This window comes from Gadus morhua, chromosome 19 (assembly GCF_902167405.1).
Source record: "Gadus morhua chromosome 19, gadMor3.0, whole genome shotgun sequence".
Classification (NCBI taxonomy): domain Eukaryota; kingdom Metazoa; phylum Chordata; class Actinopteri; order Gadiformes; family Gadidae; genus Gadus; species Gadus morhua.
In genome coordinates, this window is record NC_044066.1 from 80,827 (window position 1) to 152,915 (window position 72,089).

The following is a 72,089-nucleotide window of genomic DNA, read 5'->3' on the forward strand; positions in this document are numbered from 1 at the left end:
TTTGCAAGAATGTCCAGTAATCCAGACGACACTCATGTTTTGCTAGCTGCTCCTACAGGAGTAGCAGCATATAATATTAACGGTAGCACAATACACAGCACCTTTGCAATTACTACCACTGCCAAACTGCCATATCATCCTCTAGGAGATGAAAGAATCAATTTGTTAAGAGCCACCATGAAAGACTTACAAATACTCATTTTGGACGAGGTGAGTATGGTTGATCATAAAATCCTGACATATGTCCATGGTAGATTACGACAAATAAAGCAACAAGGAGATTATGCATTGTTTGGGAATGTTTCAATTATGGCAGTTGGTGACTTCTTCCAGCTCGGACCTGTAAGGGGAACACCTCTTTACCATGAGCAATTGGTGACCGATCTGTGGAACAATCATTTCACTCACATTGAGTTGACAAAGATAATGCGACAAAAAAACAAAGAGTTTGCTGAAACATTAAATCGTCTTAGAAAACACAGAAAAGGAGACAATCTTTACCAGCGAGATGAAGTCTTGCTAAGACAACGCGAGACAGGCGAGGGGGAACTGACACAGGACCTTCACATTTTCCCCAGAAACGATGAAGTGGCAGCCCATAACATCACCATGTTACACAAGACGTGTACGGATTTGGTGCAAATTAAAGCTCAAGATACTCAGAGAAACCCTACCACAGGAGAAGTAACAAGAAAAAATATTCCAAAAACTTTTGATAATCAGACATGCTTAAGCAGAACGTTAATCGTTGGTCCATCAGCTTGCGTAATGCTCATCAAAAATATAGATCTGTCAGATGGATTGGTCAATGGTGTATTCGGTACCGTTTGCAAAATCACCTTTGAAGGGAACGTTCAGTTTCCCAAAACCATTTTGGTTAACTTTGACAATGACACAATCGGCAGGAAACTGAGGAGTAGGTCTATATGCTTTGAGCCTCAATTTCAACAAGCAACACCCATAGATGCTGTGGAAGACAAAGTAATGACTGGTCGATCTAGACGCCAATTCCCGTTACGCCTAGCATGGGCCTGTACCATACACAAAGTTCTAGGTTTAACTTTAGAAAGAGCTGTAGTGTCCCTTAAAAGGATATTTGCAGCTGGCCACGCATATGTAGCATTAAGCCGAGTAACGTGTGAGGAAAACCTTATCATTCAAGACTACGCAGCCAAAGCCTTCTATTCGAAACCAGACATCGACATTTCCCTGCAAAAAATGGAACCATTCATTGCAACTCCACCAGCAGAAATAACTTCAACCCTCAAAATATGCCTCCACAACATTCAAGGTCTATGTCAACTAGGGCTGTAACGATACACAAACTCACGATTCGGTTTGTATCACGATTTTTGACCCACGGTTCGATACATCCCACGATTTTTTGAAATTTAAAAAGCATTTTATTTAAACAACACTTATATACCAATTAACTTAATGTAACATTTAATAACAAATAATTTGGAACACTGAACAGATTTGAACAGAAAGAATACTATTAAAGTATAGCTAAATGAATAAAGAAATAACGTGTGGGAGGATGCTTTTTTCAACTGTTTGGTTGGTTTAGTCAAATATCCTTATTAGCACTACTTATTAGGCTTTGTAGCTTAAATAATGACATAATCAGGACGTATAGAATGCAACATGTTTAATAGCCTAACTTTCAATAGATGGAGAAAAACCTGAAGGTCATGAACGTCGCAATAACCAGGCGTTACGAGTAGCATATGTGTGTGCGCCAGAATGGCAATGTGCGTATGCGTGTGTGAGTGACGTCAGCGAGTGAGTGGACGAGCGAGGAGAGCGAGCGGTAGCGCGTGTGTCTAGTGAAGAAGCGAACGAGTCCGGTAGAATAAAGTACCCATCCTGTCAATAATCGGTGGCCGCTTCATTCCGACCTATAAGCAGACAAACTGCCAGTCAAATCACACAAAACACTAGAGACAGGATCACACAGGCCCCCTCTGGATAAATGTCGTTCATATCGCATATGAGCACTTCGACGGCTGTGGAGAAATGCGATCCTCCGTAGCCACGGAGGATTGCAGTCGCATACTTGGCATCGATAGGAGGGGGCGCTGTCAGCAGACTATTATCTAGACAAATTATTAGCAAATTTCAATCGGACAATTTGACCGCAGAGTTAGAAAGGGCGTATCGCGCTTCTGCCTTCTCACACCGCGAGACAGGATCGTGGCTTTGAGTATCGCGATTTTCGGTTTGATACGCGTATCGTTACAGCCCTAATGTCAACACATGGAAGACCTTAAACCTGACCAGAGAATCTTGAGTGCTGACATCATTTGCGTGACAGAAACATGGCTGGAACAAAACACCTCAGTCGATTCCATTGAAATGCCAGGTTGGACTTTTAATCACAAACTAAAGGGAAAAACGGTCTGTCTAGTTACTGGACCAGATAAAATGAGACGGAGAGGTAATAAAGTCTGTCGGCACGAGGACCTTGGATTTATTAAGTAAAGTGGCAACGGTTATACAGAGTCATAAGCGTGAGAAATCGAATATGTCTAAGTCCCTAATCAGCGCTGATGGTTCGTCCGGAGCTTCGCCTCCGTGGAAGGTCTGCTTCAGAAGAAGGTGAAGAGTCTCTGTGTGATACAGTCTTATACTGTATCTTCCTCCTGATGAGGTGTGTGCGTTTGAGGTGTGTGTGGTTCTGTGTGTTTTTGCTTGGCCTTTGCTCCCAGGCCCTGCTGTGTATGCCTCCTAACGGGGGAGAGCTCCTCGTGTCTTGGGTGTGATAAATTAAACCGGGGGGTGCCCCCCCCGAAATGTGGCTTCTCAGGCCCTGGTGTGGTCTGGGGTATCTCTTGGTTCCTCCTAACGGGGAAGAGCTCTCAAAATGTCTCCTGTGTGGTAAATTAAACCGGGGGGTGCCCCCCCCCGAAATGTGGCTTCTCAGGCCCTGGTGTGGTCTGGGGTATCTCTTGGTTCCTCCTGACAGGGAAGAGCTCTCAAAATGTCTCCTGTGTGGTAAATTAAACCGGGGGGTGCCCCCCGAACTGTCTCGTGTGTGATAATTTAATGTGGCTCTCAGGCTCTTGGTATGGGCAGGTAACGGGGGAGAGCTTCAAAGTGTCTCCTGTTGTGATAAATTAATGTGGCTCTCCCGTTCTTGAGGATGACTGGTGCATTGTCTGAGTGTCCACCATCTGCCAGCCTGGGAAATGGGGCCTTCGGCTCCGGCCTTGACCTGACTATATATTCTCATGTATGTGTTATGTGTTAAAAGTTGACTATATTGTAAGGTGACTGCCATGTGATGTGCTCATTAAGCTAGGGTAGGAGTTAGCTATATTTATAATGTACATGTGATGTACTCAGCAGGTTATTTTGCCCAACAAAACTCCGGTCCCAATCCTACCATAACATGGCCCAATTCCAAGACTTGGTAAACAAACGGCACGGTGGAGTGGGCTACTACCACAAAGACCACATCACTTGTAACATTATACACATGCCATGCAGTGACTTGGAAGCCATCATGTTTAATGTTCAGCCTTTGAATTACAATTACATTGTGCTGTACAAACCGCCATCATATAAACTCGCCTTATTCAAACAAAATCTCGCTTTGGTAATGCAACCCTTTAACCAACTTTCAGGAGGAAAGGTAATTATGGGTGACTTCAACGACAATGCCCTTGTTTCTAAATCTGCAGAAAATTTCATGCAACAGCAAGGTTACACCCAAATTGTCTCTTCGCCAACAACAGAAAACGACACAACAATTGATCACGTATACATTCGTGACATTAATCCCACTGATATCAAAGTGCAAATTCTGTCCACGTACTACTCCGATCATGAGTGCCTCTGTTTAGATTTCCTTCTTTAACTGGTTAGCTCGTTTAGCTCGCAGGTTTTTGCACTACCCAATATTTTAAATGTTTTGTCTGTCTTTTCTATTTTTTCAAATAAATAATAAATATTAAATATTATATTTTTTTAATTTTTCTATTTTTTCTAATAAATAATGAATTTTCTCCCCATTTTTTTTTTATGGATTTGCCCCTCTAATAAAAGCCATAGATATGGGTTTTTTTTAGCACTACCCAATGTTTTAAATGTTTTGTCTTTGTCTTTTCTATTTTTTCTAATCAATAATAAATATTATCCATTTTTAACTTTTTTTTCATTTTTTTCTAATAAATAATACATATTATCCATTTTTAACTTTTTTGATTTTAATTTTACATTTTCTCCCAATTTTTTTTTATTTGCCCCTCTAATAAAAGCCATAGCTATTTTGTCCCTTTTCAGCATTTTTTCCCTATTCATCTATAACTTACAATTTACAATAAGGGTACATAGATAAGCTATTTGATAATGCTTAGTTAATAGCTCATAGCTAACTAACCATTTCTAAATACTTGCGTAATGCTTGATTAGCATTAACTAAGTCAAACTAACTGTTATCCTTAGTTAATGCTAATCTAAGCATCAACCAAGTGAAACTAACTGTAATGCTTAGTTAATACTTATCTTAGCATTAACTAAGCATTACAGTTAGTTTTACTTAGTTAATACTTATCTTAGCATTAACTAAGTAAAACTAACTGTTAGGCTTAGTTAATACTATGGTAAATATAGTTAACTAAGCATACTTAATGCCTAACCAATCATTACTTAACATTAAATAGTGTTAAATACGCATTAACAAACCATTGATAACATTACGTAAGTATTAGTCCACAGATATATGATGTACCCTCATTGTAGTATGTTAGCCATGGATTTAGGTTACCTTTTTATTCAATCTTTAAAATACCATTTGAATTTTTTTGATTTTTTCAAATTTATTTGCCTCTCAAAACCCAACCCCTCGTCCACGTCGTGAGAGGCGGAAACAGTCTGTCTGTATTCCAGGTCCATCCAAGACGCTGTCTGGATGGACCTGGAAACATGCTGGCCAACGGGGCTCTGGTAAAGCAAACCAATCGAAACGGTAGCGGACAAGGCGTTTGGGGCTACAACTCCCACACCGAACCTCTCACAGTCAAAACCTTTATATCCACAGGTTCACGTTAGCGTTTTGAACACATGCTTCGCGTTGTGCCGGCGAAATGTACATTTCTTGTCGCGTTGTGCCGGCGAAATGCACACTTCTTGGACCCCTGCATAACTGCTTGCAGTTCTAGTTATTATTATTTCCCCCTAGAAGTGGGCCCACAGCCCAAACCGTAAATGGTGCCAACACGCCAATTGCATGACTAGATCCAGGTCCGTGAACACTACGCAGACCACAAAATCCAGACACGCCGGTCACTAGGTGGCGCTATACCAAGGGAAAACGCGTTTGGGGCTATAACTCCCACACCGAACCTCCCACAGTCAAAAACTTGTACCCACATATTCAATGGACTCTCCTGCATCTTTTGGCATAGGCCACGCCCATTTGCGTCAATATTTTTTTTTTCCGCAAAAAACGCGAAACTGCATTTTCGCCACTCCTCCCACATTTCTTGACCCATCAACACTAAACCTTGCACACAACATCTTCAGACGCACACAAAAAGAACTCACGGAACACTTTTTTGATCCGACCTTCGACGACGAAACGGTAGCGTTTTGAATATTGGTTTATGAGCTAAATTAGACGTGGAAAATCAGAAATCCAAAGAAATCCAAAATTAGACATCCACATTTTACACACATGTTGGCGTTAACCTTAACGGCGTTGAATAAAAAAATCGGAAAATTACGCCCTCAGGGGGCGCAATAAACGACGAAATTGTATATCTTCTAATTGGCCAAAGGAATGTTCTTCAAACTATAAGGAAAGCATCAAGGGGCAAACCCGAGTCTATATAAAAAATATGGCCAAGAATTATTAATGTGGGCGGGAGTTATTGGAAAATTTCACCCGAAGGGTTCGCCAAAAACGACGAAATAATATATCTCCTAATTGGCCAATGGAATGTTCTGAAAACGCATTTGGGGCTATATCGCCCACACCGAACCTCCCACAGTCAAAACCTTTATATCCACAGATTCACTGGAGTCAGCTGCATCTTTTGGCATACGCCGTTTCTCAATTCCAAGTATGCGAACTACGGACTCGCAGACTTGGAAGTTCGTACTTGGCAAGTACGGACTTCAACTAAACACTTCCGAGGACGGGAGTACGCACCTGCAATTGGAACAGCAGCGGACTCGATGACGTCACCAGCTCAGCTCGTCTGTTAACTGTGCTACGGCCTCATGTAGCCATATAACTACTGAACAATATAAACAAATTATCTAAAACAAAACACCAGCCTCTTTAGTTTCGCACACACACACACCAGATGGATCCAATCGGGATTTCCGTTGCGATGGGTTTCCTCAAACAAATTATCTAAAACACCAGCCTCTTTAGTTTTAAAATAGTAGGCTATGTTAATATTTTGAATGCATATAAATGAAAAGTTATGCGTATTCACACGGCAAGCCAGCTGTACCCTACATATAAACAATCAGTGGCTTGAAAAAGATTGTATGAGATTGCCGTTACTCAATTTCCCTATATAGCCTATTATTGGAGAGTAGGCTATTGATATAAGAATTACGAGCGAGAATAGAATAGAAGCGCACACCAGGTGGATCCGATCGGGATTTCCGTTGTGATGGGTTTCCTCCAGGGATTTATACAATATAAACAAATTATATAAAGCAAAACCCCTCTTTCATTTTAAAATAGTATGTAAATAATAGGCCTCCATCTTTGTTATACTTTTAAAATGTCCCTATATAGCCTATTGTATAGCTTACACTGATATTTTAAAACAGGAAAATGCATCCTGGGATATTTGACGGTCCCAAGTCGGCGGTCCCAACGCAGGCACACAAGTACAGAAAAGAACGCGAATTGAGAAACATTCCTTTTTGCATGGGCAATTTGTGTAAATATGAAACAATATCGGATGTTTTTGAGTTTTTAATTGGAGTTTACAAATAAAAAAAAAAATCACACTATTTACAATATCACACTATATTAAAAAATCACACTATTTACAATATCACACTATGTAGTCGTTTTACAGGGGCCTGGTATTTCTTTTCAGGGGGCCTGGTAGTGGATCTGCAAAATGTAAAGAAAAAAGTATCAGTTTTCCGAGCACATGGACAGAAAGCCTGCATGTATTTTTATAACCACTGACAGTCACTTGAAAGATGAAGGTGTACCTCCGTTCCCGTTCTCGTCCATGTATTCATCGACCATCGTCGAACACAATCTGGGATGGGCCGAATCAGTATCTGATGGGAGGAAAGAAAGTTTCCATTATTTCTCACATTTGGCTAATAGGTGTTATACATGACAAATCAAATCCATATTTGAAGACAATCTCTGATGGGAGGAATCAGTATCTGATGACAAATCAAATCCATATTAACACCATGTATAGTCATACCTTGGGAGGCGGTCGTTGTCAGGTTGTCAAGTTCTAGAAATGAAAGCAAATGTTAATATTTATTAGTAATTTTTGAAGACAATTTGAAGACAATCTCTGATGGGAGGAATTAGTATCTGATGAAAAATCAAATCCATATTAACATCATGTATAGTCATACCTTGGGAGGCGGTCGTTGTCAGGTTGTCAAGTTCTAGAAATGAAAGCAAATGTTAATATTAATTAGTAATTTGGATTGGTATGCATTTTTGTTTGCTTGTGTAAGCATATAGCCTATTTTATAGCTTACACCAGGGGTTTTCAAATTGTGAGAGAGTGAGCCCCCCCTCAGAGAAGAAATTTCAGCTGAGCCCCCCCCCCCCCCAAAAAAAAAGTTCTAAATACCTGTGTTTTGAAAGCTAGTTATTTTACACATTTTAAACATCTCTGATCATAATTTTAAAACATTTGAAACATATTTTTGAAACATTTGAAACATATTTTTTCAGCAACACGTCAGAATATTTTAAGCATATTTCTGAAACATTACAACATCTTTGTGCATTTTTAAACACATTTCTTAACACAATTTAACAACTTTATCTAAGCATGTTTTAGCTTAACCTTTTTTAAATACATTTGAACATCTTAATCTGTGTAAACTGCCAGTTTACACAGATTCATTCAGGGTCGAATCAGATCTGCCTTTTCAGTCCAGAGATTCGACTATTCGGCGGGGTTTGTTTACCGGCGTTGCTATGGTGACCTAAATTATTATAAGCAACTGAAAACGATGCCGGTTTGAAACTAAAACTGTGATTCTGAAAAAAGTATAAATGCTATCAAAATTCCGTTTTGATAGTATTGAAGATACAAGTGTGTAAATTTGTTTAATGGTTTGAACGATGGTAAACGGTTGAAAAATGAATGAGTTACGATGTCTAGAAGTAGGTGTATCAGAATGGGCTGACGTCTTCAATGAAAACAGTTGAAAACAAAGCGGTATGAAACTAAAACTGTGATTCTGAAGAAATTTTAAATGATATCGAAATTCTGTTCAGATATTATTGAAGATACAAGTGTGTAGATTTGTTAAATGGTTTGCACGAAGATAAATGGTTGACAATTGATTTAGTTATGTTACTTCTACAGTTGAAGTACGACTGATGATTTGAATCATCGACTTTCAGGTTTTTTTCCGGGTTTATTCTTTTCTCACGTCGCGCCCCCCCTGAAGAACTCTGGTGCTCCCCAGGGGGGGCGCGCCCCACAGTTTGAAAACCACTGGCTTACACTGATATTTTAAAACAGGAATGCGAAATGCATCCTGGGATATTTGATGGTCCCAAGTCCACACAAGCCACACAATATGCAGGCTCAGTTGCGATGGGTTTCCTCCAGCGATTTATACAATATAAGCAAATTATATAAAGCAAAACCCCTCTTTCATTTTAAAATAGTATGTAAATAGCAGGCCTCCATCTTTGTTATACTTTTAAAATGTCCCTATATAGCCTATTTTATAGCTTACACTGATATTTTAAAACAGGAATGCGAAATGCGAAAGGCATCCTGGGATATTTGATGGTCCCAAGTCCACACAAGCCACACAATATGCAGGCTCAGTTGCGATGGGTTTCCTCCAGCGATTTATACAATATAAACAAATTATATAAAGCAAAACCCCTCTTTCATTTTAAAATAGTATGTAAATAATAGGCCTCCATCTTTGTTATACTTTTAAAATGTCCGTATGGGGCCTGCCCGTAATTCCGACGCCTCATTGTTCCGACGTCTCAATGTTCCGAAATATTTCCCATTAGATCGACATGCCACTATTCCGACGGTTCAATGTTCCGAAAACGAAACCCATTGGTCCGAAGGTCCGTTAGTCCGACTTTTGAAAAAGGAGGCGCATTAGGCCGACGGTTCAATATGCTGAATAGGAAAAAGAGTTGTATACCTCGCTCGCTCCCTCTCTCTCTCACTCTCACTCTGTGTGTGTGTGTGTGTGTGTGTGTGTGTGTGTGTGTGTGTGTGTGTGTGTGTGTGTGTCTTTATCACTATTTGGGGAACAAAACCTGACAGCACACTCACGGTATGGGGAACAAAATTCTTGTGGGGAACAAAAACCAGGACCCCACCAGGGAAATCATTGAAATGGATAGGACTGACGTTGCTGATATGACTAGTGCAAAAATTTGAATGAAAAAAAAAAAACCCACACTTCACAAAAACCTGCAAATGTGTGTTTGAGTGTGTTTGAGGCTGGCCCTCTACAGACTAAAGAAGGGTACTGCAGGTTCACTTTTTCGCTCTAAAAACACACACTCCACACACTCCATCCACCAATCAAACGCTGACCTGCCTGTCACGTGAGATGATCACTTCGTCCACCAATCAAACGCTGACCTAACTGCACGTGAGATCATCCACATTGGCGGGAGATGAGAGGCGCCATACTTCGACGAAAAGTCAAGACAAAGGTAGGCTAATACGAAGATATGTGCATTTCTAACTTGATTAACATACAATTTATTTAAATGTTTTGAAGGTAGAAGAATCAAATATTTAACCCGTTTAGCCCTAGGGTATTTTCTCAGTCATTTTGCTGCATTGTAACGTTTATTTATACATTATATAAATAATATATTTATAAATTTAATATTATAAGAATGTATTGCTTATTTTTCATAAATGTGCAACTCACTGAGTGGTTAGTGGTGTTCGTTGATGTTACAAATCAAGTATCCTAGCGAAATCGGGTTTTATTTGGCATTTTATATATCCATTGAACTTGTACTGGGGGGGGGGGGGGGGGGGGCTGATTACGTTCGGTTGTAGTCTTTTCGCTTGGTTCTCCGTATCAACAGTAGAGGCTAGAACCGAACGAAAGGACTACAACCAGCACCCCTTTCCGTTTCCGGTCATCAAGCAACGAGTCTTCCAACAGAAATCAATGGATTTAAAAAATGCCAAATAAAACACGACAGAAACTTTATTTCGCTACGATACTTGATTTAGAACATCATCGAACACCACTAACCACTCGATGGGTTTCACATTTCTGAAAACGAATGTTTAGGGTTGTTTTAAGGACAGGGTTGTGCATACACGTGGCCCCCATTTTGAAGCAGGCTGGGGCGATTCTAAGGCCGGTTTGCACCAACGTGAGGTGCGTTCAGAATCGCAAACATAGGCGAACGTTTGCGAACGATTTTAAACATTTTCCGTTAAACGAACATAAGCAAGCAATCGTTTACGAACATAGGCAAACTGTCTCAGGGCTGCCAAGTTTCAGAAAATGACAAGAGTGAGACTTTAGAGTCAGAAGCGTTCGGCCGCCGACCAAAAAAATTGGCCTTTTTTAACATTGATTTATACCTTAGGACTGATGTCCTCACCTCCATGCCAGCTGCTCTCTCTGCACTGTGGCCTCCTAACCTCTCTTAACCAGAAATTAACAAGACAAGAATTTTGACAAAATACATTTATTTGTCAATCATTTAGCATGTCTAACGTTGTAGGTGTTGGTGGCAGATTTTGATGCCTTGATGACAGAGGCAGGGGGCTCCCACTTAAAACAGTCTGGCTCAAGGCTCGCCATCTTCACGGTCATGATGGATGACAGAGTTCCCTCAAGAGCCAAACTGTTTCGGGTCTTGGTCTTATTTAGTCCAACCACAGAGAAAACTCGCTCTGCATCAGCATTGGAGTGAGGCATGACCAAGACCAACTTGGCAATGCAAGACAGCCTGCCAAATCTGCTCATACCGGTCACCTTTGAAAAATGCACATAGGAAGCCTAATTACTCACAAGTATTTTTGTGTACTATTAAGTTGATTATGTCAATGGGTATTCCCATGAGTACAGAATAATTCTTACCTTGTTCTTCATTGATGCCATGTTCCCCCAAAATCTCTCAAAGTCAAACATTGCTGTCAGTAAACAATGTTTACTGACTGTAGTTATGGTCCTGATGCTTGTTTACAGTCTGTAGTTATGGTCCAGATGCTTGTTTACAGACTAGTTATGGTCCTGATGCTTGTTTACTGACTGTAGTTATGGTCCTGATGCTTGTTTACAGTCTGTAGTTATGGTCCAGATGCTTGTTTACAGACTAGTTATGGTCATGATGCTTGAATGTTTACAGACTAGTTATGGTCCTGATATCTAAAAGGCCCCTATTTTAAAATCAGCTGTGATGTATTACCTTACGTTTTTATACATAATGCTGTTATGAAATATGAAAACAACCAGTAGAAACATCTCTGTGTATAATGTATATTTGAAAGAAGGCGATTGATGTAGGCCTACTTACCCTTCTTGAAAATGTTGCAGAATGCAGTCCAGAAGTCAAATCTGGCACTATATACAAAGACGCTCCACCAAGACGCTCCACCCCGACGCTCACACGCGCAGGTCGCGGGAGATTGTTTACAAACTGTCAAACGTATACATCGCAAAGTGGACACCGCGCGACTACATAACCACCCGAAGCCGCGAGGACCAAAGCTTATTATCATGAGAAAAAAAAATAGAGTAATGAATGGGGAAATAAGCGTGAGAAATGGCAAGTGTGGCGTGTGGTGTGAGAATGGGTCAAATTGCGTGACTGTCACACTCAAAGCGTGAGGCTTGGCAGCCCTGCTGTCTGAAGAGGTAGTTCTCCACAAACGGAGATGGATCGCGGTGCTCTCTTCGGCTACGTGACATTCGTTGCCATGGCATTAAACTAAACTATATTGAAATAATTTACTCCTTTCCTACACAGAAAGCAATAGATAAAACGTTTCATATAGCCTATCTACACCCTTACTTCAACTGTTGTCTTTTTAATTCTAAAATGCGATTTGAACGTTATATCTCAGTAAGTGGGTACAACTTCGTTTTTTTCAATATAATATTAACTATACAGGCTAAATTGATCTGTTAAGGGGTAGGACCAGATACGTTTTTTACTTCCTCCTTCCCCCTTTCAAGCATGTGGCAAGTGTCTGTTATTTGCTTTTGTTTTATTTATTCATTTTCTATTTTAACTTTTTTTATTGCTTACATGTTCTAAATAAAGAAATCAAATCTATTCCCTACAGGCAAAATGGCGAGAAGAAGGGCAACCCCTCAGCATATTGCAGAACAACATGCCATCAGTGCCACAGACCAGACTGCCATGTTAGAGGTGAAATACATAAACTCCACCAAAGGCAAGTGTGTCTCTGTAGTGTTAATTGCACTTAGTACTGAAGATATCTGCTTTTGATATTTCATAGTGTCTTAGTACTATTACGTTAAATTATGTGTCATAGGTGAATGCAGTTTGTTTTATTCCCTGCACTATGTTGCCAACATGGGCAATACATTTGTTTACTAAAGGTGCCATGACATGCCACCAGGGCCCTGTACCACGAAGCTCGCTTAGAGGGTTAGCGAGGTATGTTGAGTTCCAAGCCTGGGTTAGTTGTACCACGAAAGTCGATCTCTTTTAGCGTCGCTGTATCACCATGGTGACTTATGCTCGCAACCAAACCTGGTCGGGAGCAGTTTTTCGGCTTAGTCTAGCCGGAGATCGGCTACTTAAATCGGCGTGCGCAGCCTCCTAGCCCCTCCTCTGACAATGGCGTCACCATTTGTGGGTGTTCCCGTGGACCCCGGTGCACTTCTCGTACAGGCGTCTCTACGGAGACAAGGGTTTTACGGGACAGAACCGATCCCTTGGCATTGTCTGACGATATTCAGATTTCAGACTTTATTGTCATTGTGCAAACAACGAAATTGGGGTTCTTCATGAGAGATACAGATTCTCATCAGAGGGTGTTCGTTATTTGATCGTCCTTTTGGACCTTATGTAGACAATGATTACTGTTGCGCATTGTGTCTCAGTGACCGAGTGCTAGAGTGGAGGTAGCGCGTCAGTCTTGAGTTTCTGCGGGGGGTTCGACTCCCAATAACGTGAATTTATGTGAAGCTTAAAAAGTCCTAATTCTCGTCATGCATATGGAATACTTATTCACTAAAGCTTATGGAATTATATTTTTGTGCTTATTTCGAACTTGAACCCATATTTTCAAGGCCGTGCTGGCACCACATCTATGGGGGTAAAATGCATGATGATAGACCGGCGAATTTGAACCCCGGTCGCTGGCGTTCGGGTCTTATACTAATCCACTGTGCTACAGCCGCTACCTCTCAGCGGTCCAAAACATGCGATACATTTCTTAAATAGGGTGTATTTAAAGTGAATTCCCTAAATTATAGAATAAGGCAGGATGGACGTTGCTTATGGATTTTTAAATCATCATCATTCTATTTGGATTAATGGCGAACAATTCTGCATTTGGCATAGTTTTTTTACAGACAATATGCAGAATCTTTTCACTTATACTCATATAGACTGCTTGATCTATCGTAAAGGTGAGAAAAATGACGCAAAAAACGCCCCTTTCACGTGAACGCGCACTGAACCTAAGGCGGAAAACCTGGTTCAACTAATTGAATCTAAAGTGAGCTTCGTGGTACCATTTAACTCTGATTGCGTGTTGCGGCTCTATCGAGCCAGGTTTTCCCAAGAAAGCCTGGGTATGTTCAGCGAGCTTCGTGGTATAGGGCACTGGTGTGCTGTGATTAGCCGTTGCAAGCCGTTTTGGAAATCTGCCCCATATGACATCATATGGGGCAGGAAGTGGGCGTGCGTCCACCTAGATGTGTGCTGGATAAATCAGTCCACCAGCCTACCCAGTGGACTGAAGCAAATGTTGCTCATCTATCCGTCACACATCTAGGTGGACACGCACAGCTAAGGGGCCGATTTCCAAAACGGCTTGTAACGGCTAATCACACCACACCTGGTAGCATGTCATGGCACCTTTTACTAACTCTTACTTCTGTCAACAGGCAGGGGTGTGTTTGCTCTGTCCCCTTTTGAAAAGGGGGATTTTGTAGTTGAATACAGAGGAGAAATTATTGACTTTAAGGAATCAGAGAGAAGGAGGAGGATTTATCATTCCAAATGCTTGGTGTTCGTGTTTGACTTCATGTGGCATGGCAAAAAATGGTGGTAATCATTTACTGTATGGTGGCTGGTAGCTTGCAATGTTCAGTACATAATCTTGGCCTAATTGTCCTGCTTGACTAAGCCATTAGCGTGATTCTTTTTGTCTCCTTTGAAGCGTTGATGCTGCGTTGGAAGATGACTCATTTGGAAGACTGGTCAATGATGATCATGTCCATCCTACCAGCAGGATGAAAAGAATTTTAGTTGGTGGAAAACCACACCTCTGTCTGTTTGCTGCGAGAGACATAAACAGAGGAGAGGAAATAACATATGACTATGGAGATAGCAGTTGGCCATGGAGAGAAAAGGTTTGTCAGTGACTATAAGCCTCTGTATAGTATGCTTTATCTAATATATACGTCAACATCTTTCGACTAACTGCTGCCCTTTTGACCAGGTGACCCTTGTAAAGGAAGGTTTAGATGTTAACCTTTTTTCTGGGTTAAATAAAGGTGAAAAAAGAGACAAGGCATTCTGTTCAAGCAAACACAATAATAAATCTGATCACTAGCATAGTTGTGATTACCATATGATATTCACATTGTGGAAAGGAAGCCATTTTATATATTTATATATAAGCCATCAATCGGTTGGTGATTACTCAATGTGCTTGACTGATGATTGCTAAAATTAGTTGCTGACTGGCCGTTGGTCTCATACCAGTAGAAGACGCATGCAACTGTATAGCTGTTGTGTAGACTATATGCTTGTAATCAAAATAGTGACTGCTACACAGCCAAATTCTGAATAACTGATTCAAATTCATATTTTAGGGTGGTGGTGGCGATTCTCGTGACATATCCGTGGACAATGGTATCTTGCCATGCAGCTCCAACCCAGTGATGCAAGAAGAAGAGGTTTCACCCTCCAGCTTGCAGGTAAAGGATTGTGGATGGATGGATTGTGTTTTAGATACTTGTCAATGTGTTTGTGATAAGGAGCCATGCAAACATACACACTTACTAGGTGTAATGAGGTTCAAGTCCATGTCATAGAGTTTTGCCAGTTGTGAGGATTTTCATTTGTGAGGATTCGTGTGCTCAGATACGGTTCTTGCTTATACACACTGGCTTGAAATGGCATGCTAGATACTAGAATATGCACTGACCCAGGATCAGGATTTTACTGAGAACCAATCAGCACAGCCTGTTGTTGAAAGAGGAGGGTGTTACAAAAATATCAGACCAACCTGGCGGACATCTTGATGATGGAAACAGAATATTATATGCTTGTTTTAAAAGCTCCTGAATAGAAAAATGGAATAGCTGTACAAATGTCCCACAAACTTAGTTGGGACATAAATATTGCTGCAGTTGTTAGTTTAAGCCACTTGAATATTCTTAGCTAACTGGTCAGACCAATGGGTTGCATTTTGTCATTTGATATTGTAAGGAGGCTTGCATGGCAGATGAAGGCTACATGAAGTGGCATAATGCAATGAATAAAACACACTGTCTCAGGTGCAGCCTTGTGGGGTATCCGTACCCAGCTTCCACTCAAAGTTATGGATAACTTTGAGTGGGAGCTGGGTACGGATACCCCACATAAGGCTGCACCTAAGACAGTATGTCAGCTGTATTATTGGTGACTTTGCGTGGGAAAAGGTTAGGTATGAATACCTCAGAAGGCTGCACCTGAGACACTGTCTGCTGTATTATCAGTAACTTTGAGTGGGAGCTGGGTACGGGTATCTCAACGATAATACAGCGACACACTGTCTCAGGTGCAGCCTTGTGGGGCATCGGTACCCAGCTCCCTCTCAAAGTTACCGATCACTTTGAGTGGGAGCAGAGTATGGATACCCCACAAGGCTGAACCTGAGACAGTGTGTCGCTGTATTATCAGTAACTTGGAGTGGGAGCTGGGTACGGGTATCCCACTGATAATACAGTGGACACACACTGTCTCAGGTGCAGCCTTGTGGAGTATCCGTACCCAGCTCACCCAGCTTTCACTCAAAGTTACTGATGATACAACTGACACACACCGTCTCAGGTGCAGCATTGTGGGGTATTCATACCTAACCTGCTTTCACTCAAAGTTACTGATAATACAACTGACACACACCGTCTCAGGTGCAGCATTGTGGGGTATTCATACCTAACCTGCTTTCACTCAAAGTTACTGATAATACAACTGACACGCACGGTCTCAGGTGCAGCCTTGTGGGGTATCCGTACCCAGCTGCCACTTAAAGCTGCCTCCCTTCTTCTGTCCTCTCACCATCTTCAGGCTACGCCTCACAAGAGCTGTACAGTGTGTATGCTATGACCAGGAGGAGAGAGGATATTGAATATTAGCTAACTGGTCAGACCAATGGTTTGCATTCTGTCATTTGATATTGTAGGGAAGCTTGCATGGCAGATGAAGGCTACATGAAGTGGCATAATGCAATGAATAAAACTTCACTAAACAGAAGTTAGACTGTCACCCAGGCAAAACTTAAGCTACACAAAACCAACAAAATCAGCTCACTACATGAGAAATTACATGTTGAACCGACATGTGTTGTCATTTACCATAGTTTGACTAACACTGATCCTGTTCCTGGGTCAGTGTGTGCTCTGGTCTGTAGTATGCCATTTCAGAAACGGTGTCTCTGGTGCAGCCTTGTGGGACACCTGTACCCAGCTCCCACTCAAAATTACTGATAATACAGCGGACACACACTGTCCACTGTGCTATCCGTACCCAGTTTCCACTCAAAGTTATGGATAACTTTGAGTGGGAGCTGGGTACGGATACCCCATAAGGCTGCACCTGAGATGGTGTGTGTCAGCTGTATTATTGGTAACTTTGCATGGGAAAAGGTTAGGTATGAATACCTCACAAGGCTATACCTGATACAGTGTGTTTGTGTCCTGTTTTATCAGTAACTTTGAGTGGGAGCTGGGTACGGCTATCCCACAAGGCTCCACCTGAGACACTAGCCTACTAGCTGTGACTTGAGATAATTTGTATGTTGATGTTCTCTTCAGGGTTGTATTTCCGCTAAAACAGTCGGTTGGTTATTACTAAATGTGCTTGACTGATGATTGCTAAAATTAGTTGCTGACTGGCCGTTGGTCTCATACCAGTAGAAGACGCATGCAACTGTATAGCTGTTGTGTAGACTATATGCTTGTAATCAAAATGGTGACTGCTACACAGACAAATTCTGAATAACTGATTCAAATTCATATTTTAGGGTGGTGGTGGCGATTCTCATGACATAGCCGTGGACAATAGTATCTTGCCATGCAGCTCCAACCCAGTGATGCAAGAAGAGGTTTCACCCTCCAGCTTGCAGGTAAAGGATTGTGGATGGATGGATTGTGTTTTAGATACTTGTCAATGTGTTTGTGATAAGGAGCCATGCAAACATACACACTTACTAGGTGTAATGAGGTTCAAGTCCATGTCATAGAGTAATGCCAGTTGTGAGGATTTTCATTTGTGAGGATTCGTGTGCTCAGATACGGTTCTTGCTTATACACACTGGCTTGAAATGGCATGCTAGATACTAGAATACGCACTGACCCAGGATCAGGATTTTACTGAGAACCAATCAGCACAGCCTGTTGTTGAGAGAGGAGGGAGTTACAAAAATATCAGACCAACTTGGCAGACATCTTGATGGAAACAGAATATCATATGCTTGTTTTAAAAGCTCCTGAATAAAAAAATGGAATAGCTGTACAAATATCCCACAAACTTAGTTGGGACATAAATATTGCTGCAGTTGTTAGTTTAAACCACTTGAATATTCTTGGCTAACTGGTCAGACCAATGGGTTGCATTTTGTCATTTGATATTGTAGGGAGGCTTGCATGGCAGATGAAGGCTACATGAAGTGGCATAATGCAATGAATAAAACACACTGTCTCAGGTGCAGCCTTGTGGGGTATCCGTACCCTGCTTCCACTCAAAGTTATGGATAACTTTGAGTGGGAGCTGGGTACGGATACCACATAAGGCTGCACCTGAGACAGTGTGTCAGCTGTATTATTGGTGACTTTGCGTGGGAAAAGGTTAGGTATGAATACCTCACAAGGCTGTACCTGAGACACTGTGTGTCCGCTATTTTATCATTAACTTTGAGTGGGAGCTGGGTACGGGTATCTAACCGATAATACAGCTGACACTGTCTCAGGTGCAGCCTTGTGGGGCATCGGTACCCAGCTCCCTCTCAAAGTTACCGATCACTTTGAGTGGGAGCAGAGTATGGATACCCCACAAGGCTGCACCTGAGACAGTGTGTCGCTGTATTATCAGTAACTTGGAGTGGGAGCTGGGTACGGGTATCCCACTGATAATACAGTGGACACACACTGTCTCAGGTGCAGCCTTGTGGAGTATCCGTACCAAGCTCACCCAGCTCCCACTCAAAGTTACTGATAATACAACTGACACACACCGTCTCAGGTGCAGCATTGTGGGGTATTCATACCTAACCTGCTTTCACTCATAGTTACTTATAATACAGCTAACGCACACGCTCTCAGGTGCAGCCTTGTGGGGTATCCGTACCCAGCTGCCACTCAAAGCTGCCTCCCTTCTTCTGCCCTCAACATCTTCAGGCTACATCTCATAAGAGCTGTACAGTTTGTATGCTATGACCAGGGGGAGAGTGAGGATATTGAATTATCACTCACCTCTGACTCTAATGATAGCATTGGCATCATGTTGTGGCAACAACTAAAAGCATTGGTAATTAATTCAGGATGCTCACTTCTATGATAGCGATTCAGTGTGAACCCACTGTTTGATCCCTCACAATTTATTTTTGATTTGATTAGAAACATGCAGTCTTTATAATCTGAATTTCTTTTAATGTCTTAGGTTTGCAGTGGAGACACATATTTAAAGAACAGCTCCTCTGTATGCAGCTCCACCATGGTGTCACAAGACACAAAGTTTGCCAAAGAAGCCAAGTTAAGCTTGGTAAACTACACAGACTCGGATGAATCAGCCGTCAGTTCCAACGCTAATGAAGATGTTCCCTCATCCACCATACAGGTATCTTAGTCAGATCACTTGAGTAATTTCAGCAACCTGTCACTAGGCAATGGACACACCCACTTTTCAACCTGCCACCATCTTGATGGAACAGAATTTTGAAGTGCTCATTCACTATTTTATTGTTATTTACTGCAAAAGATTTTGTGTTTTGAAATACATGAATGTGATTTGGCTTGGTTAGGCTTTGGCACCGCAGCATAAATGCCAATCCAATCCATTTTTATTTATATAGCGCATTTCCTACTCAGTGATAACTCAAAGCACTCAAAGCCAAATCAAGCTATTCAATTACATGCAATTAAAAACATGGAATCTACAAATCTAAATCAGGGCATCATAAGATTGTAATTCCATGTGTATTCTGCCTGTTCTTTTGACTGTTTTGGTTCTTTGAAATTGCATTGTTTTAACATTGGAGTGAATGGGCACATTCCATTCTTCCAAGATGGCCATGTTAAAAAGTGGGTATGTCCGTTGCTTAGTGACAGGCCTCTATTGTATCCATTCCACTCTTGATTATGGCAGCTCCCACCTAGCCTCATCAACATTTGATTCTGGCAGAGGATCTGGACCCACATCCGTAGGGTCTCATTTACAAACTTATTTCCTCACGCTCCAATCAAACTGGACTGGATTTGAAAGAAATCGACCTACAGCTAGATTTTATTTTATATTTTTAGGAACGTGAGAAAATACGTTCAGTAAACAAGACCCTATAGACGTGGGTCCAGAACCTCTGCCGGAATCAAATGTCGGAGGGGGTGGCTGGTCAGGCTAGCTGTTGGCAATTGGTTGTATTGTTGCTCAGTTTAGTTAATAAGCAAGCACACTTGCAAGTCGGCTAAATAGCTGCTTTTGCTGTTTGCACTGTAATACCCTGAACATTTAGACCATCTCCAATTATGGTCTTGGAGAGCAACTCACCTTGAGGCTCTCTCTCCAATCCTAACATAGCAATCTGATACTTCCAATAAGCTGCTTGCCAGGTCCTTAATAACCTAAATAAACAGGTATTTGATGACATTTTGAAAGCCTGCACGTAGAGTAACTCTCCATGACCGTTTGTATTGTTTGTTTAAACTGGTATTTTAATTGTGTTTCTTGAAGAGCAAAGAGAAGATTCCTGTTGGATTTGATCTTTCTGACTCCAGTATGACACATGGAGATGATGTCCGACAATTGATTGTGCCAAGGCTTAGGAGGACCAAAAGCGTCTTTGTAAGTCCCACCAACAAATGTCAGTCATCGTCATGTACTGTAGACATCTTTGTGGTTGACAAAATGTACTTCAGTGGTCAAAGTTATCACTGACGGGTAGTACGCGTATCCTGGAACCCTTTGTGCATCTAAACTGTTTTATTTTATATTTCTTAAAGATGAAAGACAGGATTCCTGATGGATCTGATGAGCTTTATTGCACCAGTACTGATAGTGGGGAAGAATACGTTCCAGCTTCAATTGCAGAAAGTACAGATGATACAGATGGAAGCATGATCTGTGAAATGTCACCATCTATATCACCATCATCCTTGTCAGACAGGACTCTGAGTAGCAGAAGCAGTGCAACAAATGTCTGTATTCCTGACACCACATGCTCTCCTAGCAGGGAACATGGTGAAAGTGCCTCAGTATCCATTCCTGCTGTCAGAAAGAAAGAAGATGGATCTCGGATGTACAACAAGAGACAGTTCTGTCTGTATTGCGGGTCTTCTTTCCTAAAAATCGTGAAGCATTTGGAGCGTAAACACAAAAAGGAGCTGGAGGTAGCAAAAGCACTTAGTTTCCCAAAGGGCTCAAAACAAAGACGCGTGCACTTAGAATGTCTCCGAAACAAAGGTAATTTTGCACATAATGCTGAAGTTTTGAAAACGGGCACAGGAAAACTGGTTGCACGCAAGCAGCCAAGAGAAGAATCCCAAGCACAAGACTACATGCACTGTCTCTACTGTCAAGGGTTATTTATGAAACGTACAATGTGGAGACATTTTCAGATTTGCAAATTCAAACCTGTCGATCCCAAACCGGGAAAAACTAGAGTCCAAGCCCTCTGTGCCTTTGCAGAACCCACACCTGCTGGAGTTTCGGAAGAGCTATGGAAACTGGTGAACAACATGAACCAGGATGCTGTTGCACATGCAGTCAGAAATGACTGGTGCATCATGGAGATGGGGAAGCACCTCTACAACAAGCATGGATTTGAAGTTGATAAGCACGAATATATCCGGCAAAAGTTAAGGGAGCTTGGCAGACTTTGCTTACATGGTGGAGAGGTCACAAACATGAAGACGATCAAAGAATATGTCATACCAGCGAACTTCATGCAGACAGTCGATGCAGTGAAACACACAGCACAAGGCAATAAAGGTAATTCCAAATCGCTTCCTCTGAAACTTGGACACAGCCTCAAGAGGATGTCTATGCTCCTGGAGAGTGATGCAATCATTAAAGGAGACAAGGATGGCGCAGAAGAAGCTCGAGCCTTTCGAAGTCTGTATGATGCAAAATGGCACGAGCTTGTGTCAGTCACATCTTTGAGGAGCCTCAATGAGTCCAAGTGGAACGCCCCCCAGCTGCTGCCTTTCACAGCAGATGTGCAGAAGTTGCACAATTACCTGGATGAGAAGCAACAGCAGTACCAACATGATTTAGAATCTGAGGCGTCATCGCACAACTGGGCCAACCTGGCAAAGGTGACTCTCGCACAGGTTATCTTATTCAACCGGCGTAGAGAAGGTGAGGTGTCCAAAATGTCCCTCTCTGCATTCACATCAAGAGACACATCAGCACCTCACGAAGACGTCAACCTCGCTCTCTCTGAGCTCGAGAAAAAACTCTGCCATCATTTTACCAGAATAGAAATGAGAGGAAAGCGAGGTAGGAAAGTTGCTATCCTCCTAAGCCCAGTGATGTATGAAGCACTCAACATGCTACATCAAAAGAGAAAGGAGTGTGGCGTCCTCAAAGAAAACGCATATGTGTTTGCCAGACCAGGAGTGATGTCGCACTACAGAGGGTCAGATTGCATCCGCCAGTTTGTCCAACTCTGTGATGTCAAGAATCCTCTCTCACTCACCTCAACAAGACTGAGGAAGCACATGGCTACCTTATCTAAAGTACTAAACCTTCAGGAGACAGAGCTTGACCAGCTGGCGGATTTCATGGGCCACGATATTAGAGTGCATCGGCAGTTCTATCGGTTACCGGAGGGCACCCTTCAACTGGTCAAGATCAGTAAAATTCTGATGGCCATGGAGCAGGGCCGCCTTTCAGACTTTCAAGGCAAGAGCCTTGAGGAGATCAACATTGATCCGACTGGTATGTGGTTTCTGCTTAAATCAACTCTTGCCATTTTGAGCTTTAAATGGGTACAACACCATAACTACAGTATAATGTATTTCATACCACCTGTTTAGAAACAATCCAGTTGGACAAGCATACGGAGTCTGAAGATGACCTTACAGAGGAGGTGTATGAACAAGACATGGAAGGTATGTGTTTTGGTGTTACTTAGAACATGAATATCTTAGTGTGGCAGGGTTGCTCCTTACCACACGCCACCTAAGTGGCTTCCTTTGGGGCCCTCCAACACAGGACACGGGTAGATGGTAGTGCAAGATGTTTATTTGAGATTAAGGCAGATTGTATTCGCCGAGCTGATGGTACAAACTGCCATGACTGTGGCTCCTCCTCGAGTGTGTGTGTTGATGGCTGGTTTATCCTGGGTGCCATAATTGCTCTGCACCACCGGTGTGCAGCCCCACCCAGCCAGAGTCCAATCAGTCTGACTCAGGCCAGGTGAGGCTGTAAACCAGCCATCAACAACACACACTCCACATACACCCTCCACACTTAGGTTACAAGCATATCTTGCGTTCTGTATTTTTAAAAATATATCCATCTTTAAAACTTTGTCCCTGATCAGGGTAACTATGTCCTTAAAAAGGCTTAAACGCCTTCAATCATAATCAATAACACTTTTACTTGCATGCAATCCAAAGGTCAATTAAAGGTTCAAAAGATAGTGGCACACATTTCCATCATGGGTAGAGAGACAGCAAACACACAATCATACTGTGATCCAAGCACACCTTATATTTATATACACGTACAACATCAGCCACAATTCACTAAATGTTGCTTGTGTCATCAAAACAAACTAATTGATACATCCTCAACACTCACACAACTCTCATACCAGGTTAAACAGACGGCTGCTATAGCTATAAACAGTATAATATTGTAGATAGAGATTCCACTTTGTGATTCACATATCGGCTGGGATTCTACATGAATTTTGAAGTTTTAATGAGAACTTGTAATCATCTTGTCATTCAATAGTTTCTGATGTCAGTCTGGCACGAAGCATGGAGCAGAAACGAAGTGGGTCTCCACAAGAAAATGAAGGGGAGAGTAATTCCGATGGAGACGACATCCCTGTCCAAAAGAAAAAGTCCAAGACCAGTAAGGAATCCTACTATCCTATACTATATAATGATGAAAACGCTGTTTGTGTGTATATTTGTCCATCCATCTGTCTACATTTTTCTCTTGAGTAACACACCCAATCCATGTGAAATTGTACATGGGGATTGGCATAGGCAGAGGATGACAAGGCTACTTTTCTGAAACATTTCACTATATTGGTAAAGTACAGTGCAGGACAATACAGTAGTGTATTAAAGGGCACAGTATAGTAGCGTACACTAGCGTAAAGTACAATAGCATACAATAAAGTATAGTACACTAGTGTACAGTAGCATAGCAGCATACAGTACATTATAGAGCAGTTAGGTCTGTTTATGTAGAATCCTTTCCAATTGGATGAGACGTTCGAGAGGCATTCTATGACGCACTTTCAGTGAGGATATCATGCACATCCCACATCCACTCCGAATGTAGAACTCTTGACTGATCACAAGCAATCACTGTGCGATAAGCTACATGTGACTGTTAATTTCAGCAACATTTACTTGCACCTTCCAATGTGCGTTACGCGGCAACCATGAATCCTGGGCGCTTTATCCGGAACTATATTTGCTACGTATTCAGACTGTATTTGAACGAAATGAACCTTTTTGAAAACTTTATCTGGTGTTTATTTAATAATTAGTTGTAAAAGGAATTGCTGTATAAAAGCAATATAGCGCTCGTTTTCGTGAGGAGGTCTGTGGATATCCCCATGGCTGTGGTTTGGCCGCAGCCATGGGCGACGGACATCCTCACTCACTCGCGCTATATTGTCTAAGCAACAATAAAGCAATAAAACACGACTTTAATGCTCTCTTGCCTATGGCAGCACAGCAATAGTTTAGCTGTTCAATTTATATTATGTATTGAGTTTAGTTTTTGACTCTAAGAAATGCAGTTCCTAAAACTCACATTAGTGTGGAATTTCAAATAGTGAACATGCGAATGTATGGTAGTTCAAGTATTTGAGCCAGACTTAACAATTACTGTGCATTTATGTCCTAAACTAACTTTTCATTCATTTCTTATTTAGTTCGCAAGCCACAGAAGAAGAGGCCCTGGGAAACTGAGGAGACAAATGCCGTTGAAAAGCACATGAGGAACTTCATTTTGACCTGCAATGTTCCAAGAAAGGAAGACTGTGATAAGTGCCTTAAATCAGAGCCAGAAGCACTAAAAAATAGAGACTGGAAGGCACTCAAATTCTACATCAAAAATAGAATTACTGCACTAAAAAGGAAAATGTAAAACATTTCAGTTTTCATCAGGTACAATAGAGAGAAATGGGGGAGAGGGGGACAGGAGATAGAGTGAGGGGTGGGGGACCATAGAGAGAAGGAAGGAGGGAGGGAGGGAGGGGGGGGACCATAGAGAGAAGGGGAGAGGGAGGGAGAGAGAGAGGGGGAGAGAGAGAGGGGGAGAGAGGGAGAGAGGGGGCGAGGGAGGGAGAGAGACCATAGGGAGAGGGAGGGACCATAGGGAGGGAGAGAGTGAGGGGGGGACCATAGGCCTACTGTATTTGAGTTGACACTCAATAAAGAGCTTTTAAAGTATGTTCAGGTGATCTAATTCTAATTCATGTGTAGAAACCTCATCTATCTATAAATGGCTGTCTGTCTGTGGCTCGTATATCTCTCTGACCATATGTCAGATCGGCCTAAAATTTCGGATATGGCTTGGGCCGATGGTGTGCATCCTCAATTGAAAAAAAAAAAATCAAAACCTTTTATGAAATGATTTTACATGCAAGCCCCAAAAGGTGCCAAATAAACACAGAAGTAATGCTACTACGCAACGATTGCGTGCAGGTGTTGTGCTACACGGTGAATACTTAACCGGCTGGCGAAAACGTCAACGCATTCCCTTTCAAACAGGTGTTGTAGGCTTTGTGACAGGCTGGCACTGCACTTGACCAAACAGTTACGCTGCGTTCCATTTGTCTCGTGAAGTCGTCGCCCGAGTTGTACTGACGCGAGAACATGACGTCACTTGGGTCGTACTATTATACAAAAGGTACTGAATAGAGAATCAAATATATATAGCATAGCATACAAACCTGTTCTATAATGCCTGCACCGTACATGATCCAAACTTACTATCACCCAACTCTAATTTTATGACCGTAGGTAGGCCATATCACCTTCACGTTTAGACTAGGTCTGTGGCGCAGGTGTCAACTGTTGGTCAACCCACAGTCTGTTTGTGGTGGTTTGTCTGAGATTATTGCACCAGATAGTGGTCCTGTCTAGGGATGTCAGAACAGCTGTTCCCCAGAAGAATGATATACCTGAGGAGTGTGTTAAGATGTTCCTCAGAAGAATAGCAAATCCTGAGATGTGTGTTTAGGGTCCCCAGAAGAATAGCTATACCTGAGAAGTTCCCACATAGGAGGTCCTAGTCAGGTCTGAACCCAAGTTATGAATATTGTTAATTTGAAGTGATATTCATGCTCCTCAAGTGCATCTAAACATGCCAGATTTTTTTCAGAGGTGTATGATGTCTAGGAAGGGTGGCTCCCACAATGTAGGTTCCTGTCAGGTTGTACCACAACGTGACAAAGACAAGCCTGTGTGTGTGTGTGTGTGTGTGTGTGTGTGTGTGTGTGTGTTCGTGCCCGTGTTGAGAATTAGACCTCCGCTCTCTGTTCATGGGGCTGCAACACCGTGTCGAAATGAAGTGAAGCGTTGTCTTTTTGCTCTCCAAAATTCATCGTGAACGTGATATGTAGGCCTAGGTTGTATTTTGGAGACAGAGAGAGAGTGAGAGTGAGAGAGAGAGGGAGCGAGCGAGGTATAAAACTATTTTTTCTATTCGGCATATTGAACCGTCGGCCTAATGCGCCTCCTTTTTCAAAAGTCGGACTAACGGACCTTCGGACCAATGGGTTTCGTTTTCGGAACATTGAACCGTCGGAATAGTGGCATGTCGATCTAATGGGAAATATTTCGGAACATTGAGACGTCGGAACAATGAGGCGTCGGAACAATGAGGCGTCGGAATTACGGCATGGCACCCCCTGCTATGTAGCCTATTTTATAGCTTACACTGATATTTTAAAACAGGAATGCGAAATGCATCCTGGGATATTTGATGGTCCCAAGTCCACACAACCCACACAGCAAAAGGACTCCGCGGCTTCCGGAACGGACCCGCGAAACGGACCCGTATCGGAGTTCACTTGCACTCAGGGACGGATCCGCTACGAAGGCGGATCGCAGATCCGCAGTGGCTCCGCGCCGGATCCGCGATTAAAACCTTACCTCCGTGGCGGGTCCGTTTGGGACCCGTTGGGGGTCCGTTTGGGACCCGCAAATGTATACAGACATCCGCCGCGGAACCGCAACGGACTCATAAAGATCCTGGCTCATCTGGCCCGGGTCCGTTTTGGACCCGTTTATCTTATTTTCAAAATCCCTTCTGTTCTTGCTGTAGGATAAAATAGGATAAACTAAACTATAGGATAAAACTCAAAACTATCATTCCTAGCCTAGGCTACCGCAATATAGGCCTAGGCATAAGTTTAAATATGCATTGCCTTGTATGTTTTACCTAACAATATTGTCAATAGGCATAACAATAACAGAAAAGGTTCAAGTCAAGACATCAATTTACTGCACAAAAGTAATCACTACTCAATAGAAAAACAGAAAATAGAAAATTGACATTTACATTTATGGAAAATTATAGGTTATAGCCTATTCTGGTTTTGTTAAGTAGTCTACGTTGGCTAGGCTACTTTACATTCATTTTGTGGACCTAATTAAGTGCTTTATAGGCATAGGTCGGTGCAGACATAAAATATTTTTACTATTAGGCTACAACATGAAATGCTGCGCTATATACAGTGCATAACTGGTGAACGACAAGAAGTTCAATCAAAAGATTGTTTAATTGTTATTCGGGTGGAGGAGTGGATGGAGGAGGGACACGTCTCCTCGCCGCCCGATCCGCCGCCAGGTTTAACCACCTGATGGCGTGTTTGGTGACCTCCGCGTCCGTGGCTGACCGTGTCACCACGTTTTTCCTCACAGCACCTGTAATCAAACAGACAGGTTTTATGTAATAGGTTTTTACTAACTTTAAGAAGAATGCACACATTTGGTGAACAACAGGGTGCATTAATGGCCACTGTTAGGCATGTGTAACAGTTTTATAGTGTGCTTTATATATTTATATATAAATATTTACATATTTATAGTGAATTTCCCCAAATGTTTGACCTGTAACATGGTACATTATTTATTTAGTTCCACTTGTCATTTATTGTTGGTTCCGATGGGGCGCTAATTGGGGTCGCACACGCCCAGACTTCCTCTCGTTCGGCAGTTTGGAAAGGGGGTAAGTTGGATTTATGAGTCCTACATCATAAATGTTTTGTTTTAGCCGTTGTCTCATTGTTTTCATGACACATACAGTATATATCTTTCATGGTGTATGAATGTTTACTATGGGTTCCGCTGTTCGCGGATCGGCAAATATGCAAATGAGTGTAATAAGATCTGAATTGAATGAAAGGTATTCAAGTAGGAGCTAACGGGCTAATTATGCTGTCGTAGGGATGTCAGCGTTATCTCCAACTGCCCGCGTGTGATATACCCTGTTGTCCTATGTTACAGGTATGTGTGTTAATAATATTTAAAGATCTGTCAGTATTTAATTTATAATTATTCATGTATTTTTATTATTTTCATTTATTATACTTGGTACACACTATACGATCACAGTATTGTCTTCTATTATTTTGTGCTCTCGTTCGGCAGTTTGGAAAGGGGGGATGTCAGCGTTATCTCCAACTGCCCACGCGTGATATACCCTGTTGTCCTATGTTACAGTTTGGAAGGGGAATAAATGCTGTCAGATCCACTCCACGTCTCCTCTGCATTATCGGCCAACTAGTCACACGAAAACCTGTGAACATTAATGTAACAGGCTGATCGAAGTCTGTTACACATGCAAACATGCAAAGTGCTTCGATAAACCGAGTATTTTGTTTTGGGCCTACTGTAGCAGCAAGGAGAAGACTACTGGAGCAAGCACCTTGAAACATTTCGAAAACGAAGCAATAAACGGCAAATAGAACCAGCTGAACAACCGCAGTCGGTATTATTTGATAATTTAAAACTGTATAAGACGAGCCCTAATGTAGAGGATGATCCTTAGCCCCCGCCCCCATGCGTCTTTTGGTAATTTGCCTAAAATCCAAAGTATTTCTAAACAGCACTCCTGCCGTTTTCCTTCTCTACCTAAACTGGTCGCGGAGGCACTGCACTTGACATGCTAGCTCTGTTGGCTAACCTTTAGCTAACACACAGCATTGAGACTAGTAATTACTGCCAGAGACCGGAGTGAGGGGAGGCGGGGCTATGTTGGCGCTGATGTGTGCCTGTTAACTCGCTGTCCGAGAGAATAGAGCGAGAAAGCGCAGCTGGTATTTGTGTATTGATACGGAAGAGAATTATTATAGAAATCTATCGCAACCACCAGGCAGCCAATACGTTTGCGTGCGTTTACTTCGATAACATGATGGGCCTGTTGCCCACACCTGGGGTGCGTTTCTCTTGACATGATAATCCACTCATAGGCGCCGGAACCTATGAGGCCGCGGGGCCATTGGCCAGCCCACTTTTCATGGAAAATAAATAAATTATAATAATACTTTTTTTAGCCTGTATTGATTAACTATTTCGTTTCTTAGTAATGTTTTGGCCTTACATTGTTACTATGCAAACGAACAGAGCTTCGGCTCCCCGCGACCTTATATTGATTGAGTCTAAAACGTTCTCAACGATTCAACCAATGAGAGTAGGCCTTTTACAGCAATGGCGTTGCCATGGCACATGGGTCTTGTAATGTGACATGCTTGCGATCTGCGATTTTTTATTCTGCGACGTTCGAAACCCCCACGACGAAAGTTTGTCATTCCAGAAATTTGGGGGAATCGCATGACGTATCCATTGTTGACTTTGAGGGAATCCGGTGAACAGCTGGAGCTCACGGGCAGGAAGTGTTACTAACTAGTAAAGAAACTAGTAGCCTAAAGTAAAGACTAGTAGAGATGCGCGGTTGGCATTCATACCCACGGACACCGTGGATAATCCACGGGTTAGGTGGATTGCGTGAAAGAAAGTAAAGCGGGAAATGAAATCGCGCGCAAGGCAGCATGGGTATACCCAGGCTAGTATTGGCATATCCACATTCTAGAATCGCACCCATGGTCAACGCCGAAGGAAACTGAAGGCATCAAAAAGAGGAAATCTCACAGCAGAGTGCCTGTCAGAAAGGTAGGATTTTTTTTATTATCATTTATTATTGCCCTGTCTGATAGTAAACAGGAACATTTTCACTAGCATATTGTCCCTACTAAATAAGTGACCGGGTCAGGTTTTCACTGAAGCGCTAGCTATTGCATTGTGTTAAACATAACATCAGGCATAGGCCTACCTGACTGAAAATGTGCTTAGGCAAAGTAGCCATCAGCTGCTCAGGGTGTCATGGTCATACTATGTTTGATTTCGAGTAAAAAAAAAGAGACATCAAACGTAAAAAGAAAAAGGTCTGGTATAGTAGCCTAGTCTAAAAAAAGGCTACACGGTCATATTTGATGACGGTTGCTAAGATTTTTGGTAGTGGCTATTTGTACGGCGACCGTAAGAATAGCAATTAGGCTATTCATACGGCGCGCCGTAAAAATACTGCATTAGTCTATTTTCACTGCAGGTTAGGGTTAGGGTTATTACTAAAATTACGGTCGGCCGGGTTAGGGTTAGCGCCGAGCAGGCTGATAGGTCAAGTGCGGTCATGTGACAAGCTCGGTCGCCGTACGAATAGCCACTGCCAAGATTTTTAAGGCTGCCCCAACAAACTATTGACTTTGAACGTATTTAATATTACTATGAATTATATACTTACTGAAAAGCAAGGTCTTTGTTGCCATCCTGCTAAAAGGCTTTTTGTTGTTGACACCCTTCCAATTGAACTGATGGGACACCTCATCAGTGAACAGCCTGCCCAGGATGTTCCAGGTCACCCGCTTCACATCCTGGCCTCCAATGTTGGCCAAAGAAGAAATCTAAAAGGCAAAGACATCTTTTTTTAAATAGACAGGTAGGTAGACATTCCTAAGCTTAGGTTGAATTTAAAATGTTTTTGTTCCTGTTGAAAGCGTCCAGAAATGTAGAAAAACTGAAAAAAATTAATGATCTAAACATGTACTTGGCTCACACCCTCATGGACCTGTGCCACCTTTACACACAATGCCAAACCAGGGAGATTGTCACTCACTGACTGTCCACTCGGAAAAGGCGGTTCAGGACAGGCCTGTTCAGGGCTGCTTAAATAGAATATTTGCAATAATCATGGGCAATCAATAAACCTAAACCTAATTAAGTAAGAAAACTCACCACTCTCTGTCGAGCTGGGCCATTTGACGGTTCTTTTAAAAACTGTTCAAATTCCTCCACTGCCTCCAATTGTTCCAGGGGAAACTGAATGCTGTCCGGCATCTCCACATCTGGCCCCGGGGTGCTGTTCATCCTACTGGTGAGTAGGTTCACCTTAGCCGTAAGCTGGTCGTTTTGGTTCTTTATCGTTTCCAGCAGGCTTAGTATTTGGAACTCTGCCGCTGTTGACAGACATGAAATATGGCTAAAATGTAGTGTATCAAATATATCACGTTTCAGTGTTTATCCTCATTACTCATATTACTGAAATTAGCTATTAACATTAGTAAATGACAAAAGTTATTGACAAAGTTTGAGGAAAATATGTGATGGTGAATCTTTTCCAAAATCTGTGGCACAGAATGACCCTCCAGTATTTGTCGGTTATTGCTCACCAGAGCAGGGAATGGTATCGGCCATTCTTCCCCCTTGCCATGTTGGTCTGTAGGCCAGGCTGGAAGAAGGCTGCATGTTGAGGGCTGGTACGGGGGGTGGAGGGAGTTGAGGAGGGACTGCCGTTCCTGGCCCGAGGTGGGCGTTGTGCGAGAGTCATCTGTTAACCATGTCTGATAATACCCATGGGGCCTTTCTATTCACTAATATTTCAGATTTCAATATATCAGTCCTTACCTTGAGTAACTCCCTGCATGTTCAATGCGGGTGCAGGGTGATGCAGTCCTGCCTAGGGTTGCCAACCGTCCCGTAAAATACGGAATCGTCCCTTATTTGGCAATTAAATGTTGCGTCCCGTATTGAACCAATACGGGACGCAATTTGTTCCGTATTTCCATAAATGTCCAATACACATGTCTGTCACACACACAAATACAAAATCTAACAATAATGATCAAAACAAAACACAGGGAATACTACGGTCAGCAAAATTGTCGCGGCGGGATCTACGCAAGACCCGCTCCGGTCATCTGTGTGTCTGCGCATGCGTGTGGTGGTCACTGTTGCCTAGCGACAGACACCACACACCGGCGCTGCTCACAAAACCCGCGCCTTTTAAAAATGTCCACTACACCCGATACTCCACCACGTCCTCAAAAGCGTAAACGCTTGCAGAAGTACGGACGTGAGTGGGAAGACGCACATCCTTGACTGGACAGCGTCAGTGGAGATGTTTACAAGGCAAGTTGTCAAATATGTCGGCGAGTGTTTTCAGTGGCGCACGGTGGGCTGTCTGACATCAGACAGCATGCAACAGGAGAGCAACACTGCAGACACGAAAGATCACAGAAGACCCAAGCGTCAGTGTCACAGTTCTTCATACCCCAATCATCTCCTGAGGTTGATACGGTATGGGACATTATGTTGTGATTGATTTCCTATCTGGTTGTGCTTTTGCCAGAACATCGCAGTGCATGGGCAGAGCCTATTTTAGTAAACTGTTGTGGTTTGATTGATTGTTTAGGATGTTGAGTTTTAAAAGTCGAATGAACGACCATTTATTTAATATACAGAAGTATATAAATATTATATATGGCCATTTAAAGAACAAATCATACTAATGGATTATCAGTTAATAAATAAATAAATACATTTGTTAAAAGAAAACCTTTATTCTTTAATATACATACATTTCCTAGATTAAAAATGTTTGTAGAGCTTTCTGTGTATTCTGTGTCACAATTTTTATATTTTTGAGGAATGCAGTTTTCAGTGATCATTACATCAATTATATTATTAGTGTGGATTAACTGTTTGGATGACCTGACTTCTTTTCGAGTGACAAGACAGGCAGCAGACAAATGTTCAATTTGATCAACAATATGTCATCCCACTCCTCCTCTCTATATTACCGCAGCTGAGGTGACACAGGTGTACCACACAGTAAGACACAACCTCAGCTACAACAGTGTTGACTGTGCACATAAACTGAATCAAAAGATTCTCCTGGATTCAAAAATTAAAAAAAAAAAATGTATAAGGACAACAATGGCAGAGTCAGTGGTTAAAGATGTCCTTGCTCCAAAGGCAGTGGCTGATGTTCTCAAGGCCCTAACATCAGATAAACCCCTCCCATTTTCCATTCAGACAGATGCATCAAATAAAGGAAACAGGAAGATGTTCCCCCTTGCTGTTCAATACTTCACGGGGTCACCAACAAAATGCTGGATTTCATTGAAAATGCAGATGAGTCCGCTGCTGGGATTGTAGCTCTCACAGAGCAGTCGCTTGACAAATTTGGCTTATCGTTGGATCATGTGACAGCATTTAGTGCACTGCAGACAACACAAATGTGAATTATGGAATTCACAACTCTGTCTTCACCAACTTGAAGAAGTAACAAAAAGATCTGCTGCAAGGAAACTGCGATGCCCATATTTTGCACAACACAGTGAAGCATGCTCTTGACCAGCTCACTGTAGATGTGGAAAATGTTGTGCTGAAGGTCTATGCCTTCTTTTCCACATCTGCCAAACGAAGAGAATCACTCAAAGAGTTTTGTAGGTTTTATGATGTTGAGTTCCAGGAAATTCTGCAACATGTCACAACCAGGTGGCTCTCCCTTAATCCAGCCATCACCCGGCTAATGCAAACCTGGATTGCACTGAAATCGTACTTCATCAGCCTGGGGGGAGGAGTGTCCTAAACAACTTCGAGCATTGTTAAAGTTCAGTGAGGACTCAACTGAGGAAGATGGAGACATTGTGGAGGTTTACCTTCTTTTCTGCAATAATATCCTCTCTCTCTTTGAGGAAGTTGTAAAGAGGCTGGAGAGTGATGAAACCACCTGTGTTGAGTTATATTCCATCATGGAAAACTTCAAGCAAAAGCTCACACAGAGACGAGATTAACAGTTCTATGGCTACTTAACTAAATTGAAGCTGCAGCGTCTCCGTCCACTTGATGCTGACATGGCAAGGGCAGATTTTAGTGCATTCCTCAACACAGCACTCTCATATGTTGAGAAATGGTTCAACTTTTCGGAACACTACTGGTTGTTCTCACTGCAACCTCTCTCTCTGCACCATGGCACCATGACCTTTACTGACATTGAGAGGGTGACCACCAAGCTCAACCTCATCCATAAAGTCAACATGGATGAACTTTATGATGAATGCTCCACAGCAAAACCCATTCTGAAGAGGCTCAAAGAAGATGCTGAAGATGAATGGAAGTCCAAAGGTGTGGCTGCCAGGTGGGTGGCTCTCTTTCGAGTAGCTGACCTGCCAAACATGTTGTCTATCACCAGACACATCCTGAGCATCCCAGCATCCACTGGATGTGTGGAAAGGATCTTCTCCAGAATGGCCAACAAATGGAGTGACTGCAGGAACAGGTGCTCCACAGAGCTCATGAGAAATGAGCTCCTGATCACTCTCAACTTTGAGCAGTCCTGTTCAGAGTTTTACAACAGCGCTTTAAAAGACAAAGAGTTACTCAGTGCTGCAAGGAGTAACAAGAAGTACACCTGGAAAAAGAAGTAACAGTTTTGAGGGGAGGAGTAATGTTGAGGGAAGGAGTAATGTTTTGCACTCTCTTTTTTTACATAAGTTTATAAGTGTTTTTGTTGTTTATTTGTACTGGTTTTTTTTGTAAAAATGTTCAAAGAGAGTCCCTATAGTTATGCACTTAAAAAGTAACATGAAGTTCTCAGTTTATTTAGTTTATATTTTAAAAGTTCATTGCTGCACACGCCACACAAAGAGATTTCATTCAAGATTTAATTGACTGCACTTTATAAAAGAATGTTATGTGGTAATAAAGCATTTCAAGCTTTAAGTATGACTAATTCCTTTCTTGATCAACCCTTTACTAAAAACACCAGCACAAAATAAAACATACCACTGCTGCGGGCGCCCCGCCCCACAGGAGTCGGGCCCGTGGTGGCCGTCCCTTATTTTAGTTTCTGAAAGTTGGCAACCCTAGTCCTGCCCAATGGTGAGATGCTAAGGGAGATAAATTGGTATTAAATGTTTGTGATCTGTTAACCATGGTAGGCTGCGAGCTACAGGGCCAAACAATGGCAAACAAAAAATCTCTGGTCATGCTGAACATTAATTTGTATGTTTCATTTTGGTATGCACTACCTATTTCAACCCCATGAATGGATTGACAATGTGTTTCAATACAATTTGATAAATGATTAATTTAATATTACATGCTGGATGCTAAGACTTTTCAGGCAATATTGCATGAATGCAGTTGTTTTTAGCTGACAAAATATTGGGCTGAGATTTTGAAAGTTACAATTTCAGTAGAGTATGCAGAAAATCTGAGATGAGTGACCATTGCTGTGTTACGATAGATGGGGCTGTATTCACAATTATTATCAGTATTTACCTGGACAATTTTCTCCAGGTTGAGGAGCAGCGAATCTGCTGCCTGGCACTCGGCGAGATAGTGGAGCTGGAGGAATGGATACACGGTGAGGGGAATATCTTTAGCACTACGAATGTTAAAGAGCCCATGCCATTAAAATGGGGCCTGCCCGTAATTCCGACGCCTCATTGTTCCGACGTCTCAATGTTCCGAAATATTTCCCATTAGATCGACATGCCACTATTCCGACGGTTCAATGTTCCGAAAACGAAACCCATTGGTCCGAAGGTCCGTTAGTCCGACTTTTCAAAAAGGAGGCGCATTAGGCCGACGGTTCAATATGCTGAATAGGAAAAGGAGTTTTATACCTCGCTCGCTCCCTCTCTCTCTCACTCTCTGTGTGTGTGTGTGTGTGTGTGTGTGTGTGTTGGTGTGTGTGTGTGTGTGTTGGTGTGTGTGTGTGTGTGTGTGTGTGTGTGTGTGTGTGTGTGTGTTCGTGCCCGTGTTGAGAATTAGACCTCCGCTCTCTGTCCATGGCGCTGCAACACCGTGTCGAAATGAAGTGAAGCGTTGTCTTTTTGCCCTCAAATACATCGTGAACGTGATATGTAGGCCTAGGTTGTATTTTGGAGCCAGAGAGAGAGTGAGAGAGAGAGGGAGAGGGAGCGAGCGAGGTATAAAACTATTTTTCCTATTCGGCATATTGAACCGTCGGCCTAATGCGCCTCCTTTTTGAATAGTCGGACTAACGGACCTTTCGGACCAATGGGTTTCGTTTTCGGAACATTGAACCGTCGGAATAGTGGCATGTCGATCTAATGGGAAATATTTCGGAACATTGAGACGTCAAAACAATAAGGCGTCGGAATTACGGAATGGCACCATTAAAATCACATTTTTCCTATTGTTTGTTAAATAACATAGGTCAGAATAAGTTTGTGACCTGTGGTAAGTTTGAAATCTATGCAGTTTGTCTGCTGTATGCAATAGCCAATGAAAGGAAAAAGGCAGAAGAAATTATCTGGATAAGGTGACACTGCTAAGTAGCGTTGTCAAATTATTATTCATGGCCCTGCCCACTTGGTTGGTTCGTAACCACCCACAGAAATTCTGAAGGTTTCGTGATTGAGCAAGTGCTAAATGTTAATACGTGTACTGTACGGTAGTTGCTAAGTTCGTAGTAACAGGCTAGTTACAGAATTTTGAATTCAATGGCAGAACGACATCGAAGTACATGAACTGCGACATGCTGCCTGCCGTCGGTTGCCGCGAGGCACCACCGCCGCGAAGCACCACCGCCAGGCAGCGGGCAGCCGGGTGGTGGTGCCTCGCGCCGGCAGCAGGCAGCGTGCGGTTCTGTCTACTACATATTGATGTGGAAGTGGAAGAACCAGAGACGAAGTCCTTTGTGATTCATTATATCGTCTGGAGGTGCACACAGCTTTTGGCCGTGATAATATGTAATAATACATATAGATATCTATGTATTATATGATATTATTTAGATATAGAGCTCCAGGACTGTAACGCAAGTGTTGTACACTTCCTTGTTATTTGGATAACCGTTCTGCTGTTGGTGTTATGGCGCATAACACGTCGGACTCTCGTCTCTGGTATTTCCACAACGAGACTCGTAGTGGGGGTTATCTCAGCCATGGTTGAGAATGAATTGGGGGAAAGGAACTTTGGCTTTGACTCCCTGAAGTCATGAACCACGACATGGAGGAGAAACTGTGCTTCTCCTCTTAAATGTTGCCAATGGTACTGAACACCCTCTCACTTGGCGCAGAGGAAGGTGGACAGCAAAGGTATCTCCTGGCCAGGCCAGACAGTCCCTTGAAGCGGAAACCGTTGCTCTTCCACCACTCCAGTGGGTTCCCCTTTTTCCGGTCTATGACAGGCTCCCTCATATACCGTTCCAGCTCTTCAATGATCTCCTCTGGTTCCTCGTCCTGAGGGGTTGAAGAGAGCATGTTGTCATACAGACTGTCTAGAACACTGTGGGCCCGTCCCTCCTCCACTCTCTGTCGTTTTGGATCTCCCTCTTCTTCCCAGGCAGTGTCTCCTTGTGTTTCTGGTGGATTCCTCTGTGCTTCTTCCATTACCCAGGCTTTGGCTTGACCTAGTGTCTCTGGTGACAAGGGCCGCTCCTTGTAGCGTGGATCGAGCAGACATGCGAGCACCACCTCTTTTGCCTCTTTCACCTTAGAGAACCTTTTCTCCAGGCTCTCCAGCATGGTCTTTCTTAGAGTCTTGATTCCTCTGCTGTTTGGTCCCTCTGACTCAAGCAGACACTTCAGGACTGCTACACATGGTATAATGCAGGAAGCAGAGGAATCGGCCTTACTCATTTTAAGTGTTATATCTTCCAGTGGTGTCAGGGTCTCCGCCAGGTTTGCTGCCACATCCCACTCCTCTGCACTTGGACATACAAAATTGCCGTGGTCACTAGAATAGGCTGTGATTGCTCTCTTTTGCTCAATCATCCTGGCAATCATATGCAGTGTGGAGTTCCACCTGGTTTGCACTGCCTGGATAATGGAATGGTTAGGAACACCAACCTCTTGCTGAATAACAGAGAGTCGTTGTTGTGCTACCACTGAATGGTTGAAGTGTGTGGCTATTCTTTTTAGTTTCGCCAAAATGTCCCCCACCATCCTCTGGGAGTGGAGGCCATCATTGATTACCAGCTGAAGAGTATGGGCAGTGCAGCTCAGGCCAGGCATCTCTGCAAGTCTCATGCCTTTGATCATGTTTGCGCCGCTGTCCCTCAGCACCAGGTGGACACGCTGTGTGTCAATGTCCCATTCTTTCAGTAAGTTCAGGAAAGTCTCAGCAATATACTTGCCTGTGTGGGACCCAAACATGTCCTTTACATTTAACACAACTTGGACTCTCTCACAGTTCTTGTCAATAAAATGAGCTGTGAAGCTCATTAGAGCCTCAGTGGATCCCGACCAACAGTCATTAGTAAAAGCAATGCTGCTTCCTGCATTTTCCACAGAGAGAAGTTGCTTTACTCTATTTGCAACTTGAGAATACACTTCTCCCATCAGCTGAGTGCGGAAATACTTTTCACTTTTTTGAGGATACCTGTGCTCTGCCACGGCCAGGACTCTTTTAAAACCTTGACCCTCCACAACGTCATAGGGCAATATATCAGTGGCAATCATTTCCATTATTAGTTTGTCCAGCTCCTTTGTTCTCGGGTCATTTAGGTTCCACTTTGTGTTCCTATCAATCACTTGTGCAAGTGTGGGCTGAATAGTTTTCTTAGTTAGTGCTTCTGCCTTTCTTTGTGCTTCATGAAGAGCCTGTCTTTGTGATTCCACATAAGCTTCATTATGTCTAAGTCTCAAGTGTTGCCATAAGTTGGTTGTGTTTCTTGTTTTTTGACGGCTTGATCCCTGGCTCACAGAAGCTGCACATGCATTACAAACTGCTTCACCAGTAGGCCCCTTGGTGAAGTAGTCCCAAACCTTGCTATGAGTCTTATCTGACATCTGTAAAAGGAGAAAAAAGTCATAAATATGCATTGGCTTAAGAAATAAAGTTTTAAAAAATATTTCTTAAGTTACTTGGGGCATTTTGAAACTCGGATATAAAGCATTTTCCATCTGCAACGCTTATACATACATATACCTTATTTACAAATTATGCATTAATAATAATTTACGGCAATCAAATGTAAAATAAATAAATAACTCCCAATGTGCTGCGCTCGTGAGCAGTGACTAACACGTGCGCACTGAGCAGTATGGTCTCACCGTTAGAGTCTACAGTATAACAAATTAACATGGCCGCGTCTTGCGTACATTGGTGAGGTGAGCGCGCAGCTGCCTGAGCGAGCGTGCTTTCATGTTTTACGGTAAAATTCAATCTCCTCTTTTTTACTCCGGCTAAAGTTGCTAGTTAGTGAAGGGAAAAACGGTCTGTCTAGTTACTGGACCAGATGAAATGAGACGGAGAGGTAATAAAGTCTGTCGGCACGAGGACCTTGGATTTATTAAGTAAAGTGGCAACGGTTATACAGAGTCATAAGCGTGAGAAATCGAATATGTCTAAGTCCCTAATCAGCGCTGATGGTTCGTCCGGAGCTTCGCCTCCGTGGAAGGTCTGCTTCAGAAGAAGGTGAAGAGTCTCTGTGTGATACAGTCTTATACTGTATCTTCCTCCTGATGAGAAGTGTGCGTTTGAGATGTGTGTGGTTCTGTGTGTTTTACTTGACCTTGGCTCCCAGGCCCTGCTGTGTATGCCTCCTAACGGGGGAGAGCTCCTCGTGTCTCTCAGGCCCTTGGTATGGGCAGATAACGGGGGAGAGCTTCAAAGTGTCTCCTGTGTGCGGCTCTCCCGTTCTTGAAGATGCTGCCAGCCTGGGAAATGGGGCCTTCGGCTCCGGCCTTGACCTAACTATATTCTCATGTATGTGTTATGTGTTAAAAGTTGACTATATTGTAAGTTGACTGCCATGTGATGTGCTCATTAAGCTAGGGTAGGAGTTAGCTATACTTATAATGTACATGTGATGTACTCAGCAGGTTATTTTGCCCAACATTAGCAAGGCTAGGTTAGCTTTACTGTGTGTGTGTGTGTGTGTGTGTGTGTGTGTGTGTGTGTGTGTGTGTGTGTGTGTGTACTTTTCCTTTTTTTAAAGGTCCCATGACATGAAAATCTCACTTTGGGAGGTTTTCTAACTAAATATGAGTTCCCCTAGCCTGCCTATGGTCCCCCAGTGGCTAAAACTTGCGTTTGGTGTAAAACTAGCACTAGCTGTTCTGCTCGCCTTTGAAAAAACGGAGGCTCAAGCACGCTGATTTGGAATGTCTGTGCTCATGACGTCATCAGGAATCTCAGCTCCTCCCCTTACGTCGCAGAACCCGACAAAGTCGTTTGTGATTCATAATATCGTCTGGAGGCGCACACAATATGTTATATGATATAGATATCTATGTATTATATGATATTATTTAGATATAGAGCTCCAGGACTGTAACGCAAGTGTTGTACACTTCCTTGTTATTTGGATAACCGTTCTGCTGTTGGTGTGATGGCGCATAACACGTCGGACTCTCGTCTCTGGTATTTCTACAACGAGACTCGTATTGGGGGTTATCTCAGCCAAGGTTGAGAATGAATTGGTGGGAAGGAACTTTGGCTTTGACTCCCTCAAGAACATGAACCACGAATAGGAGGAGAAAGGGATCTTTGCCGGGCAGCGCTTATGCACCTCCGCCTCCCGCGGTGGTCTATGGAGTCAGAACAGTCTCATTATTAATGAATGCACAGAGAAGGATTCACAAATGTATTTTGTGATTTATACATAAATTACTCTCTTCTCACAAATACATTTCATTGCACACACAAATGGATATCGGCATGTATAAATGTAAAATAAATCCATAAACAAAAATAAGTTTCACAAACATATTTCTGATCCACACACAAATATGTCTTGTTTTAAATAAAGGTAATATAAATCCATAAATATATTAATTTAAAAAAGATTTGCAATTTTCATCAAAAATGTATTTGGATGTTGTTACATTTATGTACAAACTGTTAAACTTGAATTTACAAGACGCTTTTCATTTGTGAGCTTGTTTGCATTTGTGTGTGAAACTGTCTGCATTTATGTGTGGATTTTTGAGACTCTCCTGACGTCGCTAGATTCACAAATGCATTTTTTTCAACAAGGAACTCTCTGTAGCCAATCAGATGCCTCCTTCGATTTCAGCCAATCACATGACTGCTTTCCCACGAGGGGTACCTCAGCATGGCCAGAGCACAGCATTTTCTCTGCGCATTTTGGGTTGCTTTTCGGTTAAAGTGTTCAGCGGCAGCCTCAACCATTGACAGGCCTCAACATGGCGTCTGGTAATGGCAATCCCGATTCAAGTGTAAGTGAAAAAAATTCTAGGCGTGCATGAATAACGCATCATGAATGTATTGTAGCTTTTTAATACTACCGTTAGCTAACTAGTTGGCCATATAATGCTTTTAGACAACGGATCATAAACTCATTTGCTAGCATAATATGATCCTACTAACATCAGAAAACATAACCTTATCGGTAATTCACTTGCTAAAGCTTACCTGTTGTTAATGCATCCAAAAATAAGTTACAGGCAAACCATAATAACTAAATAGGTAAATAGCTTACTACAATGGATTTAGATAGCTACAAACTTGTCAATATCGTTGGCTAGAGAGAATAAAATAACTTTTTTAAATACTTTGAAGTTGTTATGTTGGCAGCAGCTTGCACACATCATTGTCTTGTTGTCATATTTTATTCATTTATCCCCTAGGAATCACTAAAACGTGACATCCTTGAGCGATTGCACCATCGGCTGGTACACATCTTGGAGAGGCAGCCTCTTGACATCGAAGGGTTACAGTTTGCGTGCCGTCAGGACTTCATTTTATTAAGTGCTCTAGGTGACATAGTGGATGTAGGAGAGGATATATTGTCTGCACTTGCAAGTCTGAATACTGTTATCCAGCAGGAGAGAGAGAATGAACAGACATTTGTAACTCTGGAATTGCAAAGATGTTCTGGACGTGGGCGTCCGCGATTGACTGTGTCATTAGAGACTCTCACACATCTTGTTGAACTTGGGCTGCCATCAAAATGCATTTCCAAACTCCTTGGTGTTTCTAGAGCAACACTATTTAGGCGGATGGCTGAAAATAATATATTTATTTCATCTTCATATAGTAGCTGCAGTGACGATGAATTGGATGTATTGATCACAGCAATAAAAAGCACAATGCCAGATGCTGGGTACACTATAGTCCGAGGTGCTCTACTCGCACAGGGACACAGAGTGCAATGGGGCCGAGTGTATGCATCTATGCATCGTGTGGACAGCGTTGGTGTGCTCGCCAGGATGACCAGATTGGGATGTGTGGTGAGGAGAACGTACTCTGTTCCTTTCTCGAAGTACTTGGTGCACATTGACACCAATCACAAGCTCATCAGGTATGTCTGCATGTTATGTATGTAAAATTCATTTTTTTTCATGTCCAGTTTTGTATTTTGTGTAGGCCTATTGTATTGCATCTTTGTCTGATTTTGTTTTGTTCACATTCCCACAAATGTTGTATTGTGAGACCCATGCTGCCAGAGCTGTTGTGTAGTGTCTGGGAGTTACTTCTTCTATGATTTCTTTAACCTAGGTACAACTTTGTTATCTTTGGGGGCATAGATGGCTATTCAAGAAAGGTAAGAGTTTTCACTCTCTGGGACCTAGAACTGCAAAATGTTGCTGACCATCCCTGTTTTAAGCAAGGAGGATGTTTTTCTCATTCATAAGCCAGTTTATTTTGTACAATCTGGTGATCCTTAGGTAGAAATATTTGTCATCTACTCTTTTCCATTGCTGAGGAGAAGCAGGCTTTGTATGAATTCACTTGATAAAGTTGTTATTCAAAATTTCCGGTTGACCTATAACATTTCTTTCAAAGTGTTCATCTATCCTATTCAGTGAGCTCTGACTTAATTTCTCATATCATAAGACTTGTCTGATCTGTCACATGATCCCGTTATGTTTAATAATTCTGTAGTGAGCTTTCTTGCTGTTGCACATGTCATTTGGGCATTGATTGTTTTGGCCCTTAGAAAACGTTGTCAACTGACCTATGTCACGAGAAAAACTGATTCAGCATAGTACTAATGTATTGTTCAATCTTAACTTGTAGATTATGTACCTGAAAGTAGCTGACAACAACCGGTCTGACACCCACTTGGACTTCTTCAATGAAGCTGTGAACAAGCATGGGTTTCCTCTGAGGTATTCACATTATTTAAAATGTAATAATATTTGTGTGATTGCTGACCTATCCAGAAAATTCCGATGCTAACCATCAAATAGCTTCCAGGCCACTTAAATGCACTCTGAAACTTGTAGTAGTTATTTTGATGCAGCTATAGACATTGTTAAAGTCTGATGACAACACAATTCGCCACAGCAGGGGTTATCAAAGTCTTTCTTTATACTGTGGGCCTACCCAAATTATTTCGTGGGACAACACTCTTGCAAGTAGATGTTACCAATTTATCTGAAAGTGAAATTGCTTTGCTTACCGATACAATTAGCAATGAAATGTTTACAGTTCAACAAATTCATAAAGGTTTGTGATTTTTCAGAGTGAGAGGAGATCATGGAGGAGAAAATGTGGGAGTAGCGGAATTAATGTTCTCAGTTCGTGGCATTGCCGGGAAAAGCGTGCACAATCAACGGTGAGTAAACCCTCATTTTGGAAGCTTCAAGATAAACTTGATTTTATGATTCCTATTGAGAAAGCTCGATTAGCAGTTATTAGAAGACCATTCCTTCAAGAAAATTTGAATTTTCTCAGAAATTCACTGACTATGATCATAAACATTTCTAAGCAAATAAAATGTAGTTTTTAAACAAATCTAATCATATTAAGAAACATTGCTGATGATTCAATGGGTTGGGCTGGGGCAAAGTGAACAGTTCTTGAAAGGATCTTAAGTATACTTGAAAATTTAATTTTTAATTTCCTTTTTAAATACAGCATTGAACGCCTCTGGCGTGATGTCTTCATGAGTGTTACAGGTGTTTATTATAACATCCTGCACTCTCTTGAGGATCAACACCGGCTTGACATCAGCAGCATCCTGCACATTTTCTGCTGCCACTACGTTTTTCTGCCACGCATCCAGGCTAGCCTGGATGTCTTCAGTGAGGCGTGGGACAACCATTCCATCAGGACAGAGCAAAACCTGACACCAAATCAGTTGTGGCATGTGGGCCAGTCCCTAAATCCTGTTGTTGATCCTGAACCTGAGGTAAATTATGTTTTTTTTGTTTTTTTTCAAATGTCTTGACAATCTTTTGTTGATCCTTAATCAGTAAAAAAGTCAAACATTCTAAAATGTAGGTTCTGATCAGCGTTAACCATAAGCGCACCCCCCTTCTTGGATTCAAACAGCCTTGGCTTTGTGCAATAAACAAAAGGGTTCTTTCTACCACAACTGTACAGTACCTTAGGACATGTGTTTGTGATGTATTGGAGTATATGATATGGGCCAGTAGTGCCCAGGTAGTCGGTAGCCGCGTTGACATGGACACATCTGTTCCGCATAGATTTCTATGCGGAACAGAAAATGATCATGCATACGCCTCATTCGGAATACAATTATCTGTTCGGCATAGATTCTATGCCGAATAGAAGAGGTGGTGTAGTCCGTTTTAATCGCCATGTATACACTTATTCCGAATAGATTGGGGTTAAACTTAGAGCAGCCGCAGTAGTTCGCCATTGGTCCACTGAGCTCCGTCGGTACTTTTAAGCACACCGAACTTCACCGCTGTCAAGGAAAGTGGATTTATTGCCTGATTCACGTCTGTTATCACTCCGTAAAAGTAGTCCGTTAAGCGTGTCCGGTTGCTTGGCGACGGGACATGGATGTTTATTAATGACGTGTCCGCGCGCGTCCGAAATAACTGTAAATGAGTAGGCTACTACTAGTACTTTTGCAGGCTGAACGTTAAAATACTTCTTAACTTAGAGAGATGGCATCTGCAGTAGTGCGCAATTGGACCTTCGAGGATTCCTGGTCACTAAATTCCCGTAAGACCACTCTCTCCCACCAGTCTTGGCTGCGGACTCCCAATTCCAAATTCCTCTTGTTTGCGGCGGAGCTTAGGGTAAATATAAAGATTTGACGAGAAATTGACGTTGCTGCGCTGTCCTGCTCCTTCTTAATTGAAGGAGCAGGCAGAGAAAAGCTCTCCTGCTGTGCTTTCATTAAAATCAAATTTAAAATCCCCGATAGTGATACATCCATTATGTCGCCGCCGGTCCAGAGATGTGTCAGGTGTGCGCGAGAGACATAACGTATACAGTACATTCGGAACACATTTTAGGAACAGATCTATGCCGGATAGAAATCTATGCGGATCAGATGTGCCATGTAAACGCGGCTACAGAATGAAGAGCCAAGCCAATGTATTACACTAACAAGAGCTTAACGTTAATTTGAACTGATTTTTATATTTCCACAGTAAGTAAATGTGTTGCAAAAAAATGGAACTTAACTTAATTCTTATACTTGTAACACACCTTTAATATTCTTCCATGATCGATAGATTGTTGCATCCCCTTTTCTATCAAACTAACCTATTTAAAAAAAAAAAACAGCTTGTTTACGGGTGCTATGATAAATGGATATTGAATGTTTATACACAATATTTCTTTGACAGGGTATACTCATACCAGAGATTGAATGGGAGGAGTGGATTCACAAATGAGCCTCATTCAGGCGTCAATGTCCCTACGCTGGACATTCCTCTCTTGGATCCTGAAATAATGCCGCTGCAAGAAAACATTGATCCATTGCAAGAGTCTGCATGTTTCGGAGTGGACATATATCTCAACACTGTCCGATATGTTGAGAACCTGTTGGAGGCTAGGTAATTACATGCTCGGCGTCGTACGATTTAAGGTCTGCCACAGACTAAGTCCTGTCTTGAGCTCTGACTTATGTCTTGTTATTGAAAAGCCTCTATGGGCAGAAATCTTTTGCATTTGTGTGTATTTGAATTGCTTTGCTTGAAAATGTAAAATCTATATCTGAGATAATTTGAAATTGCATTGTTAAACATTGTTAACTGAGTAAATAGAATATAATTTTCAGTAAGGATTAAAAACTCAAGATTGGTACAGTCTGGAAAGTGGTTGACAAAATGATGCTGACTTAGTCATTATCTTACGTTTTTATATAATAAATGGATTTTTCTTCAGTAGCTTCCATGCCATGTGACTCACTCAATCAGCTGCATAAATTACTACATAACCCATATTTTCTAGTTCAAATTAATATTTTTATGGAAAATGTTTATTTGGTGATTGTCAATCAATATACATTTGAACAGCCTTCCAGTTTATAAAATTCTTGAACATCGTCTTGAACATCTGAAAAAATCTTTAACTCAACAAACTCAACAAAATCTTTAACTCAACTGGTTTTAAAACTACACAAGACCAAATCCGGAACTGACAGAACTGATGGCCATCATCATTTCCTGGCGAAAGATCAGGTAGGTTTGGTAGTGGCCGGGGAGCTTCAATTTGTAGAAGCAGGTAAAAGCCGTCGGGTAGGTCGAGGTTGCAACTTCAACAAATAGCTTTTTTGCTGGCAGCTCCCAGCCAACCCAGAACCTCATGAGGTCACGCAGCACCTCTGGTGACGCTATGGAAGAGAACATTTTATGTACGTGAAACCTCAAAAGCATTCCTTCCAAAAGATGACATTTGGGCCTATGCAACTTGCTGCATGCACTAAAACCCCAAATTGTGTGCTGATTATTTTATATCAGAACTGGCATCTCTTCAGCTGCACTACACTTACTATATTTTGGTCCATTCTTAAGTCCTAGCTCCCTCAACAACTAGGTGCAAATAGATGGGAGATGCATTATTTAGAAGAATTGGAAAAAAAAGTGTTACCTTCCTCTATGAATTTCCTCAAAAATCCAGTGATGAGACTGACTTTCTCCAATGGAACAGGGTCATCCTCTTCCTCGTCGCTGTCAGATTTGGGTTGTGGCCAGTGGATGTTCTGGATGACAGCCTACAGTGGATCAAATCCAAGCATGTTTCATCAAGACAAACTCTTCTTAGATGCTGCAGAACAATCTTAATAGTAAAGCATGTTTTTACACTGACTAACAAGTTCAATTACAGGAATACTTATAGCTTAATATAAATCCAATTAAGACACGAAGGCAGCAAACCTGTGGCTTAAGCTCCTCATTTGACTCCCTCGGAAAGATTATGGGTCCGACATCTGGTCTACTCGAAAGAAGCGGCCAGATTCCTGTCTCTTTAAGACCTCTGCGGATCTGCTTGATAGGCAGCCTAACACAGTGAATTACCTGCAAACAGAATTGATAGGACAGAAGGCAACATTTAAAGATGCGGCATGGCAAACCGATGACCTAATTGGTTAGACTAATGTTACCATTATAGTTTAATAAGGTAATTTATAAAATGATTACCGCATGTGAAAGCAGTTCCTGGAACAGCCAGTCGTGATTGGTTGAGGTTGGAACAGGGAGATCCCAGGACAGGCAAAGATCAGTCACACGGGTGGTTTCTGCTGCAGTAAGTTCTGTATTCTTCAGCTAAAACAGGCAGACATCCACAAAAGCAGTACAGAATTTCAGAATAACATGCCAAGTTGTTTTCTGGGCAATCCACAAAAAAGGGTAGACACAAATCACCTTTTGCTTAATATCGAGTTCTGAATCTATTTGTTGATGCATTAGATGACAAAACAATGCATCATTGTGGTGCATTAGTGTACTGTATGTACACTTTCAATAACATTACTTACAAAACCAATTGTTTCCCGATGGTCAAGATCAGGACAGTCCAGCAGGCTCAGAGCTGACACTGCTGTGTTTGTGCTCCCACCAGTCAACAGGGTCACCACAGGCAAACTGATTCCTGACACACCATAACCACCATGCAGGAAGGAATGGCCTATCATTCGACCTGCCATCTCAAACAGGTTGCTTTCCCGAAGCACAACAGCTGCAGAGGGAACCCGATGTTCTTTTTCCCCTTCAAAAAGGCTTGAAAGAGCCGCAGAGCCTTCATTTAAAAAGAGGGAGAAAATCTATCAGACACCATGTAATGTGAAAACATTATGTAAGGCAAGCAGCCATTAAACATGCATGACCACAGTGGAACCAAAACTCAATCTTTGGTGGTTTATTTAAATAAAGCTGAGTGTTAACATGTCAATAATATTCCCCCATTGAATGCACTTTAAGTCAAAGGAATAGGCAACAATAAATAGTGCAATTAAGATTAACAGTTTCTGGAGGGTGTTAACATGTGCGACAACTTTCTATATATATATATATATATATATATACACATACACAGTATATACACAAACCTAAATTGATACTGAAGCCAGACTTCAGTTTCTGCATGGCCATTGACAAAACATGTCGGTTGACACCATCGCCGACTGCTGCATCTCCTATTAAAATAAAGATGAATACAGAAGAAGAGTACAAGCAACCACATTATACGGCTATTGTGCTACACACTTAAGATTAAACTACAACAAGCGCAACAAATTCTGTCTTCCATGGATAAAGTAACATGCACTAAAACCTCATTATGCAATTTTGAGTAAAAATTCAGTTGATAATGCCTCTGCTGAAAATAAATAAGTTTTGCTGTTTTTTTATACCTCTCAGCCTGCACCTGAATGGACTTGCCCAGTTAACATCATTCCTTTTATAGAATGAAATAAATGAACTGTCCTGTTCTTCTTCAAACATGTTGAGAGAGAGGAGGAGGCTTGGACATTCAGAGCTACGGTCCAGGAGATTTTCTCTGAACAACTCACAAGCTTTCTGGGGGTCTACTTCAGTGGCCCATGCTAAAAAGAAGAAAATAAAAAAAAGTTGTTGGTGCAGGGAAGTTCAGAAATTGTATGCCTTTCAGTGACATTCTGGAAGCCCAGCATTTTAAAGCAATATATTAACTGCAGGAACTGAAATCAATGTTCCTTTTAAAATGACTGGATCATTTTGTAGCAAGATTTCTCATTTATGGCTAAAACGTTTTTCTAGTTTCATAGTACACCACAGCAGTGATAGTTACGAAGAAACAACCTTCTGAAGAAGATGGCGCTAATCGTGGGCGTGGCACTGAAGGTCCTGGTTGTTCCTCTCTCGTTGGACCAGCTGCTCCATTGTGAAGATCAATGCCCATTCTTAGGACAGACAAAAAAATATATATATATGTGTTACTCGCAAGAATGACAAACAGACAAATCATGACTAGTGATTATATTTCACATATTTCTTTCTGCATATAGGCTCCACCATCATATCAAATCAGAACCCTAAAAAGTATCTAGCTCTGCTATGATTTCCACTGTGATTATAAATGGGCAGCACATGCTGATGCAGCCACTTTAAATATTATTCACCTGACTCAGAACATGAACCTGAACTATACGTCTTACCCGTCACCACATGTGCTTGCATGAGATGGGAGGACACAAATTGGGAACGATGCAAGACAAATTGGGCAAACCTACAAAAAAAGAAAATCAATATTTTTAGAGATGTGATATTTGCTAGATACAGGATATATTCCTATGCTAAATAATGAGTACCGGTACATAAATGCGTGTGTCCCTGTACAATAGGCAAGTTTGGTGAGATATTATACCCTGCAGCTTCACACAACTGTAAGCATCATGTCATTATGTCCCAAAACATCTGCTACCTTGCTTCCCATGGTGAAAAAAAGAATAAGGCTATATTACTGATTTGCAAAGTTACATGAAAATACATCAAATACCTCTGAGGATTCTCCGTTCCATGTGGTAGGCGAGACTGGCTGCTCAATAATAGGAGAATCATCAAGAGGTGTCTCACATTCACTCTCCTTAAAAGAAAATAAGAGCTAGTGCTATAGACTTTGAAATAGTCATTTGCAAAAGCTAAAGTATTACATGTTCATTTGTAGGAGAAACATTTGAATAACAGCTTACAATCAATGTGCCATTGCATCCTTCCACATGTAGCGGCAAAAGCTGCAAAGGCATTTGACTGCCACATGTGATGCAGCTTGACTGAGGCATCTTTGCAAACTCAGCTGAGTCATAGGGGAGGGGTTCAGTTGAGAGCTGCTCCTGCAGAGGAACTATAAACATTGTGTTCTTCCCATTGTTGGAAGCGGATTTAAGCAACCTCGTGGAGTACCCCTCGGACTCAGTTGGAATGATGCTCAACTTGCGACGCCCGCTACCACCTATTTTGAAATGTAAAGAGGAACAACACAAATGTCCTTTAAAACCTTGTTAACATGCATACATTCATTTCAGGCAAACTAGAATGGTGTTTACCACTTGGAGTGATATTAATGGTATTTCAAAGTAGGATGCCGCATCACACATCTCTGGGGCTTTGAATGTGAAAAACATTAAAGGCTATATTTCCCCATCATTGGTAATTGAGATTAAATGTTACCTGTAGCCTTGTAGAACAGCCAGCCTCCTTTTAAGGTTTTAAGTTTGGGAAATTCCCCCTCAAGTAGAGCCACAATCTTTAAACAAAGTGAAATATGATTCATAATATAGAAAGTTATTTACATTTTTAATCATTGAGCAATCTACAATATTGTATATATGATTACCTCACTGTGTATGAGGTTGTCTGGTATACTGAGAATCCTCTTTCCCAGGCCAGCATGTGCATGTTCTAGCTCTTCAGAGCCCTTTGGAGTGAACTGGCTGGGTCCCGAAAGGATATACATATTAAAATCTGTCCTTTTAACAACGCAGGGGGCAGGAGCAGGAGAAGTGAATCTTTTTTTCACTCTTGGCTGCTCACCAAACATACTCGGAAATTGCCTGATGTGGAGAATAACAAAAAAATGTGTGAATGAAACCAGAATAAATCTAGAGCAAGATTAGTCCATAATAAAAACGTTTGTCTTTAGTTTATGGTTTTATATGCCATGTTTTCAATCATTGGAATTTATTAATTGCAAAATAAGAGCATAAAATACACTGGTGCTGTTCGGTAACTTTACAGTCACCGGATTCACGATATTCAAGAGACCAATACATCACAAGTTTAACTTAATACCAAAGTCGTGGTTGGAGTGATTTATATTTCGGGAAGCATTAATTACCGTAACATATATATACATCCCCACGAGGCCGGCGATTGTAAGTAACATCACAGGTTTACATGAATTGTAATTTGACAAGCAGCATACGAGGACATTGGGAAATCCAGGCGGAAAATGTCTAAAACGGTGGGCGAGCTCAAATATCAGAAGCACAAGCATCCAAAGGATACAAACCATTAGGGCTGGGCGATTTGGCCTAAAAATAAAATCTCAATTCTAGGTCTGATTCTTGTACCCGAACCACCTCCATGCAACTGAAGTAGCCCCCTTTTATGAATGAGTTCTTCATCTGTGTTCATGGACATTTTTATGGTTGGGGAGATCCGGGTCGATTGAAACACGGGACGATTGAAACACAGCGATTTCCTCGAAAACCAAGGAAGGCTTTCACGTCAAATTTCGTCACTACGTTCAGCACTCAAGACTGACCAACCCCGCGATTTCGTGTAATGACGTCCCACCGTTCAAATGTTATCCCCCAAACCTGTTTTCGAGAGCGCCAAGTAAAATCCTTCCTGCGGTAGTTTTTTTGTAATAAATAGTTGTGTTTTTAGTTTCATGCCATAATAATATGACTATGGTTGCATAAAAACAAGAGTAAGGTCAATAGTTTCTTTTTAAAATATGCTGTTTCATTCGTCCCGCATGTGTTTCAAACGTTCCGGCTAGGTGGGGCGTTGGAAACATACGTCGACTTACGTTCAAAGTTAAAAAAAACCAGCTCGATCATCCAACATATATAATAAATTACAGTTGTAAATAAGAGAACACACATGTGAGTTGTTGATCACAAATTATTTGTATACGTAACGTCATCTTTGAAAAAGACGTTTAACTGAAAAGTGTTTCAATCGACCCGGCTCTCCCCTACGTCTGTCGGGGGCACGGTGAATGTGAATTGTAGTTGGCTGAGTTTTGCGCGCGATCTGGAAAGTGAGAGGAGGCGGCTACTACGGAGTCCCTTAAAGCAAAACAAATATTAAGAGTCTAGAACTGGTTTTAAATCGCGATTTTTCGGTTCAGCCATTTCACAAACCGTAGCAAAGAAAAAATGCAAATTAATCGTTTAAACCGAAAAAATCGCCCAGCCCTACAAACCATGAACTACTGAATTGTGAAATATAGATAATAGTAAATTTATTTCTTCACCTTCGCATGGCCTGCCTCACCCTATCATTATTGGTCACAGGTTGGGCACTGTCTCCAGCCCTGACTGGTGTGCTCACTGCCCTGACTGGTGGTTGGTTTCTGCCCAAGTGCGACGAGGTGGAAGCAGCAGGCGCGGACAGCTTCCTGGCTAACAATTGCACAAAAGCCCGTGCTGCTACCTCGGCTTGAGGCGATAGACCCTGTCACACAGCCACGTTATTTTTACTCATGTTAATTTCATATCAAGATGTAGTAGCGGAAGAGCACAATAAGCATGAGGAAACAGGCTACAATAAGAAAGTTTCAAATCATTCTTGAACTAACTTACTGACCTAACGTTAAAACTTAGCAAGAGCATTAATTGATGGTCCAAGAACATTTCACGACTAAAGACAAGAGGGTAACTAGCTTAATTAGTAAAGTTCACTTACACTTGGATCGTGATTGCCATTCCCAGACGCCATGTTGAGGCTGAACTCTTATCAGTCAAGTGTACCTATAAAGAAAGGTCAAGTCCGGATAACAATCTTTTTTTCCGTTTACCGAAAAGCAACGCAAAATGCGCCGAGAAAATTCTGTGCTGTGGCCTTGCTGAGGTACCCCTCGTGGGAAAGCAGTCATGTGATTGGCTGAAATCGAAGGAGGCATCTGATTGGCTACAGAGAGTTCCTTGTTGAAAAAAATGCATTTGTGAATCTAGCGACGTCAGGAGAGTCTCAAAAATCCACACATAAATGCAGACAGTTTCACACACAAATGCAAACAAGCTCACAAATGAAAAGCGTCTTGTAAATTCAAGTTTAACAGTTTGTACATAAATGTAACAACATCCAAATACATTTTTGATGAAAATTGCAAATCTTTTTTAAATTAATATATTTATGGATTTATATTACCTTTATTTAAAACAAGACATATTTGTGTGTGGATCAGAAATATGTTTGTGAAACTTATTTTTGTTTATGGATTTATTTTACATTTATACATGCCGATATCCATTTGTGTGTGCATTGAAATGTATTTGTGAGAAGAGAGTAATTTATGTATAAATCACAAAATACATTTGTGAATCCTTCTCTGTGCATTCATTAATAATGAGACTGTTCTGACTCCATAGTGGTCCCTCAGCGGGGCTCAAGCGGGAGACATTCAACGCCAACAATCCCTTTCTCCTCCATGTCGTGGTTCATGTTCTTGAGGGAGTCAAAGCCAAAGTTCCTTCCCCCCAATTCATTCTCAACCTTGGCTGAGATAACCCCCAATACGAGTCTCGTTGTAGAAATACCAGAGACGAGAGTCCGGCGACGTGTTATGCGCCATCACACCAACAGCAGAACGGTTATCCAAATAACAAGGAAGTGTACAACACTTGCGTTACAGTCCTGGAGATCTATATCTAAATAATATCATCTAATACATAGATATCTATATCATATAACATATTGTGTGCGCCTCCAGACGATATTATGAATCACAAACGACTTTGTCGGGTTCTGCGACGTCTCTGGTTCTTCCACTTTCACACCTTTGGCCCGGCATTTTCGCTCGTCTTTTTAATTTTTTTTTTATGGATTTTTGTCATTTGACCTTCAGCGACCGGAGGCCCCCCTAGCAGCGAGGCCTGGGGCTACAGCCCGGTCAGCCCATTCGTTAGACACGGCCCTGGTTAGCCGTAATAGTCTGCAGCTGTGGCTCATAGGCTAATTGAGCCACACCCATTCTGGTGCTCCTTGACCCGGGGATTCCACCGGGCGCGTTACGGCAACGTTACGGCTGCGGCATGGAACGGCTGCGACTCTGACCTGCTTGCATTTCTACCGGGCGCGTTACTAACCCTAACCCTATGCCAGCCGTATTCACACGAGATCACGCGATAATTCCTAAACCTAATGTACTCAACTTCCACTCCAAAAACGACTGCAATTAAATGCCACGCTTTGTCCTTCCGGCCAGTGCCCTTATAAAAATGATGATTTGGTACATAAATGACGTTGTGATGGGCTGCATGAGCTGAGTATTGTGTTTTTATTTTGAAAATTGACCGGATGCTCTATGGCTTTTACTTTTTCACTTCCTGCCCTGCTGGATCTGCTCTGTTGAAATTGACGCGGTTCAGCAACGGCTTGCGGCAAAAATAGAAATGCTACGGAATGATAGCGCTGCGGCACGGCGAGCCGCTCCTGGGACGCTGCTGAGACGTTCCGCAGCCGCGCCCGGTGGAAATGGTCTCATTGATTAGAGTGGAACCTATCTGCTGCGTTGATCGCGGCCAAGACGTGCCGCAGCCGCAACGTTGCCGTAACGCGTCCGGTGGAATCAGGCCGTAAGAAGGCCAGAGTTTTAGACTGGAGGGAGGCTTGAGTTGTGCAAGTGACTCGACGGTTGTGCTATGTGTTTTAAGTAAAAATATGCTTTTTGACAACAACCATTTGCGTCGAGGAAACTCTTTTTCACACAGACAATGTTGAAGTGCGCGTGATGCAGTGTCTGCTGTCCAATGTATGTCGTCATGAGTTGTGTGAAATTCAGAATGGTGTATTTCGAAAGTGTGTTGTATTTTATAGTGATGAATGAATTAAGGCGTGTTAATAGGGTCTGATGTGGTGCAGATAAATTATGTGAGAAATTAATGAGGGGGACATAGATTGTGGCCTGCGGGTATTTTTCTACGGTTTTACGGTGCAGTGCCTGGAGAAAGCCTGTTGTCGACTCAAACAGGTTCTCCCTATGGTTGATGCCCAGAGATAGCACCACAACCTTTGTGTGAATTGGGGGGATTTTTATCTAAGATGATGTGTTGGTATTTGGCAGGTGCTGTCGCTGGGCTGGTGGTGGGCGAACGATGTGAGGACAACGGGCTGCGCAGTGAGTGTGTGACCGTATTGAGGACCCGGAATTTAAGTAACGACAGTTGATTAAGGTAGCCGGAACGGGAGTCGACGTCTTCAATGTTATCCCTAACGAAGGTGTTAAAGGCCTTAACGCAACGGAGTTGGCCGGCGGATCATTTAATAGACACGGTTAAAAGGGGAATAGCGATGCGAGCCTACGGGAATTTACTTCTGGCTGTCCTAATTAGCCGTCGGGTGTCTTTAGTTATTGTAAGTGCCGTTTGCTCCCTAAGGCAGTTGTTTATACCAATCGCTAAAACAATGAGTTTGGTGTCCGGTCTGAGAGGACGGCTGTCATGTGTCTGAGCGTAGCTCCTGGGAAACATTGTATCTAGTCCAGTTTTACTTTTGGGATACGGGCTAAATTCGAATCGCCCATGATGATTATGGATTTTCGGGAGGGACCACATAGTGGCTTTGCGATTCGTGTAGGGGTGTATGCGGGGCTGGTGATAAGAAGAACTGAGTAGTGAGGGGGAAGGAGAAGATGGAGCCTGATGACTCGGATCTTCGACTTGCTAGGGCAGGTGTAACATCCGCAGGAGTGATCGGAGGAGGCGTGGGAGGGCAAGGGTGTAATGGTTTGCTTCTTCTCTTCCTAACCCTAACCCATTTCTTTTCTTCCTGCTATTGTTTTTAGAGTGTTTAAGATGTTTTCTAATATGCCCTGAAATCTGATTTGTAGCTGTGGAACACTGCCGTCTATGTCTGAATGTCACCCAGTGTTTTGAGGAAATAAATGAATCAAATAATAGCAAAGTAATGCATATTTATTACATTTTTTTAAGTATTAAATCAAAACTTCTTGGCCTTGTTTATTTTGTCTGACATAGAATGGCTAAAATGTTAACTGTGAGAGAAAAACACTCGTATCTTTACATTATTAACCTTTAATAACAACAAAGAACAACCTTTTCTGCGTCCCTAGGGGTCATCTCATGGCTTAAAAACATCCAAATCCTGGAGAATTTTGAAGTCCAATGTCGATTTTTTTTGGTCTTAAACACAGTGTACATGTCTAGGAGTGGTAATTTCAATGTGTTTGAACATGTGTGAGAAGGTGAAATCCTTCCCCTTCTCAGTCTTGCATTAGAGAAATTATTAATATATTTGTATATATATATAATTGGGATGTGGGAAATTGGACTTCCGTCACGGTAGGGGGCAGTGTGGTAAGGGAAGCTCAGGATCATGGCATCAGGGAATAGCCCAGGGGGTGTTGATAAAAACAGCTGTTTTGTAAATATCTATAGGTTGTGCACAAGGTGTGGGTAGATATGTATTTGGTGATTGTTTATTTAGTGTCATGTTTATTTTGTATTCACACAATGTACTTTCTGTTCAGTTATGTAGGATTGGTAGCTCTAGCTAAAGAATGTTCCCCCAACTAGTGGTCTGGCCCATACGGCCTTGATTGGTCCAATCATTTCCGTATTTAAGGGCTGCCTCATTTGGTGTTTGGGGGCTGAAGGTGGTGCTGGCTTGATGGGAGGCCAGTACAAGAGAGAAAATAAAGCTTCACTTTTCTTGTCCTGAGACAATTGCCCTCGTTTTTGCACACACTCTCTGAATCTGGTTGGCAGTATCCCAGATACGTGGGGCGACCACGCCGGTACCTCACAACATGTATTTGCCATTGGGAATGGAGAGTCGGGGGACAAAAAAACAGGGTCAACCTGCACTGAACAACTGAAGGGATGAAAGACCATCTCTGAATCTAAAGAGTGAGCACAAACATTGGTTCATTTTGGTGCAGTGACAATCACATTTAAATTACCTAAAGAAAACGATTAAATATTCTCTAAAAATACCATCCACCTAAATCCACCATTTTTTTGTGTTGATCTAAAGAATCCCATGTCTTGCTTTGCACGTAGCAAGACTGGAATGACGCAGAGGGCAGGGTGGCTTGAGCACTTTTAGACGTGCACAAGACAGGGAAAGCAGAGACAGACATCAATTTGCTACTTTTACAAAAAGTATTTAAACACGAGAAATATTGTAGAGGAAAAACTGGAATGCCACAGGCAATAGCTTAGTTAGTGTGTTGGTTAGTTGGTGTGTGTTGTAAACTCAACTGCAACCAACTCCTCATCCTCTTCCTCAACACATGGTTTATACAGGTCTGTGTATTTACTGTTGAAAAATTAACATTTGCATGTTAAAACTTATTTTCTGTGTAATCAATTAATTAAAATTGACCAAAAAAAAATTATTTACCTGTCGCAGTCATGACTGGATTAGTTTCATGTGGCCCCAGATCCTCACCATCAGATATTACTATCAGAAAAACAAATGAAAATGTCAAACGACACTGAGAGCAAGAAACATAGCTGGAAACAGGCTGTCACAGTCTGCCTTCCTGTCTAGATTGAATTGTTCTTGAATTCCCAGGAGCGTCTCTGAAAACAATACAATTAATACAATTATTGCATGTATATATGGAGTTTAGAGAAAATTCAGAGGTAGGGGATGATACTTTCTACTTCATGTTTACCAGAGCAAATGCCCTCAGCCAATCACCTCACACACGACCTATAGATAATTACTTATTTGGTAAAAATGATGCGTTTGGGTGTACTTTTTTTTTTTTTGGTTCAAACAGAGTGAAAGCATACAATTATCAACAATTTTAAATAGCTTCCATTGTTCCCTTACCACATACAGTATATCAATGGTGAAAGATTGTGAGTGTTGCTGTAATGCTAACTTACAAATAATCAAAACAAACCTTGGTTCTTCTAAAATATTGACCAGAACATGAATTTAATGCTCAAATAGATATCCAATGACTGAATCAAGAAATAAATAAATCAAAAAAAGCCCAAAAAAAATAAATTTAGTTAAAAAATGAACATACCACAGTGTCAGCCCGATTGAATTGAACCGTGCTCCTGGATCTGATCACAATTTCAGAATATGAGGTATCAGACTCTGGAGTATCATCCACTGTGGGAGAAAACAAAATAATCATCACAATGTTAAAGGTCCCATGGCATGAAAATCTCACTTCATGAGTTTTTCTAACATTAATGAGTGCCCCTAGCCTGCCTACGGTCCCCCAGTGGGTAAAACTTGCGTTCGGTGTAAAACGAGCACTAGGGGTTCTGCTCGCCTCTGAACAAACGGCGGCTCAAGCGCGCTGATTTGGAATGTGGTCCCATATGTCCTCATAAATGATCAAAGCTCCTCTGTTGTACCTGTAGTAGGGTTGCCACGGTGTGGACATTATCACACCGAGTAATACGCTCGTGTCAACACCGGTATTAACTTTGAAACTATAGGTCAACCGCCATCTTCTCCGTCAACTCTCCTCTCACACTCGGTGACAGCGGCTGGCAGCGTGCCAATTCTCGGCGTCTTATAACGTTCTATATAATAGGATAATATAATTTTATATATCATATCACGGCCAAAAGCTCTGTGCGCGTCCGGATGGCCGTAGCGCGGGGAGCTCACGTAGGGATTGGGCTCCGCGGGGTTTGTTTACCAGAAGTAAGGAAGCACGTCAATTCTCGGCGCGACAACTCTCCCGCACAGAGCAGAACTGTGGCCTATTCTACAGATTTTCATTTTCTTAATCATAATTATATTATTCATTTGTACTGAATTTCTTTTTTATTACTAAAAAAAAAAAAAAAAAAAAAAAAACTCTGGTGCAACACCGAGTAAACGGTGCTGGACTCAATACCGGACACCGCGGCAACCCTAACCTGTAGGTTTGCTTCCTTGAGAGATGTGGTCGTCTGAGTTCATGTTTCTTTTGGCCCGGTCGTAGGGTCGGCCAGCATGGCGGCCGACGTTTGACCAGTGCTGGCCACGTCGTCTTTAAATGAAGCATCGTGCTTCAACATTGGGAATACCGCACAGGCATTACATGCAGTATCTGGAACCCCAACGGTTCCCCCTAACCCCGCGCCCTGCTAAAGGGGTCACTTTACGTCCCCTTTCCTACCGATCTCTGCACATCATGTCCCCAGAGGGGCGGGGATGTGGCGGTGTGTACGGAGGGCGAGGCCAAACAACTGGGAACATTGGTTTGGCCTTGTTGGACGGGGAAAATAAAGTTGAACAGCTAAACATTAAATGCTTAAAAAATGAAGTTGAAGCACGTCAAACATCCAGGGAAATGCTAAATATGGTGGACGGCATTACCTAGATAATACTAAACGGCAAAAAGGTCCAGCACAAAGCCATGCAGAAAGCTCAAACACAAACACAAACACAATTATATGTTAAATATATTTAAGATTGAAAACAATAATTTAGAAACATGCAAAGACACACACAACACACAGAAACCAGTTATGTATTAAAGAAAAAAATAACAAACGGGCAAAGGAAACACACACACAAACACTAGCCACCCGCCAACCTCCCAAAAAACTAAAAAACACAACATCAGTGACTCAGATCATGGGATCTGGGCCAGGCGCAGAACCCCACGCCGTCCACCGTCTCTACGTTGCCGCCGAAGGGGTGACCTCAATAAAAAGGAACATGACATTATCTTTGAGAGTGCGAGAGCGAAGCGGAGACAATTGTAGGATGATGGAGGAAGAAGAGAGCAAGAGAGCGTCCCTCTGGGAACTAGTTCAATGCAGGCACTGCTTCTCTCTGTGCATACTGTGTGGAAATAGGATTACTTACTGCTATACCTTGTGGAAATAGGAGTTTGGACATGCATGTTATTCTATCGCGCGTACACACACGCACGCACGCACGCACACAAAAAAAACACTGATTGTCAATGACTTACTCTGTAGTTTGAGGGGGTTCTCTGGGGGGTTCCCTTCACTACAGGGGTTCCTGCGTGTGGAGATGATTTATAAATAACACAAGAAGCCATGTGCATTCCAGTGCAATCACCAGAGATGACGCAAACTGGTTTCAGAAAACACCAGCAGTGGTCCGACCTGCCGGTTCCCCCGCCGTCTCTCCCTGACTCCTGGTCACGGGTCCCCTCCTCGTCTGGGAGCACAGCATCATGCTCGTTAAATTCATATCACATCACGTCAGGGACAACATGTTCAGGCACTGACTTACTCTTACATTTGAGCTTTTGTTGAGGGCCCTCAGGACTCCAGCCCCTCCCCAAGCCAACACCCCCTTCTAGGGCTTGAAGGGGGAAAAGAGTGCAGGGACACTCCCTAGTCCAACAAGGGTAAAAGAACACACTGATTATGCAACGCAGAAATCAATTAAATCATTGCTACCATCCCTGAGATTTACTGTACACCAAACAAAACCTAAATAGCTGTCGAGATGAAAGGCTTTTAAAAACAATTTTTAACAAAAATATAAAGAAAAGTAATAATAATCATAACTACAAAATGCATTTCCTGCAGAAAATGCGGTGAGTGCTGTAGTGCAAAGTGAGGTTGAATTTTTTTTTTGATAAAGATAGTTTAAGACGTAAAGAGATGTTAAATGGCAAGTGAAGGGATCAAGTGAATTCGAGTCTCTTTGGCATCAATCTCCTATCCTACGATCAGCGCGTGGCTGAATTGGGGGAGTTCAGCACTGAGTTCCAAGGCGAGCATGTCTGGACTCTGTGATTTGAGGTAATAAATGACTTAAAATATTACAGTGTCCCTTTTTAAAAGGTATAAATGAAAGAATCTATCTGTCTCATTACTGCCCCTCTGGTCGGTCAGTGAACTGCAGCATGATGGAGCTCTTGCATTAAGAGGGGGTTAGGACAATAATAATAATATACTCATGTAAGACAAGGTTGTTTGTTTCCCTCATTATTTCCAACGAAGGCTCGGAGACGAGGACAAGTATAAACCCCGAAACAAGAGTCACAGTGTTACTACAAAATGTACGTAAAACAAGTTTAATTTGCATGTATATCTGGATACCAAAAGCTGTAATAATACTACAAATACCTCCTCTAGTTTTCTTGGACACTGTTCGTTACATTGAGGAAAAGTCGACAGTCCTTGCGGGACAGAAATATAACGTTACTTTCAAATAATAATATTCATGATTGATAATAACGATCAGCTGAAATATAGTTCAACATATCCGTACGGTAGAGAAACACACAAACATACCACTTCAAAGTCTGTGTCGGATCCGGCAGAAGGCGTCGATGGTATCCTGGTGGTTGAACCAGTCCTTTGCCCTCTGTCCTTGGCGGGGGTCATGCGGCACAGGGCCTCCAAGATGCAGACCTGGAGCTCGTAGTCTGACACAGGATGTAGAAGAGGTCTAACGTCATCCAGAAACAAGTGCTAGACCACAAATCCTGTAGCCAAATCAAACGATTACTAATCTGACACAAGGTGGGTGTGCGTGTGCGTGCGCTAGAGATGCGCGGTTGGCGGTTGCAACCGCGGACTCCGCGGTTAAACCGCGGGTGTCGTGACAAAAAATAATATTTTAATTAAATTCGGGCGGTTGGCGGTTTAACCAACGAAATTCAAAAATATATACACATTGTTAAATGTCGTTACCTACTTCCAAGCACATTTTGAAATAATCCAATTCTCATCAGGCAGTAAATTGGCCTCTCTGTCTCTATCACACACACACACAAACACAAACACAAACACACACACACACACACACACACACACACACACACACTCTAACGGAAGCAAAAAAGTTTAAATTAAGTGACGATCCGTCCCATGTCGCGTCTCCACAAACCTCCAAGTTATGAGACAGCTGTCAGTATTGGAAGAAGCTTTGACGTCTCGTAGATGAAACTGCCTGGGTTATTTTGTTTCGTATAAGTTATATTTTAAAACAGCCAGTCATTGTAGCCTACCACTCGTGGAATATGGAATTTCAAAGAGATGATGGAGTGATTTGACTCAGAAGTGACATCAGGCATTGGCAGCGCGAGATGTGCAGAACAAGTTAAACTTCTAGCTCAGTAACATCAACACCTAAGAAAGAAGGTAAGAAAAATAGTCGGAAAACTTTGATTAGCAAGGCAAGCAGGCAAGTGTTGGGCTTGTTACAGTAGCCTATATAGCCTTCAATGCGGTGAAATTTCGGAATTAATAGGCTCGAGTCTGCGTATCCTTAAAGGGCTATCTTTCATTTTGCAAAAAAAAAAACACAGTAGGCTATATTACCATATTAAAATGGTGTACCAAATTGCGTTTTATTACAATGATAAAAAAGTGTAGGCCTACTAGCCTATGGTAAGGTCAGGTTTGCCGATGTGCTTGGCTATTTTAAAGTTTCTCCCTGTGCATCGATCGGAGACAGACGTCACTTCACTGATATTATTCTGGGGATAGGCTACATCATAGCCAATAGGCTTTCATACTAGGGACTTTATCCTTTAAATATCTTTGCGGCATTGGATCAGTCTCCTTTCAAGAACAGGCAAGAACTTTCTAGCCTCGCGTCAGCAGCGCATATACCTTAAAACAACAGGCTGGATGGCGGGCGGGTGCGGTTTTGAAAATTGGTCAAAAAAATTGTTGCGGATGGATGGCGGGCGGATCAAGCGTTTTGTGATGCGGTTGAGGAGGAAATAATAGCCCATCCGCGCATCTCTAGCGTGCGTGTGCGTGTGTGTGCGATCACCTCCCACTATCAGAATAGAAGCCGCCAGCTCATCGCTAAACCACAAGGAATCACAAAGGTAAACATGTAGCATAAGACCAGGGTTAGCATTTTTTATACATGTAGCCCGTGGAATTAGAGGCCACACAGGACACAATGACTTTCGGGGTTTCTTGTAGCATTAATTTATTTTGGGACAAAATGATTTTTGTGACGGAGTGTTATATATTCTTTTTAACAGACTATAGCTTACTGTGCGCAACAGTTGCACTTCAATTTAAATCTGCTCAAATCATAAAATAAATGAATAAAGTAAATACAAGAAAATATAAAAACACTACATCAGAAAATACGGCAGTGGCATGCCTGCAAACAGGAAATGCAAAATAACAGTTTACATACACATTTCACCACTATAAACATTGATGTCATTCAATAATGTAAACATCAAATAACCAACTTCACACAACAATATACACATTGACTGATAACACCATACCTCGGCACATGCGTGGTGCCATACATTTTCAAAATCAAAGTAGGCCTAAAAAAATTAAAAAATAATAACGCGCCTTAGTGCGTCCATTTGTACAAAAAAACTAAAACAAGATTGCATTAACGCATAATTGGGCGCCAACTTGCCCAGCCCTAGTAGCCTATTTAATGGACGCAGGCATGTAGGCATGCATAGCATGCATAATTGCTTTCCATGGCTTGATTTCCGACACAGCCTGTGTGAAACCACCTCAAACAGGCATCACACGCAATCTGAAAAAAAAAAAAAGAAGGCAGCATTAGGCTGACTTATATAAATATGTGCAGGTTCATAGGGGCTGTGCGCCAATATTACAGTAGGCCTATAATGCTACTTACCCAAGTAACGTTTTCCGTATTATCAAAGGTGTCTTCCTCCCCACAGAAATGACACAAGTCACTCAAGTCATCTACGAATTAAGATAACTTTTTAAAAATTATTTGACAGACACGGGAAGGGATGCAAAGTCTACAATAATAGGGTTAGGTTATATTATCCCTAATCCAGCCACTTGGTGTAGCGGTAGCACTCGCGACCAACACGCTGATGAGACGGGTTCAATCCTCTTACGCCGTGATTCCACCGGACGCGTTACGGCAACGTTACGGCTGCGGCACGTCTTGGCCGCGACTTTGCCCTGCTTGCATTTCCGCCGGGCGAGTTACGGCCTTGCGAGCCAGCCGTATTCACGCGAGATCACGAGATCCCGCGATAATTCTAAACCTAATGTACTCACCTTCCATTCCCAAAACTACTGCAATTAAATGCCAGGCTTTGTCCTCTCTGACATTGTTCTTATAAAAAGGATGATTTGAGACCCTTTGATTGATTGACTGCTGACCTGGTGCCACCGGTCATGACGTAATAATGTTGGTGTTTTATTTATTGTGTTTTATTTTGAAAATTGACCGGAATGCTCTATGGCTTTTACTTTTTCACTTCCTGCCCTGATCGATCTGCTCTGTTGAAATTGACGCGGTTCAGCAACAGCTTGCGGCAAAAGTATAAATGCTACGGAATGATAGCGCTGCGGCACGGCGAGCCGCTCCTGGGACGCTGCTGAGACGTTCCGCAGCCGCGCCCGGTGGAAATGGTCTCATTGATTAGAGTGGAACCTATCTGCTGCGGTGACCGCGGCCAAGACGTGCCGCTGCCGCAACGTTGCCGTAACGCGTCCGGTGGAATCAAGCCATTATTTGGATTTAAAGATTTGAAGTGCTTACCAGATCCAGTCATGATGGTGGTGGCTATTTCCCTCCTCAGGTCATCTATGTGTGATGTTGGGAATTGTAGTGAGCCTGACCCTTCCAGGAGGTGTTCAGCAAACTGAAAGTGTGAGTTTGAGCCCATAATTCACAGGTCCCCCAATACGTGATAGATAGCATATCGATATGTAATTTTTGCCATGTCACATAGCCTCGGCCTACTTTTAAAGCAAACACTCCGCAAGATGTGGTGTCCTCTTGGAGTGGATGAGCCACAGCGTCACATTTCCATCGTGACACATTGACACCTAGTTTTCTCATCAGTGCTCTAAAGAAAAGTTAGTTAAGTGGTTACTAGTAAACAATTCAGTTACAGATGAACAACAATGTGACCAAATGTCACTGGTGTGGGAAAATATAAAATATAGGCTAGTTTACCTTGTTGTCTCCAAACATTTTTTTATTTTTGCTGGAGACTCTCCTAGAGAGTCAGCAAGAATGCATCTTTTCTCTGATGGATACATGGCCTTGGAAAAAAAAAAATATAGAATTCTAAAAGTATGTAGGCTTATTGCAATTTTGATCTAGGGACAATTCCTGGGGACTCCTTTCTTTGTCACATACTTACAACAAGAAACCAATGGTGGCAGTCATTCACAATGCCTAGAAGGCATTTATAGGCAGAGGCATCAAGCTGAGAAACACATCACAAATAATGAATTAAATAGGCTAAATATAGCATATCTGTCGTTAAGCTCACCTTTTCACCCAAATAACCCTCAACATCAACCATGGGATAACTGGTGGCTTGCACTTGCAGCACTGTGAACAAATAAACCCTCTGCTTTCAATCCTATCCGTGACCAGCACGACCACCGGACCCCAGAAAGACTAGCTGCCGCCTCGGCATCAGCTAATGGGGATCCATTCAATAAACAATAAACAATAAACCACCCCCACCACCAACAACTTGTTTCAGCACACCTTCAGTTTTTGATTTATTTTCTGCCACATTCATGCAGTCATGGCAAATGTGTCCACGTGGTAGGCCTTTGATGCCCCATGCTGCCTCACCATTGCATTGAGATATGCATTTATTACCTACATCAACATTAAAAAGGATTAATACTTTGTAGGTGAAGCCATAATGCCTTTGAAAATCAAAGAATATGCACCTCACTCTCCAACTCTTGTCCAGGGCCCATCTGGAAGACGTCTTGATAAAAGACCTTGTAGTCCCCCACTCTGGATAGAATGACATGGCTTTTATTGCCCTTCCGTGCGTCCATGATGCCTGTAACACAAAGGAACCTTAACAAACAGCGTTTTTTAATAAAGGCCATTGTCGGGTATGTATCACTTACGGCTGCGCACAACGTCATCCTCTGGGATTACCAGTGTCCTGTGTGCTGCTGGTGGCCAGAGACTGTGTGGGTGAAGCTAATTGGAGAGAGGTTGGAGCAGGTGGTGATTGGCAGGCAGTGGGGTGATAGGAGAGGTCATCAAGAGGGGCCGGTGAATGTGTTGAGGGGATAGTGTCAATGAGGTTTTTTCAGAGGGGGTTCTTCATGTGGAGTTGGTTGTATTCTGTGAGGGATTCGAGGGGTGGGATCTGTGAATGGTTTGAGGTGGTCTGTATTAATTTTGGGATGTTGTCTTCCCTTGTCATCCCTCAAGTCCGCACTCTTGTTCTCCAATTTTGTGATGGTATATGGTCCCAGCCAGGTGCGCTCCAGTTTCCCCCCTTTCCTCTGCTGCATGCGGATGTTCTTCCGCACAACCCTCTGGCCAACAGCAAAGGCAGACCTGCTTCTTACTTTCTGCCTTTTGCCCTGTTTTTTAAGAATGTTGAGCTGAACCATGGCATCCAATCTCTCTTTCAGGACAATGCCTGAAGACACCACTGCATTTGTCACAACGTCCTCCACTGAGCTGTCCACCTTCCAATAGAAAAATAAACAAAGATTAAGAATGGAATTGGATTGGTCAAATTACCTGACATAAGTGAGACCCATCATGCCATACCGTGAAATCCTCTGCCACTTCGCATGGGTTAGCCTCCATGCCAAACATTAGAAAAAAAGGGGAGAACCTGGTGGTGAGGTGCGCCTTTGTTCGCAAGCCAAACATTACGGCATCCAAGTAGTGGTCCCATGTGTTAGGCTTGTCCTCCACAAGTTTACACAATGCTCTGTATAGGCACAAGGAAATAATTGTCATCAGTCATTATGGTTTTTAAAATGTCACCAATACTACTAATAGCTCTTCTACAATCCATTTTGAATAATTTTCTAATTACAGGTTCACCTCTGAATTGTCCCATTCAGGTTTTCCACAAGACCATTCGTCTGTGGGTGATATGGAGCACAAAGACTCCTCTTCACATTTAAAAATGTGCAAATGTTGGAGTTGAGCTGTTTCAAAAACATGAAGAGTACAATTTAGCAACAGATGTGTTTTGTATTGCATATGGTACAGAGAGCATCCTGACCATGAAGAGCAGTGCTGGTTTATTCACCAAGCCAAAATTGACTAACCTCATTCACAAACTCACTGCCCTGATCTGTGAGGATGCGTTGTGGTGCACCAAGCCTGTAAAAAAAGTTTATGATGCACTGGGTGACCACCTCAGCACTCTTATTGGGTATGGCATAGACTTCTGCCCATTTGGTGTAGTAGTCGACCATGACACACATATACATGTTTCCATCATCAGATGGAGTTAGTTTTCCCACCAAGTCCATCCCAACTAACTCCAGTGGGTGGTCAACCTGAAAATCACAAAATGAATATCATTGTTATCAAAAAATAAGCACAATTGTTGTTTACAAGCATTCAGTCAAATGAAAGGCTTAGATTGGATTGGGATATATTCTGGCTCCTTTTTAATGGAGAGCCTGGTGTATTGGCATTTAGCACACTGTGAAACCTGATGGTTCAAAAGCAGACATGGGAAATGCAGTCCAGGAATCAAGACAATCTATGGATACGCTCAATATATTATACACTCCAATCAAATAATTCCATTTACCCATTTATCCAAGTCAACCCCCATTCCAGGCCAGTAAAACCTGGCGGTGACTGAATATTTGTTTTTTTGGGTTCCACAGTGGCCTCCATGAGCATTGTCATGAAAGTCAAAGAAAATCTGATCGGCCTCCTCCGCGCCAACCACAACTTTCTTGCGCACCTCCATTTCATTTTTCGACGATATGTAATACATTGTATCACCTATTGAAACAAGGTTGTTGTCAGTAGCCTACAAGAAACACGTCCTTTTTTCTGATAAGCTATTGATAAGAGCAGATGATCAGGGAATTGTTTTTGAGGTAGGCATAGCGTTACCATGGCTTACCATCTAGTATGAAACGGGCGGAGCGCCTTCAAATTATATATTTCTGCTCCTTAGAAATACCTGGGGAACATGAGCCATCTCGTTTGTAGTTAAGCAGCTCTTTGTACATGCATTTGTCCATTATAAATTCATGCAACAAGTTTCCCAGATCATGTACAGCCTTGCCATCATAATTTATACACTTCGCACCCATCAGAATTGGTTAGACGCGCCCTCTTCAATTAGGCTACAATCACAGTATATACGCACTACAATTATATTATTACAGTGCCTCGATCAGTCAAGAGCAGAGTCCAACCAAGATTTCAGTCATTTCTTTATTAGTTCCAAAGAAATGCATGATTTATAAGATTATTTTATATTATATATATTATTTTATAAAATACATGGTACTGTGCTGTGTATGAGGTGCAGGTTATTTTGTAATTGTTTCAGCATTTCCTGGGGTTGTGCGGTGTATGGAACACAGGAATTTGCCAATTTCAAAAATATCGCCCACAATAGGGACTAGGGCATGTAGAGGGGCCCCAGGGCTACCACGGGCACTATTCAGAATTCCCACGCTCCGCTGTTCCTTTAAATCGCTTCACTTCAAATTTTTAAAATCAAGATTGCAGTACCCAAAAAAGTCCGCTGGGGCTAGAGCTATCCGAGGGTGGTCTCGGAATTCCCACGCCCCGCTGTTTGCCCGAGCTAGGTCCAAAATAACGTTTTTGAAAAGTGGTAAGTTGCCCTTAACCTAACCCTAACCCATTAGCAAACGACTCAAAATGGCCTAAAACGTGCTCCTAGACACTTTCTGTGGGAACTTTTTTTGACTCCACACGTGGTCAAATTTTCACAAGATTTTACATGGGGGGGGGGGGGGGGGGGTCAATGGCAGCTATATGAAGGAAGTCGGCTAGAACTCGAAAACTTTGAATTAAAACTTAAAAGATAGAACGCTTCACGAATTTGCGTGTCATCCTTGCGCTATCTGTCCAGCGATGCTCTCTGTTTCTCAGCCAATCGGCAGCCACAAATCTTCCCCTTGACTTTTCCTTGACTTTCGCCCACCCAATCAGCAACCCTGCATCGACTCAAGGGACCTCAACTCAAGGGGCGCCCCGCCCAATCAGCAACCCGCATCAGCATCAACTCGAGGAAAACCTTCCACGTGTGTCAGCCATTATCTCTGCATTCGATGATAAGGTAGGATGTGGCGATTAGCCTTGAAAACGAGAGCTGGTAAATCGTGAAAAATGCATTAAAATGTCAGGGGATGACTCGGTTATATGCTATAGACCATAGTGTGTATGTGGTATAAAGGCTGGGACGAATTTCGAATGATAAATATGTTAAAATTAATGTTGAAATTACGGAGAGTGGCGATTCCCATTGAAACGGATTGCGCGGCAGTTAGCCTTGAAAACGAGTACTGGTAAATCGTGAAAAATGCATTAAAATGTCAGGGGACGACTCGGTTATATGCTATAGACCATAGTGTGTATGTGGTATAAAGGCTGGGACGAATTTGGAATTATAAATATGTTAAAATTAATGTTGAAATTACGGAGAGTAGTAGACGGGCTGTCCTAGTGCCTCGGACAGCCCGTTCATGGCCAACAAGGACAGCCTCGCCCGCTACTCCTGCGCCCACCCCGCTTTTGCGGAGCACCTCCAGTTCCGCCGGGCGCAGGAGGAGGCCCGGGCTCGTTCCACTCTGCCCGGGCGGGGCGCTTGTTGGCTTCGGGCTGTTCAAGGAGGACACCCTGAAGGACCTGTACGACTCCAAGGAAGGACCTAAAGGACCTGTACGACTCCAAGGACAAGGAGCGTCAGACGTAAGTCATATTGTGGTGAAGGGCAGTGGAGACGGTGCTGTGACATGTTTATGTGCGTGTTGATTTTCGATCATTGTCTTGCAGCTACGTCAAGTGGCTACGGCGGAAGACACCGCAGCCTGGGAGCGCCATGGACGTCGCCATAAATTACTTCTCGGGCCGAGACAAGGAGCGGTCGGCGGAGGCGGCTGCTACACCCCCTCCGCCCGCCAGCAGCAGCACCAGCAGCGGCCTCAGCACCACCACCAGCAAGGCCGCTGCTTCCACCGTGCTGCCGCCCCGCAAGCCGACCGCTCCCAATTTCTCGGCCCTTGTGCGCGGGCGTCCGATGGGCCCAGGGGAGCTGCAGGCCCAGATCAGGAAACTGATGACCCCACCAGCACGGCCTGCAGCTCCAGGTCGGTAGCTCTTTCTTTCTGTTTCACACAACAGAGGTTGAGTGTACACGATTTACTAACCGTTGCCCCCCCCCCCCCCCCATAGCGGTGTCTTCCGTCAGAGACCAGCGTCCCTCGGTTCCGCCGCCCTCCACCACAGAGGTGACGGACGAGGAGCTGGTCCGGATGGTCACTGACGTGGAAATGGGTAACTGGCACCACATACATGCATACACACCACAACTGATATCTATTCTTGAGTCAGTATGTTTGTATTAACTGTAACTTTTTAATTTGCTGGTCGCTAAAGCTGATGCCTGAAGGACAAAGGTAGGTTTATCAGGTGATGTAGCCGTCTTTGTAGGTGGTAGACGCGCCGTCCTCACTCACGTGTTGGTAATGTGGATTTGATTAAACTCCCAGTCTAGCAAACCTCGCCTTGGAACTAACATTCGCCTTGTAACACACCTCTTAACAGTCGCCTTGTAGCACACCTCTTAACGGTCACCTTGTAGCACACCTCTTAACAGTCGCCTTGTAGCACTAAACCATTTTATCTAATCAACGGCATGCTGCACGTCATGAATGCTCAGACTCACTTAGTCTCGCTTGCCTGTGTGTTGCCCCGTCACTATCATTGTGCTGATGCCATTTGGTTGTGTGTGACCGTGTCTGAAGCTGGCGTACAGGTCCTTCGGGCCCTCCCGCTCCCGCTGGAGACGCCTCCGTCTCCACCTCCCCCGGCACCGTCCTCCACCCCACCACCACCACCACCACCACCACCACAGGTTGCGGCTGCTCCGCCGACGGTCGGGCTTCCTGCTCGGGCTCCGGCGCAGACCAGGGTGGAGCCTCGTGGCGTCTCCGTGGAGGAGACGCCGTGCGGGGAGGCCACCCTGGCACCGGAGCCCAAGAAGAAGAGGAGGAAGATGACGACGGGCGACGCGGAGCAGCCGGCAACGCCCACTCCTGCTCGGGCTGAGGTACAGACACGCGCCCGTCGTACTCACGACACACGACTCGGTGGAGACGACCGTCTGACTGCGTACGTAGCAGCGACTCGTCCTCCTCACGGTGTGTTTGTCTGTGTTGTCTTCATCCTCCTCACAGACCCGGTTGCCTGAGGGCTGGCGGACAGCCCTCACCGGGGAAGAGCAGGAGTGGATCGGCCGGGCGCTGTTTCAGCAGACCAGCGGGGGGTCCCTCAAGCTCACCACGGACCTCAAGCTGTGGTGGGACCCCCCCCAGCCCCGGCTGAACTATTCTCAGCCACCCGCCTCGGCGGCTACCTTCTTCGCGTGTCGGTTGTTCCTCTGGGCGCCCCTGCACATGTGGGGTCCCCGGCCGACATGCTGCGAGAAGCATCTCACCAAGTGTGGGATGTACAAGACCATCCGGAAGGTCTTGGACATCGACGGCTGGTACTTGATGGCCACCGAGTACCTGGAGTGCCGTCGGTGTCGGAGGAAGGTAGCCGCCTGGTCGCAGGAGGTCGTGAGGCAGCTGGGAGAGGGGCATCGCGCCCTCTTCCCGGTGATCCTCACCTACAAGTAAGTAGCTGTCTGAAAACTGTCGGTGTGTCTGCGTGTGGCTCTTCTGTAACACGTGCGCTCCCCTGTAGGCTTGCCTGCGACCGGCGGGTCATCATCCAGCTGCGTGAGCGTACTCGGGGGAACAGCGCCACGCAGCTGCAAAAAAAACTCGGTGAGGCACACACAGAGGCCTGGATGCGGCGGTCCATACACTACCTCAGCGTCATGGAGCCCTTCACGTCGACGGGTGTCGTGTGCCAGTGCACCCCACCGCCGAAACCATCGCCAGACGTGCCGCAGTACGGCTGGCTGTTGGTGGTGTACTGCCACGACATCCTGTCTCGCCTGGAGGACGTGAA

At 42.8% G+C, this 72,089-nt stretch overlaps 1 protein-coding gene, 1 long non-coding RNA gene and 1 pseudogene across 2 annotated transcripts; 2 read left to right on the forward strand and 1 right to left on the reverse strand.

Moving 5' to 3' along the window:
- Window positions 1-14,216: 14,216 nt before the first annotated feature.
- On the forward strand, window positions 14,217-25,209 carry LOC115532673 (uncharacterized). The gene is made up of 9 exons (XM_030342554.1): window positions 14,217-14,452; window positions 14,565-14,757; window positions 15,223-15,327; window positions 19,271-19,447; window positions 20,558-20,668; window positions 20,827-22,765; window positions 22,864-22,938; window positions 23,789-23,911; window positions 24,951-25,209. The coding sequence occupies exons 1-9, from the start codon at window positions 14,430-14,432 to the stop codon at window positions 25,163-25,165; spliced, it is 2,961 nt and encodes a 986-aa protein (XP_030198414.1). The 5' UTR covers window positions 14,217-14,429; the 3' UTR covers window positions 25,166-25,209.
- A 2,879-nt stretch (window positions 25,210-28,088) lies between these two features.
- On the forward strand, window positions 28,089-28,789 carry LOC115532432 (uncharacterized). The gene is made up of 3 exons (XR_003974035.1): window positions 28,089-28,255; window positions 28,474-28,533; window positions 28,750-28,789. It is a non-coding gene; the product is annotated as an uncharacterized LOC115532432 (long non-coding RNA).
- Window positions 28,790-34,988: 6,199 nt separating this feature from the next.
- Window positions 34,989-39,131, reverse strand: LOC115532616 (zinc finger BED domain-containing protein 4-like; annotated as a pseudogene).
- Window positions 39,132-72,089: the final 32,958 nt, after the last annotated feature.

What these genes read in the sequence shown, in the direction of transcription:
- LOC115532673 (XM_030342554.1), top strand. Translation starts at nt 14,430, where the DNA reads ATGTGGCATGGCAAAAAATGGTG. An exon ending in TTCCCTCATCCACCATACAG is followed by an intron (nt 19,448 to 20,557) that starts GTATCTTAGTCA and finishes TGTTTCTTGAAG; the next exon opens with AGCAAAGAGAAGATTCCTGT. An exon ending in GGAGGACCAAAAGCGTCTTT is followed by an intron (nt 20,669 to 20,826) that starts GTAAGTCCCACC and finishes TATTTCTTAAAG; the next exon opens with ATGAAAGACAGGATTCCTGA.